The sequence below is a fragment of the Triturus cristatus genome, chromosome 11 (genome assembly GCF_964204655.1).
Source record: "Triturus cristatus chromosome 11, aTriCri1.1, whole genome shotgun sequence".
Classification (NCBI taxonomy): Eukaryota; Metazoa; Chordata; class Amphibia; order Caudata; family Salamandridae; genus Triturus; species Triturus cristatus.
Window position 1 is genome coordinate 831,752,710 of NC_140594.1, and position 72,089 is coordinate 831,824,798.

Here is a 72,089-nt window from a genome sequence, read left to right on the forward strand (position 1 = left end):
TAGACAGATCCATTTAGGGCAGATATCGATGCTGTGTGTCCTCCATGCACACACCACTCTGTTGACGCAACTGGTGTCGTTCATGGAGGGCATTTCATCGGGCAAGTCTGGTCTACAGAGGACCAATCAGTCTGTGGCCTCCTCCCTGATGGCAGTAGTGTCCCTCCTCCAACAGTCCTGCACCCTTCCTACCCCTGCACCACCCACGATTCCTAGCAGCCTACCTATCCCAAGCACACACGCACACCTGCACATTCTCACAAAGCCACAGACACGGGCAGCACATAAACACCCAAACCAAGGGCTAGACTTGCACACAAGCAAGCGCAGGGGACTGATACCACACTCACAGGGGATCGTTTGCAGACACACACACAGTCATCCACAACCAACCCGAAGTCCTCCGAAACCTCCCCCTCCCAGCCCCCTTCCCTTGCCTCACATGCAACCCCATCTCCACAGAAGCTATTCCTCTGTGACCTTGGCCTCTTCCCCACCGACCCAGCAGATCCAGATTACAATGGGAAGAGGAAGTCGCCACACACAGGGGGGAGTGACCCTCACTCCCAGACACCCTCCCCTAGGCGCAGTCAGACTGAGACCCCCACCCGCAAGTGCCCCTGGAGCCGGAAGAGCAAGACCCCACTGCTGCCACGCAGCTCCAAGGCAAAGTCTCCATCCTCCATCCCCCAGGCCACCACTCCAGAGGTTCCATCGCCACACCCTGTCCTGGGTTCCCCCACCCACAGATACACCATCCCCAAAATGCTGAGGCCCTCCCCCCTACCACTTGCTCCTCCACACCCAGTCAGACAGTTAGTGCTATTGATGTGGGGACCGTGTCCCCCCTCTGTCCTGCCGACCTCACCTGCACCCCATTCCGCTCACATGGATTTAGGCACTGCAGTGGAGTCCACGACCACCCTGTCTGACTTGGGCACTGCAGTGGGGACCCAATCCACTCCATCTGACCTGCCGACTGAAGTTGTGCCGGCACCCACCCCATCTGACTTGTGCCCCACAGTTGTGACTGCACCCACCACTTCAGTCAGCTCCACTGCAGTTCCAAGTGACTCTCCTGAATCCACCACCCCTTCACTGCCTTCTTCTGCTGCGCCCTGATCCTGTCCCTGTGGTGCCTAGCCTGCCCTCATGTATGCCCCCCCGAGGTTATGTCCCCTGTCCTTCCAGTGCAGGCAAGCAACGTGTGACAGTTGTCACTCAAGTTCACTCCTTGTAATTTGATGATGGACTGGCCATTGGCCTTTTGTTTTAACGGACGTTTCAATTTTCATCTGCTGAATAAAGCTTTTTTCTTTATCTTTGTGAACTTGATTTAGCTGTACATTAGGTTGATGATGTTTAGCATGCCCTTGCACCTGTAATGCTTGGTTTCCAATGTTGAATACTGAGGTGTTGATGTGAGGTACTCCATGTGGTCCATGAGATATGTATCCTATGCTGGTCGGTATCCATGTCATCCTCTGCAGCTAACTGTGTGTGTCATGATCAACAATTTTTAGACATCTCTGTGAACATTTTTTTTGCATGGTCACATCTGTGGCTTGCACCCATGCACATATGTTGTGCTTTCCATTGTCCAATTTGTCTATTTCCCTGACTTTGGGTGCATCTCCACTGGACCTACAGGTGGCGGGCATAATTGGTATAGAAGCAACTGGGTCCTCTGTGCAACTTGCTGTACATATGTGTTGAGTATGTGCAGATGACTTAGGGGAGACTCGCGTACCCAGGCTGTTGTGACCAGAGCCTTCATTAGGTGGTAACTGATGGCTGAGTGCTCAAGTGTTCTGCAGACATGAGTGAGACGTGCTGTGAATATGTGTGGCACAGCTGGGCTTCCACAGGAGTTGGGTCCCCCCAAGTAAGTGTGTTGTCCCGTGACATAGCCTGGGCCCATGGTGTGTGGTGTATGAGCATGTGTGTGTGTCCACATCCCTTTTCATACACAGGCAGTGTTCCCTTGATATGTTCCTGTTGTTGATGCTTGCTGAGTGGTACTGTGTCCATCCCACAACTTTGCCATGGGCTACCAGATGTGTGGGTGCATGACACACTACTGTTAATTGGTGGTTCATCATTGGGATTTGTCTGTTCTGAGTGGTGATGATGTGGTCAGATGCAGATGGGACACAGTCAGGGTCCCCCAAGGCACTTGTTTGTTCGCAATATCATGTAATTGTCCCTAGGTGGGACCTTTCAGTGATTGAGACATGTGTATGTGTGACTTCTCCCACTTGTCCGGTTCAGGGCTGCAATGTTTGCAGGTGTCAGCATGTGTGCCTTGTGGTTCTCCTTGGGTGATGCATTGCCCTGGGACTGTGGCAGGTATTCGGAAGGTTATATGAGCTTTGACGTCATGGCCATGTACCGCATACTGTGCAGTATGTCTGTCATTCACCAGGGTTGTAAACTGTCCTTGTGCGATGAGTCTGTGCACCTTAGTTCCTCCCAACATTCCTGTATTTGTCATCGGTGCATGGCATGTGCAATTTCACCTGTCCATGTGGGCTTCACAGATGCACATTGTTGCAGTTCAGGGTGTGTGGTGTTGAGGGTGGACTGATGTAAATGTTTGCATGGATGGGCCCCTAGCTACCGTTTGTCCATGGATGACGGGCCATGCTGAGTGATTTGTGTTTGTGTAGGTGTGATGTACGTTTGTAACACAGGACACATGTCTGGGTTTCCCAGTTTGCACGACATCTTCCTTTGTCATCACAGTGGAGTTGTCATGCATGCTTGTCTCACCCCAATGTCTGGTCCCTGGGGGTAGTGCTGTTGTGTGTCAGTCTCTTGCTGTGTTAGTTGGTGTTCATTCCAGCTTGTGTCACATATGTCTTTTGTGCTCCCTCTCATCTCACAATGCCTGATTGCCCACTAAGGGTGTCCCAATGATGGTTTACTTTTGTATGGCACTGTGTCCACATCTGTGTCACTGTGGTTCAGCCCCCCTCATGTGTTGTGTAGTTGCCTGGGGATACTGAGACACACACACACACACACACACACACATGTTGTGTCAGATGTGCAGTGTGAGGTTGCCTGTGTTTGTGCATCTGCATCAGTGCATTGTTATTGCTGTTGTGGGCCATTGTCCGGATGCTGTTTCTGTGATTTTCCCTGCAGTCCCTGTGAGTCATATCACATCATTGTGCACATTCATCCTGGTTGTTAGGTGCCATTGCTGGCATGGAATAGGAGTTTGTGAGCTGACACCTACAGCCTACACAGGTTGTTTTGATTAGTGTGTCTGTTTTCGAGATGTGTGTATGCTTTGTGATGGTCACTTCTGCTCTTGTGTCATTGTACCCTGTATGCATTGTCAGCCCCCATGTGTGGTGCTTATCTGCACATGGCCGGCAGTATGTTTTGTTTTCACTGCACTGTTAGCCTCACCACATCTCTGTTGGTATGGGACACAACCACTAGTTTGCCCCAGAAGTGTTTAATGTGTTGGGAGCAGGGATCATACATGCTGTTTGTTATTTGCAGCTTTGACGATGATGACACTTACCTTTTGGTCACTGTGATGAGGGGGATTTAGACCCCATCACCACAATGCTCGACATTTGCTGCAGTTTGGAACCCTACACTTAACTTTTGTTCTACACAGTGAGGGGGTGTTATTTTTACATTGACACAGTGCTATAGTGATGCTTGCCTTGTGTAGGGCACACTCATTTGTTGGTCACACATGTGCTGTTAGTTACACTGTATGTTTGAAGTCATAATCACTGTTGTGGGCATTTGTCACAGACTACACACTGTTGTCATGATGTTAGCGGGGATGTATTTTGCTGACATACCTAATATTGGAGTATGATGGATGTGTGGCGCATCACCCATCCTATGAGTGAGGGTGGCAGGGGTGATGGGCAACATAAGCCCTAGGGGTGGGGGTGGCAGTAGTGCTGGGCAACAGGTCCCCTATGGGTGAGGGTGGCAGGGGTGATGGGCAACATAAGCCCTATGGGTGGGGGTGGCAAGGGTGTTCGGCAACATAAGCCCTATGGGTGGGGGTGGCAGGGGTGATGGGCAACATGAGCACTATGGGTCAGGGTGGCAGTAGTGATGGGCAACAGGTCCCCGATGAGTGGGGGTGGCAGGGGTGATGGGCAACATGTCCCCTATGAGTGGGGGTGGCAGGGGTGATGGGCAACATAAGCCCTAGGGGTGGGTGTGGCAGGGGTGATGGGCAACAGGGCTCCTATGGGTGGGGGTGGCAGTAGTGATGGGCAACAGGTCCCCTATGAGTGGGGGTGGCAGGGGTGATGGGCAACATAAGCCCTAGGGGTGGGTGTGGCAGGGGTGATGGGCAACAGGTCCCCTATTGGTGGGGGTGGGGGTGGCAGTAGTGATGGGCAACAGGTCCCCTATGAGTGGGGGTGGCAGCGGTGATTGGCAACATGTCCCCTATGAGTGGGAGTGGCAGGGGTGATGGGCAACATAAGCCGTATGGGTGGGGGTGGCAGGGGTGATGGGCAACAGGTCCCCTATGGGTGGGGGTAACAGTAGTGATGGGCAACATGAGCCCTGTGGGTGGGGGTGGCAGTAGTGATGGGCAACATGAGCCCTATGGGTGGGGGTGGTAGTGGTGCTGGCCATACAACCCCTACGATGGCCTGTTGTTAGTGGCCAGGATGTGGATCCCCTGTGTATGTGTGCCATTTTGCGGGTATGTGTCGTTTGTTTGTGTGGTAGGTGTCTGACTTACCATCTGCGCCGGTTCCTGACCCGGTCATAGAAGTAGAGTACTGGTATGACCTGTGCGATGGTATTCATGATGTGTTCGTGTCATACACGCTGCTTGTTGCTCCGTCTCGTACCCGTTGCAAGCTGGTCCGTCTCGTAGCCATGGATTGATTTGTGGCGCGAATTGTAGCTAATATGCTTGTTTTCCGGATGCTGTGACGTGCCGTACGTGGCGACCCGTCCGGCGCATAGGAAGTATGCATTGTACTTGTCACGGTGCAGACGGTAAGTCAGACACCTACCACACAAACAAATGACACGTACCCGCAAAATGACACACACACAGGAGATCCACATCCTGGTCACTAACAACAGACCACCATAGGGGTTGTATGGCCAGCACCACTACCACCCCACTCATAGGGTTTATGTTGCCCATCACCCCTGCCACCCCCACTCATAGGGGACCTGTTGCCCAGCACTACTGCCACCCCCACCCATAGGGCTCATGTTGCCCATCACTACTGCCAACCCCACACATAGGGGACCTGTTGCCCATCACCCCTGCCACCCCCACTCATAGGGCTTATGTTGCACATCACCCCGGCCACCCCCACTCATAGGGCTCATGTTGCCCATCACTACTGCCACCCCCACCCATAGGGGACCTGTTGCCCATCGCCCCTGCCACCCCCACTCATAGGGCTTATGTTGCACATCATCCCTGCCACCCCCACTCATAGGGCTCATGTTGCCCATCACTACTGCCACCCCCACCCATAGGGGACCTGTTGCTCAGCACTACTGCCACCCCCACCCATAGGGGACCTGTTGCCCATCACCCCTGCAAACCCCACTCATAGGGCGTATGTTGCACATCACCCCTGCCACCCCCACTCATAGGGCTCATGTTGCCCATCACTACTGCCACCCCCACCCATAGGGGACCTGTTGCCCATCACCCCTGCCACCCCACTCATAGGGCTTATGTTGCACATCACCCCTGCCACCCCCACTCATAGGGCTTATGTTGCCCAGCACTACTGCCACCCCCCCCCCATAGGGCTAATGTTGCCCATCACTACTGCCACCCCCACACATAGGGGACCAGTTGCCCATCACTACTGCCACCCCCACTCATAGGGGACCTGTTGTCCAGCACTACTGCCACCCCCACACATAGGGGACCTGTTGCCCTTCACCCCTGCCACCCCCACTCATAGGGGACCTGTTGCCCATCACCCCTGCCACCCCCACCCATAGGGCTTATGTTGCCCATCACCCCTGCCACCCCCACCCATAGGATGGGTGATGCGCCACACATCCATCATACTCCAACATTAGGTATGTCAGCAAAATACATCCTCCTTAACATCATGACAACAGTGTGTAGCCTGTGACAAATGCCCACAATAGTGATTATGACTTCGAACATACAATGTAACTAGCAGCACATGTGTGACCAACAAATGAGTGTGCCCTACACAAGGCAAGCATCACTATAGCACTGTGTCAATGTAAAAATAACACCCCCTCACTGTGTAGAACAAAAGTTAAGTGTAGGGTTCCAAACTGCAGCAAATGTTGAGCATTGTGGTGATGGGGTCTAAACCCCCCCTCATCACAGTGACCAAAAGGTAAGTATCATCATGGTCAAAGCTGCAAATGCCAAACAGCATATATGATCCCTGCTCCCAACATATTAAACACTTCTGGGGCAAACTAGTGGTTGTGTCCCATACCCACAGAGATGTGGTGAGGCTAACAGCACAGTGAAAACAAAACATACTCTCGGCCATGTGCAGACAAGCACCACACATGGGGGCTGACAATGCATACAGTGTACAATGACACAAGAGCAGAAGTGACCAACACAAAGCATACACAAATCTCGAAAATAGACACACTAATCAAAACAACCTGTGTAGACTGTAGGTGTCAGCTCACAAACTCCCATTACATGCCAGCAATGGCAGCTAACAACCAGGATGAATGTGCAGAATGATGTGATATGACTCACAGGGACAGCAGGGAAAAATCACAGAAACAGCATCCAGACAATGGCCCACAACAGCAATACCAATGCACTGATGCAGATGCACAAACACAAACAGGCAACCTCACACTGCACATCTGACACAACATGTGTGTGTGTTTGTGCCTCAGTATCCCCGGGCAACTACACAACAAATGAGGGGGGCTGAACCACAGTGACACAGATGTGGACACAGTGCCATACAAAAGTAAACAATCATTGGGACACCCTTAGTGGGCAATCAGGCATTGTGAGATGAAAGGGAGCACAACAGACACATGTGACACAAGCTGGAATGAACACCAACTAACACAGCAAGAGACTGACACACAACAGCACTACCTCCAGGGACCAGACATTGGGGTGACACAAGCATGCATGAGACCTCCACTGTGATGACCAAGGTAGATGTCGTACCAACTGGGAAACCCAGATATGTGTCCTGTGCCACAAACGTACATCACACCTACACAAACACAAATCACTCAGCATGGCCCGTGATCCATGGACAAACGGGAGCTAGTGGCCCATCCATACAAACATTTACATCAGTCCATCCTCAACACCACACACTCTGAACTGCAACAATGTGCATCTGTGAAGCCCACATGGACAGGTGACATTGCACATGCACCCATGACAAACACAGGAATGTTGGGCGGAACTAAGGTGCACAGACTCATCACACAAGGACAGTTTACATCCCTGGCGAATGACAGACATACTGCACAGTATGCGGTACATGGCCATGACGTCAAAGCTCATATAACCTTCCGAATACCTGCCACAGTCCCAGGACAATGCAGAGCCAAAGGAGAACCACAAGGCACACATGCTGACACCTGCAAACATTGCAGCCCTGAACCGGACAAGTGGGAGCAGTCACATACACATGTCTCAATCACTGAAAGGTACCACCTAGGAACAACTACATGATATTGTGAACAAACAAGTGCCTTGGGGACCCCTGACTGTGTCCCATCTGCATCTGACCACATCATCACCACTCAGAACAGACAAATCCCAATGATGAACCACCAATTAACAGTAGTGTGTCATGCACCCACACATCTGGAAGCCCATGGCAAAGTTGTGGGATGAACACAGTACCACTCAGCAAGCATCAACAACAGGAACATATAAAGGGAACACTGCCTGTGTATGAAAACGGATGTTGACACACACACACGTGCTCACACAACACACACCATGGGCCCAGGCTATGTCACAGGAGAACACATCCGTGACATAGCCTGAGGGGACCCAACTCCTGTGTAAGTCCAGTTGTGCCAAAAATAGTCACAGCACGTCCCACTTATGTCAGCAGAACACTTGGGCAGTCAGCCATCAGTTACCACACAATGAAGGCTCTGGTCACAACAGCCTGGGTACGTGAGTCTCCCCTAAGTCATCTGCACATACTCAACACATATGCACAGCAAGTTGCACAGAGGACCAAGTTGCTCCTATACCAATGATACCCACACCTGTAGCTCCATTGGAGAGGCGCCCAAAGTCAGGGAAATAGACAAATTGGACAATTTGCATGGGTGCAAGCCACAGATGTGACCATGCAAATGAAATGTTCAGAGATGTCCACAAATTGTTGATCATGACTAGGCCTGGGCCAAAATTCTGTTCCGTTCGCGGAAATTGCGATAATTTGGCATTTTCGCGTTCCGCGGAAAGCGCGAAAATGTCAAAATTTCAGCATTCCGCAGCTTAGCGATAATTTGTTTCTTGCTCGCGCTGTAAAAAAATACATTCTTGCGTGCGTGCGCGCGATCGCCTTACCTGGATCCCCGCGTTCGTTGACAAGTTTTCCCGACCCGGTCGCGTTCTCCATGAGATGTTGGATGTTGATAGCCATTTTACGCTGTCTCGCGACAGTTCGCGCCCGCATTAACGTCATTTGTCGCGCGTACACGTCATTTGTCGCGCGATCACGTCTTTCTTCTCGCGATCATGCACCGCGAGAGAATAAGATTGAGATCTCGAACACGTCATTCTCCACCGCGAGCCAGAGAGTGAGGACGCGGGCACGTCTAATCGAACGCGAAAAGGAGAAAGAGACCCCGAACACGTCACATCCAACGCGACAGGGAGCGAGAGTACGCAATCAAGTCATTTTCGACACGCAATCGACATCCGGCGGAAGTAATGTGAAGCTCGAGAACGCGAACATGTGAAATTTTCAATTTGGAGAAGAATATCAGCTCTAGCAGCATGAAACCCTCTGCAAAAGATGATTTTGGATGAAAACAACTCCTCAGATTGACATTTGTCTGTCCTTTTTTGTGCAAGGAGCCCTTTTTTTAAAAGGTGGGGAGAGGGAGGAAGTGACACAGAATCTCCAACTTCCTGTTCCTGTCCAGCAGGCTCCTCCCAGTGCTTTGTCCATCTCCTGCTCATTCTGCCTTTGGATTTTGAGCTGGAAAGATCACTCTTTTTGTCTGCTGCATCATTGCAATTGGATTTGAGGATTTTTTGATTTGGATATTTTACAAGTAAGTGGTTGTTGTGTCTGTTTGATTGGGGGCATTGCAGTTCTTGTAACTACAATTTATTTGGTAACTATCATTATTCCTTTTTTTTTAAATGTTGTGGGTAGTACTAGTCAGTAGTAGGCCCGAGCAGCATGGGCATGGCCTATGGGTGTGTGTGTGCATGATGAAGCAACTGTTCCTTTAGTGTTTTTTGAATTTGTTTTATTTTCAAGCATCATTTAAGGGCATGGATGGCATTGGATTGAGTGGGGGAAGTGTGTTTTTTGGGGGTGGCCTTTGTGATGTTGTTGGGCCTGGCCATGTGGCTGGTGGCCATTTTGAAGCCTAGGCCTGCAAGCTTGCCTGGCCTTGTCTGCCAACAGGCCTGCTTTTTCATCCACTAGGATCAGAGCAGGTAGCCACAGCTTCATTAATCAAGTGTTTTCTGTGTGGTCTGTTGAATTTAGACATCATTTAGGGCATGGATGGCATTGGATTGAGTTGGGGAAGTGTGTTTTTGGAGGGTGGCCTTTGTGATGTTGTTGGGCCTGGCCATGTGGCTGGTGGCCATTTTGAAGGCTAGGCCTGCAAGTTTGCCTGGCCTTGTCTGCCAACAGGCCTGCTTTTTCATCCACTAGGATCAGAGCAGGTAGCCACAGCTTTATTAAACAAGTGTTTTCTGTGTGGTCTGTTGAATTTAGACATCATTTAGGGCATGGATGGCATTGGATTGAGTTGGGGAAGTGTGTTTTTTGGGGGTGGCCTTTCTGATGTTGGTTGTCTTAAAGACATGCTTTTGTTGTATGTGTCTGGTGTGTTGGTGTGCAATGCATGCACCCTGCAGACCTTTTTGGGGCCTGTGAATGTTCGTATTTTCATTTTGCATTAAAAAGGCAGAGCAGTGTGCTTTAGCATGCAGCCTTTACCTGGCTTTTATAGGCCTTTTGTCAGCTCCTGGTGTTTCCCAGGCCCCCTGCTTGTTTGTGTTTTGTGAGTGTCCATGTGGCTGGTGGCCTTATTTTGCGTTTGGACTGGGAGTTATTATTGTCCTGCTTTTGCCATAGGCCTGCATGGTTTTCCTATTGGCTATTTGGCTTACTGCTTCCATCCATCCACTCCATTTGCCGGCAGCAGCTCCATGGATGCCGAGATTCTCAAAAAATGTAATGGCAAATAGGGTCCACCCCACATTTTTATTTTGGTGGTTATTATTAACTTTCCTATCCTTCCTGAGAGTGTAGTGTGTGACATAGCCCTTGTTAAAAAAAATAATAATAAATGGCTAGACTATATTTTTTTGTTTGCACTAGTACAGTACTAAGTAATTGAATCACAACAACAAATGCAACATTTCACCGATGTTCTTCTCCTGGCTTATTTGGTTTCAGGTGCACAAAAGACAGAGGAGGCGGTGTCATCAGCATCACCCGGCTACCCGTTGTACTGCCAGCCAGACAGAAGTCCTGCTGCGCATCACGTCCACGTGTGACCAGAGCTTGTTGTGCATCTGCATCTTGCCTGACATCTGAAGAAGATGGCCCCAAATAAAGTTACCAGGTCCAGTACCAAGAAAGTTGCCGGTGAGAAGAAGGAACAGAAAAAGGAAGTGCCATTAACCACGACTGGTGGTGTGCCGGCCAATGTTTTTTTTGGCACCAAAAAAGTTACGCCTGCTGCAGCGTTGTCCGGCAACCAAGCTGGGAGCAGCACAGCGGTCCAACCACACCAACCTAGGCCCAAGGGCTTTAGTGTCGCAGAGGTAGCCAGTCTACTAACGAGCAGCGATGTTGAAGAAATGTCATTACCGCAAAGTAGTACACAATCAAGTTCAATGCAGGCGCAAACTCAGCAGATAAGTGTGCAGCCGCAACAAGAACAGCAGCAGCCGCAACAAGAACTGCTTTTTTTAAAGAACAAAGGTCCTTGGCATAAGAGGAGATAATTCGAATGTTTCAACATAGACTACAATGAGCACTATGGAGGTTCTTCCAATGACCAGCCGGACAGAGGAATATTTATTCAAGTAAGATAACAGGATGGGCAAAATACAAAGCACAACAAAGATGGCGAACGGCACAGTCCTGTACCGAGCGTTTGAAAAGAAGGTATAGGGAGTATAGACACAAGAAGGAAATAGCAGGCAAAAAAGGGGGGAGAGAGAGAGCAAAAGGCGGCTTACATTTACATAATAATACTATGTAAGCTCAAACCAACAAACAACGCACTCATTTTGTCACAATGGTTAAATAGTGGTGTTTGTTACAAAGGTCGACGTTTCGATCCCTAGCTCTCAATACTATGGGATCATCATCAGGACTAGAAATTGAACTGTTGCCTGATAGATAGTGTCAAGGAGCCTGTAGGGTAGTAAGACAGGAAACAAAGAAACAACAAAAAATGATAAATAAACAATAAAGCAAGTCCGCCTTACTATGAACAAAACTAGTCAGGAGACCGTTAGAGGGGTGTAACAATTCGCTACGTGAAGAAGGTGAGTGTATGTACATGCGAGGATGCACATGCGGAAGAAAATGGCAGCGTTGTTGGGTGCTGTGGCGCACACAGTGATGATAAGACCGAGAGGGTCAATGACGGTGAGGGAACAACAGGAGACGTGAGAAGTGCCCGTAAGGATCAATGGGAGGGGATGCTAACATTGCGTGATCAATTAAAAAGGATTGGATGTGTGTCCAACCGAGAGGAGAGGGTAAAAACAAAAATGGTGAAACGAAGGGAGTGGCGCAGTGCTGTTGGGAGCGAATTAGTGCTGACGAGGCGGGATCCGTGCGAATTAAGGGAAACAGGGCTCATGTATGGGGGGGGGGGGGGGTTTGTGCTAACCTGGGAACCAGCTCGCGGTGGAACTAGGAAGGCTCGGTGGGTGCCAAGGACAGCTCAATGGGTGCCTGGAGTTCGTTGGAAATTCGCGAAAGCCTCACGAGGGCGTCAGGATGCTAGAATGAAGGATCTCCGTGTTCGTGTTAAGGGACCGTCGGCGACTGATGAACCAAGCGATCAGGACGGCTGGAGCTGGGAAAGGCAAGGAAAGTGTTGGCAGGACCCCAACCAAAATCGACTAGTGATTTCCGGGGCCGTGGTAGGAACGAGCTTACCTTAAGGATACAACCAGGGCGCAGGGGGCCAGAACCGAGTGTTCAAGGGCCTGCGGAGGACAGTCTATGCAGCGGAAAGGGCTGCCGGACAGCGCGGGACCGGAGCTGAGGGAAATTGAATTAAAGTGATTAAATGGGGGAGCACATAGTATGCGCTCTGGCGGATGGCGTGTGGAGCAAGGCTTACCTCTCGAAGAGTAGCTGGCGGCCAGAGGGAGCAAGGGTCTGCTTCTCCGTTAGGCGTGATAGCAAAGAGCAAGCAGGACTGTGGGTGTTTTGAGGCGGGCCCGGGGAATGGGCGAAAGCAAGGAAGGACTCTGATAGTGATCGAGAAAGGCCGGCGGCCATGATGGAGTGGGAAGGAAAGTGAGGGGCTATGTGAGCATGCTTTTCGAAATAGCGTAATGTCACTGGAAGCTGAGAAAGGCCGTCGAACAAAGGGACAAATAATTAGTGAACACATTTTACTTAGAGGTTGATGAGAGCAAGTGTCAACATGGGGGAAAAAAGGCAGCTGAATATTGTTTGCATAATTATACAATTCAGATATAAGCATGGAGTTACAACAAGGGTAGTCAGACCAACTTAGAGTGACTGGGGTGAGGAAAACAGGTGATTCACAAATCGCACATGATTACAGTAATTCAAATTTAAGCATGGAGTTCCAACAAGGGTAGTCAGACCAACTTAGAGTGACTGGGGCGAGGAAAACAGGTGATTCACAAATCGCACATGATTACAGTAAGGATGTCCAGTCTTCTGTCCTATTAAGTCCAGTGTTGATAGAATTGAACAGAATGATTGTCTTTAGTTCCTCTCTGTTTAAAAGTTGAGCCATATTGCCACCTCTTGGAGGTAACTTCAGTGATCTGAGTACAGTCCAGCGCAAATCATCTTCATTGTGATTGGCCTCAGTGAAATGTTCAACCAGGGGGGCGTTCTGTGTATTGCATCGGATACGGCTTCTGTGCTGACAGATTCTGGTCTTGATTTTTTGGGTGGTCTGTCCGATGTATATTTTCAAACAAGGGCATTGGATAAGGTAAATGACATTGCAGGAATTACAATTTGTGAAAGCTTGACAATGCACTGTAATGTTATCAAATGTGAAACTTTTTCCTTCAATCGTGAACACACAGACATTGCACGTGCCGCATTTGGAATGACCAACGATGGGGGACAGACCCCAACTGGCAAGGAGAGTAGTATTGGGAGCGACGGGTAGTGCAGCCCTGACCAGATGGTCCTTCAGATTCTTGCTTTTTTTGAAGGCGAATAGTGGTTTATCAATAGTGAGATTCCCTGCATTTAGAATGGGCCAGTGGTGCAGTATCGCTTTTCTCAATTTGTTGGATACCAGAGAGAAAGTGGTTACACAGGCAATTCTCTGCAGTTCTTTTTTGGGTTTAGGAGTCAAAAGCACCTCCCGGGGACAATACCAGGCTCTTTTTGAAGCATTTTTTACGATTCTTTTTGGGTAGCCCCTGTCTTTTAATTTGGAAGCCAAAACAGCTGATTCTCTGAAATAATCGACCCTACAGGAGCAATTTCTCCTTATTCTCAAAAATTGAGAGTAAGGCAATGAATCCCTTAGAGCCCTAGGGTGATTGCTGGTGTAGTTTAAAAGGGTGTTGCGTTCTGTGGGCTTGCGGAAGAGGCGTGTGAGTAGTTCACCATTGTCATGAAAAATCGTAAGGTCTAAAAATGCTATGGAGGCGGTGTCAGTGGTGGTGGTAAAAGATAAACCAGAGCAGTTGTTGTTCAACCGATGTAAAAATTGGCGTAGAACATCGACGTGCTGTTTCCAGATGATGAAGATGTCGTCGATGTATCTACGCCAAAACACGATGCCTGGGAAGAACGGATTGGAGGCAGTCAGAATGACATTAGTCTCTAATTGGTCCATGAAGAGTATTGCCAGATTTGGGGCAAAAATAGCCCCCATTGACGTGCCTTTGATTTGCTGATAGAAGTTGTTATTGAAGCTGAAAAAATTACGGGTTAAGCAAAGTTCAAGAAGTTGTAGTATGAAATTGGTGGGGACGGCATGTGGGCGTGGACGTGAGTCTAGTGTTTTTTGGATTACCAGAAGGGCAGCAGTCTGAGGGATATTAGTGTACAATGACTCAACATCCATGGTACACAGAGTTTCAGTCAAAGGATCGAATGGATGATGCTCAACCATGTTAATCATTGCCATCGAGTCACGGACAAAGCATTGAGTGGTGGGGATAAAGTCTTTAATGAAGAAATCTACATAAGAACCCAGTGGTTCTAAGATTGAACCGCAGGCAGAAACAATGGGACGGCCCGGAGGGTTTGAAATATTTTTGTGGACCTTGGGGAGCGTGTATATAACGGGTGTACGTGCTGACTTAACGTTGAGAAAATTAAACTCCTTTTTTGAAAGGAAGCCAGCGTGGAGACCCTCTGTGGTTGTCTTGAGGATCAAACCCTGAATCTCTTTAGTAGGATTCGATGCTAGCTTCAGGTAGTGTTCTGTGTTGTCAAGTTGGCGTTGGATCTCCGATATGTACGCTGTTTTTTCCTGGAGCACTATTCCACCACCTTTATCTGCACTTTTGATTATCAAGGAGTCGGTGTTCTTTAACTGGGTGATAGCTTGTTTCTCTTTGCGTGTAATGTTAAATGGGATGAACCTTTTGTTATTCTGTAGATTAGAGAGATCTTTCAATAGCATTTTCTCAAAGGTGATTACCTCTGGGGGTACCATACTGGCTGATGGTGAGAAAGTGGATGGGGGCCGGAAGGGAGTATTGGCCACTTGATCTGGCATAGGGTGCAGTTGAAAAAACGCTTGTAGGCGAATGCGCCGGAAAAATCTGAGAAGCTCAGTCTGTAAGTCCATGAAATTGGGTGGAATTGTAGGGACAAAGGATAAACCTTTTTTAAGGAGAGAGAGTTCGTCGGGGGTCAATGAGTGAGAGGAGAGATTGAAGATGGGAATCACATCAGTATGTTGGTTGGCAGAAGTATCTGCCATTACCATTGGTAAAAATTGTTGCGTGTGCGTCTCTCTCCCGGTGGATTGTACCACCGCTGAGTTTTCTTCACTCTGCCTCGTTGGGGTTGCTCTTGTTGGCCCCTGGCTAAAAAAGTGTTTTGATTTAAGCCTCCACGTCTGGTGGTACTAGTTCCCTCTCCTGGGTCTGAGTTGTCGGATGAATCAGCTGATGTATCTGAAAAGCCCACTAGGTTGTGGCGTCTGTTGTAGCGGCCCCACGGACGGTTGTTTTGATGTGTAGAATAGGACCTATTAGTGTAGAAGTCTTTTTGCAAGTAAGGGTAGGTAGTCTCAATGTTATAGGTTTTTATGTCTTTCTTTATTTTGTTAGCTTTCTTGTTCTGTTCGATTCTATGGAAATCTGCAACAGTTTTCTCAATTTGTTCCAACAGTTTTTTGGCATCAGAGGTTGCGTTGGAATCTTGAATTTGTTTCAGTATATCTGAGATCTCGGTTTCTAGCTCTTTCAGAGTTTCAGTGGCAATATCTATTCCTAGTACTAGCCAGTGGCGGGAACATGTGGTTCCAATGTAGCTGAAGTTGGAAATATATTTAGGGTTATCGGTAAAGATACCAGGGATATTACGTACTTGCAGACCTAGAGGGATGACTTCTGCTTTGAGATAATCTGTGAGCATGAGGATCATTAATTGTAACCGGACCTGCTTCTTTCTGAGTTTCTCCAATTGATCTGGGACTGAGGAGTTGGATGGGGTGGGTATTTCAGGGGCATCTGAGAGTAACGATGGACCTGAGCAAAGTTGTTTAATGTAATCATCAGTATACAACGGTGCAAAAGCTGACATACTGTAGTGTAAGGAAGGGGACTCGAAACAAAAATGGAAAGTTAAAATGAAAGACACTCATAAAGACTAGGATGGCCGAACCAAGAGATTGGTGGGGAGGGAATCAAACCCTTGCAATCCAGCGATTGCGCTCAGTGTAGAGAAAAGAACAAGGGAACCCGTTTTGGTAGCCTAGGGACCTCGGGTAATAACTTATTTTAAAGAACAAAGGTCCTTGGCATAAGAGGAGATAATTCGAATGTTTCAACATAGACTACAATGAGCACTATGGAGGTTCTTCCAATGTCCAGCCGGACAGAGGAATATTTATTCAAGTAAGATAACAGGATGGGCAAAATACAAAGCACAACAAAGATGGCGAACGGCACAGTCCTGTACCGAGCGTTTGAAAAGAAGGTATAGGGAGTATAGACACAAGAAGGAAATAGCAGGCAAAAAAGGGGGGAGAGAGAGAGCAAAAGGCGGCTTACATTTACATAATAATACTATGTAAGCTCAAACCAACAAACAACGCACTCATTTTGTCACAATGGTTAAATAGTGGTGTTTGTTACAAAGGTCGACGTTTCGATCCCTAGCTCTCAATACTAAGGGATCAGTGGTACAATCCACCGGGAGAGAGACGCACACGCAACAATTTTTACCAATGGTAATGGCAGATACTTCTGCCAACCAACATACTGATGTGATTCCCATCTTCAATCTCTCCTCTCACTCATTGACCCCCGACGAACTCTCTCTCCTTAAAAAAGGTTTATCCTTTGTCCCTACAATTCCACCCAATTTCATGGACTTACAGACTGAGCTTCTCAGATTTTTCCGGCGCATTCGCCTACAAGCGTTTTTTCAACTGCACCCTATGCCAGATCAAGTGGCCAATACTCCCTTCCGGCCCCCATCCACTTTCTCACCATCAGCCAGTATGGTACCCCCAGAGGTAATCACCTTTGAGAAAATGCTATTGAAAGATCTCTCTAATCTACAGAATAACAAAAGGTTCATCCCATTTAACATTACACGCAAAGAGAAACAAGCTATCACCCAGTTAAAGAACACCGACTCCTTGATAATCAAAAGTGCAGATAAAGGTGGTGGAATAGTGCTCCAGGAAAAAACAGCGTACATATCGGAGATCCAACGCCAACTTGACAACACAGAACACTACCTGAAGCTAGCATCGAATCCTACTAAAGAGATTCAGGGTTTGATCCTCAAGACAACCACAGAGGGTCTCCACGCTGGCTTCCTTTCAAAAAAGGAGTTTAATTTTCTCAACGTTAAGTCAGCACGTACACCCGTTATATACACGCTCCCCAAGGTCCACAAAAATATTTCAAACCCTCCGGGCCGTCCCATTGTTTCTGCCTGCGGTTCAATCTTAGAACCACTGGGTTCTTATGTAGATTTCTTCATTAAAGACTTTATCCCCACCACTCAATGCTTTGTCCGTGACTCGATGGCAATGATTAACATGGTTGAGCATCATCCATTCGATCCTTTGACTGAAACTCTGTGTACCATGGATGTTGAGTCATTGTACACTAATATCCCTCAGACTGCTGCCCTTCTGGTAATCCAAAAAACACTAGACTCACGTCCACGCCCACATGCCGTCCCCACCAATTTCATACTACAACTTCTTGAACTTTGCTTAACCCGTAATTTTTTCAGCTTCAATAACAACTTCTATCAGCAAATCAAAGGCACGTCAATGGGGGCTATTTTTGCCCCAAATCTGGCAATACTCTTCATGGACCAATTAGAGACTAATGTCATTCTGACTGCCTCCAATCCGTTCTTCCCAGGCATCGTGTTTTGGCGTAGATACATCGACGACATCTTCATCATCTGGAAACAGCACGTCGATGTTCTACGCCAATTTTTACATTGGTTGAACAACAACTGCTCTGGTTTATCTTTTACCACCACCACTGACACCGCCTCCATAGCATTTTTAGACCTTACGATTTTTCATGACAATGGTGAACTACTCACACGCCTCTTCCGCAAGCCCACAGAACGCAACACCCTTTTAAACTACACCAGCAATCACCCTAGGGCTCTAAGGGATTCATTGCCTTACTCTCAATTTTTGAGAATAAGGAGAAATTGCTCCTGTAGGGTCGATTATTTCAGAGAATCAGCTGTTTTGGCTTCCAAATTAAAAGACAGGGGCTACCCAAAAAGAATCGTAAAAAATGCTTCAAAAAGAGCCTGGTATTGTCCCCGGGAGGTGCTTTTGACTCCTAAACCCAAAAAAGAACTGCAGAGAATTGCCTGTGTAACCACTTTCTCTCTGGTATCCAACAAATTGAGAAAAGCGATACTGCACCACTGGCCCATTCTAAATGCAGGGAATCTCACTATTGATAAACCACTATTCGCCTTCAAAAAAAGCAAGAATCTGAAGGACCATCTGGTCAGGGCTGCACTACCCGTCGCTCCCAATACTACTCTCCTTGCCAGTTGGGGTCTGTCCCCCATCGTTGGTCATTCCAAATGCGGCACGTGCAATGTCTGTGTGTTCACGATTGAAGGAAAAAGTTTCACATTTGATAACATTACAGTGCATTGTCAAGCTTTCACAAATTGTAATTCCTGCAATGTCATTTACCTTATCCAATGCCCTTGTTTGAAAATATACATCGGACAGACCACCCAAAAAATCAAGACCAGAATCTGTCAGCACAGAAGCCGTATCCGATGCAAAACACAGAACGCCCCCCTGGTTGAACATTTCACTGAGGCCAATCACAATGAAGATGATTTGCGCTGGACTGTACTCAGATCACTGAAGTTACCTCCAAGAGGTGGCAATATGGCTCAACTTTTAAACAGAGAGGAACTAAAGACAATCATTCTGTTCAATTCTATCAACACTGGACTTAATAGGACAGAAGACTGGACATCCTTACTGTAATCATGTGCGATTTGTGAATCACCTGTTTTCCTCGCCCCAGTCACTCTAAGTTGGTCTGACTACCCTTGTTGGAACTCCATGCTTAAATTTGAATTACTGTAATCATGTGCGATTTGTGAATCACCTGTTTTCCTCGCCCCAGTCACTCTAAGTTGGTCTGACTACCCTTGTTGTAACTCCATGCTTATATCTGAATTGTATAATTATGCAAACAATATTCAGCTGCCTTTTTTCCCCCATGTTGACACTTGCTCTCATCAACCTCTAAGTAAAATGTGTTCACTAATTATTTGTCCCTTTGTTCGACGGCCTTTATCAGCTTCCAGTGACATTACGCTATTTCGAAAAGCATGCTCACATAGCCCCTCACTTTCCTTCCCACTCCATCATGGCCGCCGGCCTTTCTCGATCACTATCAGAGTCCTTCCTTGCTTTCGCCCATTCCCCGGGCCCGCCTCAAAACACCCACAGTCCTGCTTGCTCTTTGCTATCACGCCTAACGGAGAAGCAGACCCTTGCTCCCTCTGGCCGCCAGCTACTCTTCGAGAGGTAAGCCTTGCTCCACACGCCATCCGCCAGAGCGCATACTATGTGCTCCCCCATTTAATCACTTTAATTCAATTTCCCTCAGCTCCGGTCCCGCGCTGTCCGGCAGCCCTTTCCGCTGCATAGACTGTCCTCCGCAGGCCCTTGAACACTCGGTTCTGGCCCCCTGCGCCCTGGTTGTATCCTTAAGGTAAGCTCGTTCCTACCACGGCCCCGGAAATCACTAGTCGATTTTGGTTGGGGTCCTGCCAACACTTTCCTTGCCTTTCCCAGCTCCAGCCGTCCTGATCGCTTGGTTCATCAGTCGCCGACGGTCCCTTAACACGAACACGGAGATCCTTCATTCTAGCATCCTGACGCCCTCGTGAGGCTTTCGCGAATTTCCAACGAACTCCAGGCACCCATTGAGCTGTCCTTGGCACCCACCGAGCCTTCCTAGTTCCACCGCGAGCTGGTTCCCAGGTTAGCACAAACCCCCCCCCCCCCCCCATACATGAGCCCTGTTTCCCTTAATTCGCACGGATCCCGCCTCGTCAGCACTAATTCGCTCCCAACAGCACTGCGCCACTCCCTTCGTTTCACCATTTTTGTTTTTACCCTCTCCTCTCGGTTGGACACACATCCAATCCTTTTTAATTGATCACGCAATGTTAGCATCCCCTCCCATTGATCCTTACGGGCACTTCTCACGTCTCCTGTTGTTCCCTCACCGTCATTGACCCTCTCGGTCTTATCATCACTGTGTGCGCCACAGCACCCAACAACGCTGCCATTTTCTTCCGCATGTGCATCCTCGCATGTACATACACTCACCTTCTTCACGTAGCGAATTGTTACACCCCTCTAACGGTCTCCTGACTAGTTTTGTTCATAGTAAGGCGGACTTGCTTTATTGTTTATTTATCATTTTTTGTTGTTTCTTTGTTTCCTGTCTTACTACCCTACAGGCTCCTTGACACTATCTATCAGGCAACAGTTCAATTTCTAGTCCTGATGATGATCCCATAGTATTGAGAGCTAGGGATCGAAACGTCGACCTTTGTAACAAACACCACTATTTAACCATTGTGACAAAATGAGTGCGTTGTTTGTTGGTTTGAGCTTACATAGTATTATTATGTAAATGTAAGCCGCCTTTTGCTCTCTCTCTCCCCCCTTTTTTGCCTGCTATTTCCTTCTTGTGTCTATACTCCCTATACCTTCTTTTCAAACGCTCGGTACAGGACTGTGCCGTTCGCCATCTTTGTTGTGCTTTGTATTTTGCCCATCCTGTTATCTTACTTGAATAAATATTCCTCTGTCCGGCTGGACATTGGAAGAACCTCCATAGTGCTCATTGTAGTCTATGTTGAAACATTCGAATTATCTCCTCTTATGCCAAGGACCTTTGTTCTTTAAAATAAGTTATTACCCGAGGTCCCTAGGCTACCAAAACGGGTTCCCTTGTTCTTTTCTCTGCAACAAGAACTGCAGCAGCCTCAACAAGAACAGCAGTAGCCGCAACAAGAACAGCAGCAGCCGCAACAAGAACAGCAGCAGCCGCAACATGAACAGCAGCAGCCTCAACAAGAACAGCAGCGGCCGCAACAAGAACAGCAGCGGCCGCAACAGCCCACCATAGTAGTTGTTGCTCCTGACGTAGGGGCATTTCAGGAAATCGAGCTTCCTGCAGACAAAGTGGAGTAAAGTCAAACCACTGTTTCAGAAGATCTATTGTCTTCCAGACCACCAGCAAGGAAAAGAAGGCTTAGTCCATCATCTTCTTCTTCAAGCCCCGCTTCTGATGATCGTGATGACACTTGGGTCCCACCAGCACGGTCTGAGAGTGATATACGCCACAAGACAATGCTTCTGAAAAGGAAGGTCCCAGAAAAACTTAGAGTTATGGAAGTAGATGTAGAAGAGGGGGGTGATGATGATGTTGATGAAGACGAGCCAGTCATCACGCACATTACTCCCACCCCAAAGGGATTGGAGACCAACATTCTCACCCTATCCAGAAAGGCTGCTACTGAGCGGGATGTAGCACGGATATCACCAACGCAGCTTACACCACCACTACCTCCAGCTGCCATATTTTCCAAGGCCCGGCAGGGACCTACATCCAGCTCAACCATCTCAGTAGGTAGTGGTAGTAAAAGTCACAGTCTAGGTGCACAGGGTCACATTTCAAGCACACCCTCCAGTTCATCTGGTATTGAAAGTGGCACATCCAGCAGTGCCAGAAAGTTCTCCTCCCCAGTTTGGGACTTTTTTTCTGTTAGCACCAAGGAGGAGAATGTTGCTATATGCTCAATTTGTCGGCAAGGTGTTCGGCGTGGTAAGCTTGGTACAAACTATGGTACCGGAGGACAAGCAAGTCATCTCAGAATACACCACACTATCGTGTGGGAGAATCACCTACTTCAGTTAAAAGAAAGTAGAAAAACTCAACCCATTAAAGTTGGTCAGGAAGAATCAGGGAGCGATAATATTGCGGTGGAAGGTGAAGAAGAGGGAGGCATTTCTAGCCCTGTCCCCAGTAGTGCAGTGACACCGCCCACATCCTACTCAGTAACATCAGAGTGGCGCCGCAGTAAGAGCCATACTCTGAGTCAGGCTGAGACACCAAGGCGACCGAGTACCGCAATGAGACAATCTGTGTCGTTGAGCCTAAGTGGGTTAGCACCACAAAGGAAAGTAATTCAGCCTACCATTGAGAGCGTGTTTAGGTTGGAGGGGCAGTTCCAACGCAACCACCCAACGGCACGGTTGTACAATGCGAAGCTGGCTTAAATGTTAGCCCTGGACCTTCTTCCTTTTTCATTTGTGGAAAGGGTGGGTTTCCTTGAATTGGTGTCTGCCATCTGCCCTAAATGAAAGGTTCCCAGCTGGTCATATTTCGCAAGATTTTCTGTTCCGGCACTACATCATGATGTGCTGGAATTGGTTAGACAAGCTTTGCAGCAGAGTGCTGTTCACAATATCCACCTGACAACAGACATGTGAACCAGTTGCCAAGCCACAGATTACATGTGCATCAATGCACACTGGATCTCTTTTGTGGGGGTTAGAGATATGCTATCTGCACGAGGTGCTGTTGACACAGCTGCGATTTTTGAAGGTACTCGGAAACATGCAACTGTAGCCATGTTCGCCATGGAGAAATCTCATATGGCTGAAAACATTTTACACGAGTTTCAAAGCAACGTTTTGGAATGGCTGCGGCCAAGAGAGCTTGGTATTGGTTTTGTTGCCACAGACAATGGCAGTAATATACTCAAGGCCATGGAAAAGGGTTGCTATTTCAGGGTTCAGTGTTTGGCGCACTGCATAAACATTATAGTTCAAGACTTTCTGAAAAAAGAACCCATAGTCAGCAATTTACTGGCCATCTGCCGAAGAATATGCACTCATTTTAGCCATTCTTTTAAAGCTCTGAAGCAGCTGCGGATCATCCAACGTGAACATAGGATGCCAGTCAAGGCACTCATCCAGGAGGTGGCAACACGCTGGAACTCAACGTATTACATGCTTGATCGTCTGTATGAGCAGTACAGGTCACTCCATGAATATGTCTGGAAAAGAAAACGGGATGCTACTGTTAAAGGCATGAACCTTGACATTGAGCAATGGAGCCTAATTAAATGCCTGACTGAGATGCTTTGTCCTTTGGAGGTCTTCACACATGAAGTCAGCAAGGAGGACTGTACAATGGGCCAAGCTATCGCATTATTGCAAATGCTAGAGCATCAGCTGAATAATGTGTCTGAATCATACAAAGGTGTAGATGACAAAAGGGAAGCTCATGACTTGGTGGAGAGCTTATCCCGTCGCTTAGCTGAAAATGTAAGGATACAAAATAAAATTTTGTCACAAGAACATTACATTTGTGCTACAATTCTGGATCCACGTGAAAAATTTGGACTGAAGACATTCTTTGCTTTCTCCGAGATTGATGTTGCCCGCTACAAAACTTGCATAGCTGAAGCAGCCAGTAAGTTGGAAAACGAACGGCTGCTAATTAAAAGCCTGAAAGATCAACCCATAAGAAGTACTGCAGCAGGCCATGCAGGATCAAGTGCAACTTCGTCGGCTGAGGGCAGTGCGTTTGGATCACAAGACTCACCATCACTATCGACCACAGCAACAATAACTGGATCAGTAGGCGGAGTACAATCATTACACGATTGGTATGTAAAGTTAGGCATTAATAAGCACAGTGCTGATGCACAAAGAAAAGAGCCCAAAACCTTACCAGCAGCAACCCTGAACATTGAGCGGATGGTCCAGGCCTATCTGGACGACCCAACAGAGGTGTACATTGATCAAAACCCATTGCAGTATTGGTATAGGTAAAGGTCTGAATGGCCACAGCTCAGCAGGCTGGCGATAAGCTATCTGGCTTGCCCTGTCGCAAGTTTCTCTTCCGAACGTGTTTTCAGTGCTGCTGGTTCCATTGTAACATTGAGAAGGAGCAGTCTCTCGCCCAAAAACGTGGAGAGGTTAACAATGATCAAAATGAATCAGCACTTCATACCACCGAATTACACAATACGTGAAGCAATGGAGGAAGATGAGGACAGCGGCTCAGGTGACGGAAGTATTGTGTCACATGATTACCTACTACTGGCTGAACCCCCAGAGTTTGAGGACGAGCTATACTTCCCTGACAATTAGGCCTGCACTTACTGTCTTCCTCCCTTTTTTCCTCCTTTGTTTGTGTGTCTGTCTTTCCTGTTACAAACTTGTGAATCACAACAAATCCATTACCACCGTCTTCTACTCTTCTAATTTAATATGCAAGTTTCAGGTGTCTGCAATTTGACAGTACAGTACTCCGAATCCAGCTCCTCCGCTCCATCATACTGAATCTCCCGCCCAAATACATTGCCCTCATGAATGATGATTGGATGATGGTAAAAATAGTAGAAGAACAAATTCAAACTTTCCTAGTCCTGCTAAAAGAAGTGGAGCATGAATCAGATGACTACTATAGCTATCCTCCTTTCAGAGCTGAGAGAGACTGCCCATTAACTGAAAATAAGTTGGAACAGGTAATGATTGATGCCATGCATTGGACGCAGAGTCACAGACTGAATGATTTTGTTGTGTTTGTTGTGCATGAAGTTATGTAATTGTGCACTGCCACTAATCATCTTTCTACAGAACACACTAAACTTAACTCAAGGTAAATTAAATTTTCCCCTTCTTGCAAATATAAAATTTGTACTTCTCCTCCAGCTAGGTGATACATTGCTTTTAATTCAATACAGGAAGGGTACTCACTCAATCTGCGCAATGAGTATGATTGACACAACAGCACCGTCCATCATGATGATGGCGAAATACACGGCCCGTTAACTTAAGATGAGAAGGAACAGGTAATGACAATTAATGGCATGCATTGGACACCTGACACTGAGCAATTGGTCTTTGTGTTTTTGTTGTTTGTTTGTTATGCACAAAGTGAAGTCAAAGTGTACTAGTAATCTATCTTCCTTTACACACTAAAGAATGACTCAAGTCAGTAGTATTTCTACTCTTGTTGTGTAATAAAAATTTTACTTATTGTGCAGGCCGATCTTCACAGTCAGTCAGTAAAAGTATCGGAGATGATGATGAAGTCGGGAGGATGTTTCTTGAGTGGCATAAAACGTAAAAGCCTAAAGGTAAACACGTCAACAACAACCACAGCAGACCCAAATGTCTGTGTAGAAGTGGAATAGAGTGTAGCGGTGGGATGACTGCGGTGCATTGATTTTACTAACTTAAACTGTAAAATGCTATGTTTGGAATGGATAATGTGCTTTGCCTTTGTCCAACTCTTTAAAAAAAAAAAAGTACTCTAAAGTCTTAACGTAGGATGTGCTACTGCTAAGCACTGTGGGCCTGCTCTCTCCTGTTATTGTTGAAGGTCAATGCTGGAAACAGACTGGAGTAGACTGAGATGATGCATACATGCCACCTCGGAAAGTGTTCTTGTTGCACTACACCATAAGGTGTGCATTTGTTTCAACTTTGTTTCTCAATATCCCCTTTGGTTTTCTATCTACAATTACAGGCCGGGCCTAGCCCTATACTTTGGAAAACATTACAATGCACACTTACCTTACCAATAAATCAACATTTGTTTTCCAGCCGGGCAGTGGCGAGTGGCGGCTCGAGGCGACACACCCAAGATTGATGGACAAGAGGAGCAAGAGGAATGCCGAGATGCAAATCCAGTCCACATTTTTTACCAGGATAACACAGTATCCACTTAAATCTTCTTTTAAATAATTTGATTAATATTTTGTATGCAATCTTTACAACAGTGTGTTCTTGAAGTTGTTGTTATCATCATTATGTTTGCTCTGTGTTTACGATTCTTCCCTACCAATATTAAAAATTTCTATTTGCTATTGGTAAAAGTATTAAGGCCGGAACAACAGAACAAGAACTAGAAGTGTATGTAATCCGGGTCTCTCATCATCATGCATGCATTTCCTTTTTCTCCCTTAACATATGGATATGGTAGTCTTCAATGATTGTCGTTTGTTTGTCCATGCATACTGTTTTTCTATGTCAAACCTTTCCCAAAAACCCTCTTCCCATCCATTCAACAAACCCTAACCCTCTTCCCCCGGGCTGTGTGACTTATTGTCGAGGTGTGACTAAATTAAATGTACACCAATACTTAATCACACACTTGGTGGGGCGGATGTGGCATTAGCAACAGTACTTCAATTTCAAGGCAGAGCGATGATCTTCTTCTGCTTGCCCACCCATGAGTAGGATATTTCAGAGGTTATTTTATTTAACAAAGGAACATATACCTCAGCATGAATTGCCGGCATTGATTGGATTTGTTTGTTGTCATTCCTCATATACAGCACTAACTGTTAGGCTGTAGGCCTAGTCAAGTGACTCGACACAACTATAGTTTGTAACTCTGTCTAGTAGGCTATCCCAACCACCATTATGTTTTGTTGTCAAATATTTGAGCATATTATTGTTGCTCGGTAAGTTCTGTACTGTACTTCATTCTACTACTCCTCAAACAGTCTCTCAAATGCGATTGACTGTCTCCTTTTCTTTTTTTGCAAACGCTGCCGCCCTGCCAGTGTCTACTACTACTACTATGCTACCACCACCACCACCCCAATCATGGCTTGTATGAAAAAGTAAACCATCTTCACCATGCAGCCAGTGCTGTGCCACAGTTGGACATAAACATCAAGCACCGGTAAGAGAGAAGTTTGGTGGAGGCAGAATTATTAATGGACATGTTGTCAATGATTTCATTTTCACACACCAGTCCAAAGAATGCATAGACTAGAGGACAGACTGAAAGTACTAGAAGGACAAGTCAATGAGTGAGGTGTGTCGCATCTATCTGTTTGTGTCTTATACAGTCAGCCAATTATTTAAATCAATCACAGGCTATGGGCGGCCATGCACCAGCAAGGAAACAGTGTGATGTAAAACAGTTACCCCACCTGCAAAACATTAACAACATTGCATGTAACATAGAAAAATATATTTAATTTACCCTAACAAAAATAAACTAAACCCACAAAAGCTGACCCACCCCCCTACCTAACCCCAACCAATGTCCATAGGAGAAAAAAGTCCGTAACGCCCAAACAAGTTCCCACCCACCCACCCAAACAAGAATTAAAAAAGGGGCAGAACAAGATGACAGGGACTAAGTGGTGGGGCGGGACTCAAGGAAGACACGCATCTGGCACTCTAAATGGGCAGTTGCAGCCACAGTGGGGGGGGGCCACCGGAGATGGCACTACGGTGGCGGCGGGCAGCCACCAGACGGTGGCTGGGGCCTGGGGCACTGGAGAAGGCTTGAACAATTGCTGCCGCAGTCTCCTCCTCCTCCTCAGCTAAGACCACCAGCCGCCGGTATTCCCGCTGGATTGCCTCCAGCTTCCGGCGCCGTACCTTGGCGGCCAACTCCTTACGATTTTGTTTCAGAGTAGCGTGTATCAAAAAGAAAAAAACAAGACAATTGTAAAATATACTCTTAGAAAAACAGTAAGACAAGTTAATTATTTATACACATAGTGGCATGGTAGAGTAGCACTATAAAGCACAGTAGTACATAATAATTTAAATCTCGCCCATCCTTCTTCCTTCCACCCGTCTTTCACTTTTTAGTTGAACAGTGCACCAGGTGCTCTTCTCCATAAAACTTTCAAAGCGGAGTTGAAATCAGATAGATGAGGCCATTGGTTACTGAATACTCCCGCTCCTATGCCAATTAAAGGGAATTCTAGTCTTCTAGTTCACTCTTCAAACGTCCCCAACAACTCCTACTTACTTACGACATCGGATAGCGGGCGGACTTTGTCCGCCCGGCATCCTCACGCTAAAAAGGGTGGGGGTCCCGTGGGGACAATTAATTAGGATGATGCGCCCGGCACAGTGGCGGGCGCATTCTGTTTTTTTTACATTCTGGTTGGCGTTGCCGAAAGCAATGCTAAAAATACATGTTGTGCTGCTTTTCCAAGCACAACATGACGGGCCCCGCACAGAGCCTGCAACGTTTTGCTTTGAAAGGCGGGGGGGTACCATAGCATAGGTAGGTACCCTCCATGGGGGCCCCCAAGCATACTCTGCAATGTCTGCATGCCTTTCCGTGGCGGACGGCAATGCCGCCACGCAAAGGCATTCCAAAATGCAGATTTTATGGCTGGCGATGTGTTCAGAGAGACACCACCGCCATATTGAACCCTTTTTCCGCCTGGTCGACATGTGGGGGGTCTGAATATTTTCCACAGGGATGGCGGGAGGTTTGCCCCTGCGGTGTCGGCAGTGAATACCGCCAGCCCGGCGGGGGCAATACACCCACCATCCTAATGGGGCCCTAAGTCACAACTATACAGTGTACATATACATACAGTACACCCTTGTAGTGAGTGTACTGTCAAGTTCAACAATAGTTAAGGATTATGAATCTAATTTACCACCGCCCGCCACTGGTGCTGCCACTCCCCCTACCGCTCCGTTGCTATCTGCAGCAACTGCCGCATCCTCGCCCTCCGCGTCGCCTTCGCTGGCCCCGGCAATGGTGGTCGGTAGTGCGTCTAGAAAACATTACACATTTATTAGGCATCATATACACCTCCCCCCTATTGATCAGTAGCAAGGTTGAAAAATGAGTTAATACTAACATACATCACTAGTACAAATCAGGTAGTAGCAGAGTAGACACTAATAGTTATATATGATCATTGTAGCCTTTGCTTTATTAGCCCTAGCCATGCTACCATTTTACCTTTGTGTCTTTTATTTTTGCACATGTGACGTTACCTTGCAGCTTCTTGTATAAGACACCTTTGAGCCCACATGACCTGCCTCACACTGCTACTGTCTAGTCTACGCGCTGCGTACAAGCGGTCAACAAGAACATTAACAAGCCACTTTTTTATAAAGTACTGGTGTACTGTTAGTCCATATTGCTTATCCATAAATGCTACACTTTTTGGCACGGCTGAGAAATGCTTGCAAGTTGCAATATACTAACGCACACCATTTCATTTTTCGCATTACAGACGGAAGATTCCCTTCTACGAACCAGAGCTTCTGAATGATGCAACAACTACCAGTACTAGGTTCTTCTAAGGTGAGGGGTCCCTTCACTCACATCTTCATTTATAAATTTATATAAACTAAATTCCTAGGGGATGATGTTGCTGCCTTCCACCACTGTTCAGTTATCATGATTTAATTCCCAACTGTATAAGTCTAACAATGTATATTGTTTTAATGTTATTGATTTTCCGGTTGATGCTGCATTTTATAATAAAACAATGTACAGAGCTTCTCAATTTGAAATAAACATGTTGAACTTACATAGACTTGGTGGTATTTGGTGTGGACTAACTTACACGAGTGAGCAAATTAAAGTAAGGGTGTGCATGTGCATTGCTTCCACGAATGAGAGGTTGGGTGTGTTATGTTCTGGGTTGTCTACTTGTTGGGTATCTTGGGGGAAGGCTTCGGAGACCTAATAGTTATGACAAGACAGTACTATAGTCAAGCAGTGGAATTGTGGTGGGTGCGGAATTTCTGATTGAGGTGTGTAAGGAAGGTCCAACCTACCATCACCAACATACTATTTTCTGGTGCAAATGTCTGTGTATGTGCAAGATCCCTACAACAGTAGTAGTATGTCCTATAGGCTATCATATCAAAATAGTAATAAATCTGGTTGTGCTGTTGTTGCTGTGAATTTTCAAACCCTCAAGATTAACAAAGACTCAAGATCAATAAGAGTAAAAGTAGTACAAGACGACGACCCAAGGGATTGGACTCAATGGCTCGAGCTACTGGTGAATATGAGTTTTATATTACAACCTTTGACATAAAGAGTGGCACTGGCCAACTGGGCAAGACTAGCTACTACAGTACAGACAGACTGATAGTATATAGTAGTAGTAGTAGTACTGAGAGTTATCATAGCGGAGGCAGGGATAAGATTTTTGAAACCGTACAGATCGAAGGATAATTGGTGGTAAAAAAATAGCATTTGGAAACAAACAATTGTTCGTGAAAAATATGGGGCAGTAAAAGTTATGGAATAAGAAATATTATTAAAAACAAGAAGACTTACTGGGGCCAGCAGAGGAGCCCTCATTGGTGTCCTCCTGGTGGTGTTCTGACTGTCCCGCCGACTGCCCACTCCCTGTCTGTCTGCCCCTGGGTGCTGATGAACAGGAAAGGTATAAGAAAGAGACAAACATTGATGGATGGTGTCAAACAAATACAATATTTTTCAACAACGGTCAAAAAACACTTATGTAAACAACAATTGCAATAACTAAATTGACCGATCTCATCTGGTCAACAAGTAATATCGGGGGATTCGCAGTTCGACTACTTAAGTTACTATTTATCAACTTTAATCCAGTCTTCCATTCTGATTCCAGAATACTAAGTTACAACTAAGCCTAAGTACGATGTACCACCCAACCTAGCCCACCTATTCCAGGCATGCCAATTGTACATTAAGTATGCATTTCCACTGTATTCCTCAACAATGCATATGGTCAAATCATGGAGGACACATGACTACATTTTTTGTATACACCAAATTTTGGTTTGATTGATTGATGCTGATCAGCTAGTGCTAAGCCTACCACCACTCATTGAACAAACTAGAAAAGGTTCTAATAAAGACTGCCGTACTAGCAGCACGTCACGTAACTGAGTGAGGGGGCATCACGCATACCACTAACAAATTAGAAGCTCATACAAAGTACCTAAACCTAAGTATCAATCCGCCCCTATCTATTAGTGACAGGACAAAGTAAGGAGTGGACTAGAGTCACTGTAGCATTACGTAACTTAATTTCTCTAAAATAAACTCGTAAAGAATCACGCTAAGCAAGCGCAAACACAAAGCTGCAAACAAGTAAGATTAGTAGTAGCGCAGAAGAGCACCTGTGTCATAATCACAGAAGACTTTTAAACGTAATTAACCTGGAATGTATTGTAAGCAGCAACATTCTAGCTGGTTGGAAGGAAAAAAAGATATTTGCAATATATAACACAGAGCAGAAGAACAGACACAAAGTTGTAATAATTAAATAGGTACTCACTAAGCCCCGGGACCTCCACTCCTAGCAGGTCCAGCAGGTCCTGCTCACGGTCCAGGATGTCGGACCACCGGTGCGTCAGCTGCGCCTGGGTGCGTCGGACCCCAGAGAAGCACGATACCGCCCGGCACACCTTCCCCCACCGCTGCCGACGCACCTTGAGGCCGTACCCGGACCCAGGCCTGCCACCTGCTGCCAGGGTTGAGGGGAGGTGGCGCTGCACAAAGAAAATTAGTGCAGCCAACTCCACCTCTCCAAATAAGGCCCGTGCCTGCACCCCTTGTGGGCGCCGCCTTCCGCAAGGAAGGCGGTCGCGGCTCTGGCTGCGACGGCGAACAGCCCAACCCTTAGACATGGTTCTGGGGACGGGGCGGGAAAGAAAACGTTAAAAAAATAAAGGAGTAAAGGAAATAAATAGCAGGCAATAGAAAGAGAGAAAAAGTAGCTAAAAAACAAAAAAAAAAGTAGAAAAAGCAAAAAATATAGAAGCAGGAAAATAGTTAGAGAAATAATAAGTAAGAAAGATAAAAAAAAGTGGCTATAAACAAAGGATTGAAAAGATTTTGGGAGGATTCAAAATCAGGCCCCAGAACCATGCAATAGAGTGAAAAACAAGATGGCCGCGCCCATTGCGACCACGTGCGCAAGTTCGCGCGATATTTTCTCCCCGAGCAAGCAAAAAGCAACGCGATCAAGTCAAAGCGGTCGCGAACAGGAAATAACTACCGCGAACGGGCGCAAACATGCATTGCGCGACTCGAAACAGGAAGTAAGCATCGCGAGAGGGCGGGACAAGTGAAAACAAGATGGCCGCGCCCGTGAGCAACCGCATGGGTAAGTTGCCGACCCGAGATCACGCAAAAAATACAGCGAACAGGCGGGAAAAAACGTCCGCGTCTTCGCGATATTTCCGGCGTGTTTGCGGAGATTTTTTGCATTTGCACGATAATTTGCAAAAGTTAATTTCGCTAATTCCGCCCACTTCTAATCATGACACACCCAGTTAGCTGCAGAGGATGACATGGATACCGACCAGAATAGGATACATATCTAATGGACCACATGGCGTACTTCACATCAACACCTCAGTATTCAACATTGGAAACCAAGCATTACAGGTGCAAGGGCATGCTAAACATCATCAACCTAATGAACATCTAAATCAAGTTCACAAGGATAAAGAAAAAAGCTTTATTCAGCATATGAAAATTGAAACGTCCGTTCAAACAAAAGGCCAATGGCCAGTCCATTATCAAATTACAAGGAGTGAACTTGAGTGACAACTGTCACACGTTGCTTGCCTGCACTGGAAGGACAAGGGACATCACCTCGGAGGGGCATACATGGGGGCAGGCCAGGCACCGCAGGGACAGGATCAGGGCGCAGCAGAAGGAGGCAGTGAAGGGGTGGTGGATGCAGGAGAGTCACTTGCACCTGCAGTGGAGCTAACTGAAGTGGTGGGTGCAGTCACAACTGTGGGGCACAAGTCAGATGGGGTGGGTGCCGGCACAACTTCAGTGGGCAGGTCAGATGGAGTGGATTGGGTCCCCACTGTAGTGCCCAAGTCAGACGGGGTGGTTGTGGACTCCACTGCAGTGCCTAAATCCATGTGAGCGGAATGGGGTGTGGGTGAGGTCGGTAGGGCAGAGGGGGGACACGGTCCCCACATCAGTGGCACTAACCGTCTGACCGGGTGTGGAGGAGCACGTGGTAGGGGGGAGGGCCTCAGCATTTTGAGGATGCTGTATCTGTGGGTGGGGGAACCCGGGGCAGGGTGTGGCAGTGGTACCCCTGGAGTGGTGTCCTGGGGGATGGAGGACGGAGACTTTGCCTTGGAGTTGCGTGGCGACGGTGGGGTCTTGCTCTTCTGGCTCCGTGGGGACTTGCGGGTGGGGGCCTTAGTCTGACTGCGCCTATTGGAGGGTGTCCAAGTGTGAGGGGCACTCCCCTCTGTGTGTGGGGACTTCCTCTTCCCCTTGTAATCTGGATCTGCTGGGTCGGTGGGCAAGAGGCCAAGGTTGCATTGGAGGAGCTTCTGTGGAGATGGGGTTGCAGCTGAGGCAAGGGAATGGGGCTGGGAGGGAGAGATTTCGGAGGACTGTGGAGTGGTTGTGGACGACTGTGTGTGTGTCTGCAAAACATCCCCTGTGAGTGTGGTATCAGTCCCCTGCGCTTGCTTGTGTGCACGTCTAGCCCTTGGTTTGGGTGTTTGTGTGCTGCCCGTGTCTGTGGCTTTGTGAGAATGTGCAGGTGTGTGTGTGCTTGGGACAGGTAGGCTGCTAGGAATCGTGGGTGGTGCAGGCGTAGGAGGGGTACGGGACTGTTGGAGGAGGTATACTACTGCCATCAGGGAGGAGGCCACGGACTGATTGGTCCTCTGTAGGGCAGACATGCCCGATGAAATGCCCTCCATGAACGACACCAGTTGCGTCAATACAGTGGTGTGTGCATGGAGGACACTCAGCATCGATGTCTGCCATACATGGATCTGTCTAAGTAAGTCCACAGACTCCTCACTCAGGGCAGCAGGGGACACAGGGGCAGGGGGTTTGGTGCCTGGCACAAAGAAGACATGCTCCCGAACACGGGAGCCTCCACGGACCTCTGGGATGGGAGCCGATGGGAGGGTGGTGATGGTGGTGGTGGGGCGATGGCGGGGACAGCCTCACTAGCTGGGGTTTGGTGGCTGCTGACACCCGCCTCCACAAGGGAGTCATCCTCAGAGCTGCTGTAGCCCTCAGCTGGGGGGGATGGTGCTGACGACTCCTCGGTGTGGCTCCACTTGCCCTCCGTGCCACTGGGTCCCCCCGACTCCTCTCCTTCTGTCCTTGTCAGGCTCTGTGGCTCCTCCTGGTCCATGGAGCTGTCCCCTCCGGTGGCCGTGGATGTATCTGGATAGGAATAGGAAGAAAGAGAACAACATCAGTCACCTGCACTGACTGCACACACCACAGTGAGTACATCACATCACAGGGCAAGGCCTGGCATCATCAGCTGACCACTGCTCAAAATGCCAACACTGTTTATAATAAGCCAATTTTCATTCTTAACATCAAACATGGCACACATATCCCTCCTTGACTTGCACCCATATGTCTGTTGCATGTTGGATGCTAGTACCCCAATGTTCCGAAATGCACCACCCACACATCAGTTGGACATGCAAGTGAACATGTAGGAGTATGTCACTATACACACAGCACATCTCTTGCCACTGACTCAGTACAGGTGTCTGGATGAAGGGATGGGCAGAGACTCATTTCACATGCTTGTGATGCATGCTAGCAACACACACTATGATGTTCTCATGTCCTGATAGTCAATGCCACAATGGGGTGCATGGTGCACACTTGAACACAATCACTCATAGCAAATTAAATGCCATTGCACTGGCATGCCTGGGAAGTCAGTCAGCACTCTCTCCTGTCACAGGGGCAGGGCATCCAGACAACAGTATGCACTGTGTCACAATCATAGCTCAGGGGTAAAGCTAACTCTGCAGATGACAAGTGCACTTGCCCATCCCCTGCAAACAACATATCCAGGACCCAGAAGACCACACATCACACACACTAGACCACACATCATGCAAATCAGACATATGAGTCTCTGCAAACACAACTCCATGTACATTAGCATATCACTGTCTGCCGTGCATGTATCACAGAAGTACACAGTTGCATACACCATTGTGTGCTGTCAGATGATCACACACCTATATGTCACACAGGTCTTGTCTCTCACAGTCACATCTCAGATGTCCTGCTGACCCTCAAAATCACAAAAACACCCAGTTGTACGTAACAGGAAGCCACACCATAGTGACACAGAGGCAGACACCTGAAGGCACATGTCACTAAGCACATTCTGTAAGTTGATACACAGGAGTGGGATTACAGAATGTTTCTAAATGCCCTTGAGGAGGCATGACTGCCCAAGTCTACGTGAAACAGTGTTTGGCCCTGGACAGTAGTCAGGTGGCTAAGCAAGTGTGACATACTTGATATACATACTCCTGAGGCCCACAAATTGGAGTCCCCTGCTGCATGGGGTTGTTTAAAATACTCCAGCCACATGTGGTGAGTCAGACCAGCAATTGGAACACATATCAACGGCACACACAGATCACATGTCAGATCCCAGGCATTGGGCAAACAATTGAACCACCATTGAAACACACAACAGAGTCACGGGAACAGATGCTGTCCGGTAGCTGAAGCATAGCTGACTGCAGGGACACAGTGCCCTATTGACACAAGCAACAGACTGTAGGGGCCACACCTGTGGAACATATGAGGAGGGTGCATCACCCAATTGAGGGACCTGAGTATTGGACTACAAGACCTACGTAATGTGGAAGTGTGACCAGGCCAAAAGACTTCAATTAGCATGTCAGACATAGTACACAGATTAGGCACGGACTTACCCACTTCTTGCTGCTGTCTAGCCTTCAGCTGCCTATCCTGGTCCGGGAAGACCACTGCCAGGATCCGGAGCATGTGGGGGTCAGGGTCCGGTTTCCGCCCCTCCTGCGTGGAGGTGACAGCTTCAACTGGACTCTAGCTATACTACGGGTCAAGCCCCGGAAGTCCTGCCACCTCTTCTGGCAGTTGCGGATCAGGCGCTTGTAGACCCCCACCGAATGAACTGCCCGGGTGTTGGTCAGCCATATCTCCTGCTTCTGGTGGGCAACAACCTGTGAGGATGGCAAAGTTAAAAGTCCATTAACACACATGCCCCATATTTGTGCTGCACACATTTGGATATGCATGTCATCATCACAAAGGGAAATGAGTTACACAGGTAGTGCAACCATGGGGAAGGACAAATCACCTGCATGTCTGACATGTGAACAATGCCTGGGAAGTTTAAGCTTGCACTGATGCACTTTAGCAGCAGAACACCTATTCATTATATGTACCTACACACTTTAGGTGATGAAAATACTCAGTGAGAATGCTTGCCACTGGTGTGCACACTGCTAGTACTGCTAGTCATACAATATGCATAATTAGGATGGCAGTGGACTGCACACTCACCTGCTCCCCTGGTTTCCCATACAGCTTGCTGTACTGTGGAAGGAGCCCGTCCAGCAGGGCCTGGTTCTCCTCTTCAGTGAAGGCTGGGGCCCTCTCCAGAGTACGTGCCATAGCAGGAGCCAGAGGATGTAGAGACAGCAGCCGTGGTAGCAGGGATGTGGTCCAGGAGCATGTAGCGCAGGCAAGTGAACTCCCTGGGGGCCAGCCAGCCTTATATCTGTGCTGCAGAGGCAGAATCTGTGCCATGTGTCCCAAGTGATAGGTCCAACACGGTTGCATTCTATGAATCTGGCCAATCCATGGAAATGTAAGACTTGTACACGCCTTCCTCATCGTTCAAATCTTCACCTTCATGAAACACTAGTAATTGCAACATTGTTGTAGGCATCCAACTGAATTTCCAGCGCACAACTCGTACAAGATTTGAATCCGCATCCGTCTCCATGACAGGCCAGAGCCAATCGGTGCGTCCGGCTCGGTCAACTGATTGTACAACGCGTATTTTGAAAATACACATGCACCCGTCTCCATACGATTCAATGGCCAAGGCGTACGCCTGTTTTGGACCATGCCTTCCCGACGCGCAAGCATGATAGTCACCCGCGTCGGACCTCATTGCAGTCAATGGCAAAGCATACGCGCGGCTCGGTCATGAACCGTGCAATGTGTACGCATTGTCACCCACATCGAACCTCATTGCAGTCAATGGCAAAGCGTACGCACGGCTCAGTCATGAACTGTGCAATGCGTACGCATTGTCACCCGCGTCGGATCTCATTGGTGTGACTATTCGATGGATTCAACACACAATTACTTGCCAGGGACACCTGTGCACACCTACCACACTACAGCATTGGCCACACAGTGTTCCATGGTATGTAAGGCTGCATTCCCTGTGTGTTGGGGGGGGCACATTTGGTTTGTTGGGTGGCACTTTTGTTCAGCCACTCCCAGGCTGTGCACGTGTACATGGGGGCAGAATCCTTTGTGTGTCGTGCACATTACCACTGTGATGTGCAAATGTACAGTAATGGGCATGAGTCACGGACACAGTTTGATGTTGGATATGTTTAGGACATGTCACATACACCCTGAGTCCTGGGGTGATGGCATGTACGTCACAGTGACACCTGTAACCACAATTCTGATGTGCACCCACAATCTGTGTGCATGTTGTGTCTCATATGTGTCTGATCAAATGTGCCCATGTGGTATATGCATCAACCTTGATGGTGTGTGTGTGTCTAAGAAACGTACATGTGGGGCCTGCAGGGACAACAGTGGCCACTACCTGTGGGACTCACGCTTGCCTTGTGGTGTGTACCTAATACGCCATGTCCATGCCAGTGTCGATGTGGCAATACAGGGACCCTGGGTATCTGTATGGCAAAGATTTGTGATGCCTGGGAGACATCAGGCCTCACTTGTCACTGTGGTGTGTGTTTGCAACGTCACAGCAGTACATAGGTGGGGCGACACAGCCAGATGCTTGGCGATTACACTACATGGGACTCCCGCGGACATGTGGAATTGAGATGTGAGGTGATGGTCATGTAGGTGACATATGTGTCCATGCCCAACAGCACACACATCAGTACATTGTGTAATGTCATGATGTATCATGTGAGATTGAGCCTGTTCATGGCCACATGGGTGTATGAACCGACAATCTTCCTTTGTTTATCTCTGTTCTGCAGGGCAACAGCTGTCCATCGACCTTTCCCAGACCTTGCAACCATGCAGGAATGCGACTGCATCCGATGGTACCGCTTCACCAGGTCACTGATTGAGGAGTTGGCGGAGCAGTTGGAGCCACATCTGCTACCTGGCAGGACATACCCTACAGCACTGGCACCAGAGGTGAAGGTGATGGCGGCCCTGCACTTCTTTGCTACTGTTACCTTCCAGTACACTGTGGCTACAGCAGGTGGGATGTCGCAAACTATGTTTAGTTGTGTGCTACGCGATGTCTTGGAGGGGATGTTGCATTTCCTTGACCTGTACATCAAGTTCCCTAGCCCAGCTGAACTCCCTGAAATAAAGGATGCCTTTTAAACACTGGGGAGGATGCCGAATGTCATCGGATCTATTGATGGGACACATGTGGCCCTGATACCATCACAGGCACATGAGCAGGCATACCGTAACAGGAAACATTTCCACTCGATCAATGCTCTGGTGGTATGTCTTGCAGACATGTGTATCACACATGTGTGTGCACAGTTCCCTGTTTCTTCCCACGATGCCTGCATAATGAGGAGTAGCCGCATTGCAACACTGATGTCACAGATGCCAGCTCAGCATACCTGGCTTGTCGGTGTGTACTGACTGTTTATCATTGTGTGTGTTTGTCAATGTTGTGTTCTGCACTCCTACAAAACTCAGCTATTTGTTCATTTTTGTGTGTGTAGGTGACTCCGGATACCCCAACATGCCGCGGTTGCTGACACCCCTCAGGAACCCTGTGACAGCAGCCGAGATGCGCTACAATGAGGCACATGGTCGGAGCAGGAGGGTGATTGATCAGACATTCAGCCTCCTGAAAAGCCGCTTTCGCTGCCTGGACAAGACCGGAGGGGCCCTCCCATATGAACCTGCAACGGTGTGCAAAATAATCCTTGTATGCTGCATGCTACACAACATGGCAGTACGGAAGAAGGTGCCTCTCATCCAGGATGATGATGACCAACCTCCGGCACCTTTGGAGGATCCCGGCCTGGGCCAAGATGCCAGTGATGATGAGGATGAGGGTGACGTCCGCTCACAGCTCATCAACAACTTCTTCACCTGAATGTAAGATTCCAGGGTTGTTATGTCAATGTATGGAGTTAGACTGGAATGTGCTGTGGCTGCTCTGTTGCTGCCTGAGTGTGTCTGTGTGCCACTTGACTGGATGCGTGCAGTGATCTGTCAATTCAGGTGGTGTGTACTCCACAATAGGGTGGTACTGCTAACTTGTTTTTGTGTAGATTTATTGTGACATGTTTTGTGCATGTGTATTGCATTTCTCTCCTATTCTGCTGTGCTTTTGACTGTGTCTTATGTCTGTCCTTCACAGGGTAATTTGCCTGTTGTTTGTTCAACACTGACCCCCAACACCCAGAATCCGACACCAGTGTGGGAGTAGTCAATTCACATCAAGTAATGTGCCACACAACCCTGGACTACAATTCTCAGACACTCTGTGACCGTGTGTCCACCGTAACGTACAATTGCCTTGCAACTATTTTTGAATAAACATGTTGCTGATGTGTAATGAACCTGTGCTATGCTTTGTTAGGTGTGTTGTCTGTCTTCCCACATCTGAGTGACATTTGCTTACCTCACCTGTGGACTTGTTACCACTGACTGTGAATAGGTGTTGTGTTTGTGCATACCTATGTGTTTCAGGTCAACATCATTGTGTGGGATGAGTAACATGGTCATGGTGAGTATGTGTTGTGTTGCCATAGTGGTGTTCCTCCCTCACATTTGTCACATCACCATGACTCACCTAACGTTGGCCACATTGTTGCAGTATTTGGCATGCACTGTGTTGTGTAGCAGATCGACATCTCCATGACACATGACAATTTGGAATCACAACAGAGGCAAGTATGGTATACTGGTGAGTTTATTTTCGAACATGCGTGAGGAAAGTGCACAGGATGGTGGGTGCTGTACATTGGTTTTGGAATCCAAAGTTCACATTAGAGTTGGAAGTGCTGGTAGATGAAATGTCCAAAGTAAAGTCCACAGTCATCTGCTACATTGGCCCAACATGAACCCTCCATGTCATGTGAGCAAGTTGTGTGCGATTGAACAAGGTGAACGGGTTGCGCACAAAGAACATTGTCCAGAACAGGTTTAGAGGCCCTGGGGGATGTGCTGGGACATCTGCCTCTCACATGTCCTTCTTCGGACGACCCCTCTTCGTCCAGGGGGGGGGATGCTCAGGTGTAGGCCTCAGCGGTACAGGGGACTCTCCGACAGAGTCTTCCTCCCTCCCTGTGGCGTTGGCAGATGGTGTTGCAACAGATGTTGTGGCCCCACAGGGAGGTGTGGACAGGTTTGTGTTGATCTGGCAGAGGCATTGGAGTATGTCCCAATGCACCGCAGTAAGGGCATCCCACTTTGCCTCCATGCGGGCATGGTGGGCAGCCTGCTCCTGTTGCATGTCCTTGAGGATCCCCACTACCTGGCCAAATCCTCCGGTGCTATCCTGGTACGCATCTATGATGCGTGCCAGTTGGGGGTCATCATGCAGTCCAGACCCCTCTGCAAGGCGCGCCCTCTGCCTCCCACCCCTCCCAGCACCCCTATCCACACGGGCAGGACCAGCGGCGGGATGTACAGGAGACACTGGGACCCCTTGGGTGGTGTTGCTGGTGGTGTTTGCTGTAGCTTTCGGGGGGTCCTGTGTCCCTGTGATGTGGGTGTTCAGTGGCCTTGGTCTGTCCGTGTTGGAGGGGGTGCCGTGTGGGTTTCCAGATGCTGGAGGCATGGGTATAGGGGGTGCAGATGTTGATGCTGCTGGTCCTGCATGATGACTTACACCGGAGGGGCCAGGTTGGTCATCATCATCCGAAGAGGACAGAGACAGAGTCAAACCAGAGAGCTCAGTGTCCACCAGAGTCTGGGACTGGGAATCCTCTTCATTTGGTGCTGGATCCCCAGCACCACCTGTGTTTGGAAGAGACACACAATGTGAGTTATGTTTCTACAGGCATCAATGGTTCACAAACATGGCATTTTCTACTGTACGAACAGAGGCCTTGTGCTCCCACAACAGAGTCCAGTGTCAGACATCTTGTCAGTCCGTTCCCAATCCCTGTGAGGTGAGCATGGTTCAGTGTATGCTTGCTGGGCCATGTGGGTGGGTGTAGATTGTCTGTGACTGCGACTCCCATCATACTCATGGCTACAGCCCCCTTCCCAGCATGCCCATACTTCCTCCCTATTGACTCTGCTTCCCTGTGAGGGGATGTGACAGCAATGGCAAGATGGCTGACTGTGAAGTCCTGGTGTTTGTCGTTGCCCATTGCCCAGCAGGGCCTCGTGCTCCCCACAACAGAGCCCTGTGTCAGACATCTTGACAATCCCTTCCCACTCCCTGTGAGGTGAGCATGGTTCAGTGTATGCTTGCTGGGCCATGTGGGTGGGTGTAGATTGTCTGTGACTGCGACTCCCATCATACTCTTGGCTACACCTCCCTTCCCAGCATGCCCATACTTCCTATCACTTGACTCTGCTTCCCTGTTAGGGGGTGTGACAGCAATGGCAAGATGGCTGACTGTAAAATCCTGGTGTTTGGCTACAAGTCCAAAGAGGGGTATCTTCTGATGATATTTTACAGAGGTGTGGGTCAACGCATTCTACCCGGTGAGTTGTGTGGAGTTTGTGTTGAGGGGGGGTCTCCACATGCTGGTAAGTATGGTCAGAGCTGTCAGTCCTTAGGTATATATCATCTCACAGCACAAGATTTGGCCACATTTCATGTATTCTTTGGTTTTCAACTTTTATGTTAAATTTTCTTTACAGCCCGTTTTTCCATCAGAGCTGAAATTCATATTGGAGATTGTCCATCTATCTAGACTCTTGGTTATCGAGTGTCCCTTTTTGCTCATATTATTACTCAGGTATATTGAAATCTACTTGCATTCATCTTCTATTTAGTGGTTTACTGTCACTTTATTTTAGTGATTTATTTTTCTTTAGAGCACTTGGGTGAGGTTCTATCTTTTATGTTTTCATCTATTCTGGATATTCACTTACCTTTGAATTGTGTGTAATCTTCAATGGTTAAACCTTGTTGGTAAGAACGTTAGGCACCTTAAACTTTTTGTATCATGTATAATATATACTTGTGTGCTTTAAACTCAACACTTGAGTTTTTTTAAACAGTGATTAACTCTTGATAATTAACTATCTGATTGTAAATAAATTGATTTGTTTTTGTCTAGTTAAATCACCGTGAACGCACACCTGATGAAGGCTTAGCCGAAACGCGTTGTGCGAAATGTGAAGATACTCATCACCATTAGGGTTTTGTCTTGTTCCATGCATATATACACTTTTGGTTATACCATTTGTCAGATTATGTGTATTTTGTGTATCATTCAAATTGATTGTTGAAATTATCATTGTTTATGTATCTATTTTTTGCATTAATCAAATTAGGAATATTTATTCATCCATATAAATTACTAATCAAAAAATCTATTAAAAAGAATATATTTTGTCTATAAGATCTGTTAGTTCCATTTTCTTCTTTATTTATATCTTTATTTAAAATAACACTGGGATATTATCTAGAGTTAACATTCTATTCACTGCACACTTTTCCTTTTATTATTTTTTACCCTTTCCTTTACCTCTCCCAGAGCTGTCAGTCCTCCTTCCCACCCGGCCAGACATCCCACCATGAACCGTGCTTCCATTGGAGTGTGAGCAAGTTGTCTTTCAGTATTTCAGTCAGTGGTGTCATGCTTCTGATTTGCGCACATGTCCTACCAGGGCCTTGTGCTCCCCACAGCAGGACCCGGTGTCAGCCATCTTGTCAGTCATTTTCCACTCCCTGTGAGGTGGGCGTGTTTCAGAGAGGTCTTGATGGGCCAATCAGGAGGGGGAGCATTATCTGTGACTACAAACCCCATCATGCTTTTGGATACATTCACTTCACCTGCATCCCCACTATTCCTTCCTGTCAGTCAGCTGCACTGTAAGGTAGTGTGTTTGTGGTGGCAGTGTCTATTTAGCTTTGTACCACTGCCTTGCTCTATTTGTTTGTACCTTGGTGCATGTCATGACACAGTTCCAAGTCAATATGAGATGGCAGGTATTGTGTTTGTCTGACTGGCATACACATCTTGGTATGATTATCAATTGGTCACTGTAGCTTTGCTTGCGGTGCATGGTTTCACTGTCCCCTTGCCACACAATCTTGGGTATGTTGTTTGTGTACTCACCAGGCTCTGGTATGTCTGTTAGACCATGAACGCTCTCTGGTGGTAGGATGTCCCGCACCTTCTCCTCCCAGGTCCTGAAGTAGACTGGTTTGGCAGGAGGGCCACCGCCGGTGCACTGACTCAGGGCGTGATCTTTTTCAATGAGTATCTTGACCCTCCTGCGCACGTCATATCACCTGTTCTGGATATCGTCCTTTGTGCGCTTTGCTGGTGCTTGAGCGTTCACCTTGTCCACAATCCTCGCCCACATCTTGTTTTTCTGTGACACGGGGGTGTTTTGGACCAATGTACCGAACAAATGTGGCTCTACTCTGATGATCTCGTCTACCAGCATTTCTAACTCACTATCTGTGAACTCTGGATTCTTCTTTGGGGGCATGGTGATGGGTGGTGGTGGTGAGGGATGTGTGTGTGAGGGTGCAAGTGAGGGTGGGTTGGTGTTGGTTTTGCTGGCTGTATGTGTGTGTGATTTTGGATGAAGTGCTGATGGTGTGTGAGTTGTGTGATGGGTGAGTTGTGAGTGTGTCTGTGGTTGCTGTGTAATGGTGTTTGCTGCTGGCTGTGTCTCCTGTTTTCAAGGGATCATGGTAGTGATTGTAGTCCTTTATATATTTGGAGCTGTGTGTGTGTCTTTGTCCCAGGTTTTTTTTTTATTTGATATTTATTGGCGTTGTCATTGCTTGTTTGGACCTTTTTTTGTCTTTTTTCCTTTGGGTTTTGTAGGCATGAAGGAGACGTTCATCTGACGGTAACGGACGCTGATGTTGGCTCGTGCGGGCTTCTCCGCATCATTCACGCTGCCTATCTTCTGTGTTTCATACGCGTCGGTTGCAGAGATCTCTATTACTTGTGGGCCCGGTTTTCTGTGCATGTCGGTCGTGCGGCTCAGTCCCCTTGCCAGTCGGTCTGGGTTTACATGCATTGCATCATACTGCGCGGATCGGACATCGCGGGTACGGGTCGGTCAGGTTCATTCCGGGTTCGTATCATTCGGTGAAAATCGCGTCGGTTTTCCGGCCGGTTCACTATTTTGCCTATGGCTTGGTCATACGGCTTGTATTCCGTACGTGTCGGTTGTAATTCACACGTGTTGCGTCGTACAGCGCTGGTCCGTGTCGGTCGGTATCCGGTCCGGGTCCGTGTCGGTCGGTACGATTTGCGATCGGAATCGACCCCTAAATGTCAACCCTTTAGTGTCCAACACCTTCCCAAAATTGGTTTAGATTGGAGTGGAAGTAGTAAATGTTGCCCCTTTAGTGTCCAACACCTTCCTCCAACCCTCGATCTTTTCTTGTAGGGAGACTACAATAGCTTAATCAGTGTTATAGCCTTACTACTCACCATTCCTAAAGGTTCTAAGTCCTCTAAACATGCCAACAGCAGAGTGCGATTTAACCAACAAATGTCGCCATCAAAATGAACAATGAAATCAAGGGTTAACATGTTTCATTTTCACTTTTGCAGGTGGAGAATGCATACTAGATTAATGACTATGTGTCTAATAGCATGAGTTAGGATGATACATTTGGGCCTTCGAATTCAAAGATGAGCAGAGCAAATTTATTTCAGTAGTTGCTGAAAATGTCAGTTGCATTTCTAGACTTTGTCTCTATCTAATAGGGCACTACATTTTAGTGTCTGCCTCTACCAGCACTGGATGCCGTTAACTCTTGACTCGACTAGGGTGAGTTTACCTGAGAAGCACTACTGATGCTACTCCACGACGACAAGTGGCGCTATCTTTTCTGCTTTTTAAATGTTTTTAATTGTTGTCAATGTGAATAGGAATATACACGGGTCACAGATGACGCATGCCACAGCTCACCTGTGTTCTACATGTGTGTTTTGCACCACGTACATTGGATGGTGCACGTCACATACAACTATCTAGTGTATATGATATCTATTTATTGTCATATTATGTTTTCTTTTGCAGGTTGGGGTTAGATCTACCAGTGCTACTTTTTAGGATGCTGTACAGGTGGTCATACATGTACTTCAATGAGGTCCTGACCACCACCAAAAAGTGTAGATAGATCCCTTTGCTTGGTCCTGAAGAATTGCCATCAATAGATAACAGGCAAGAAACATGTTGACCTATTACACCAGCACACATTCCCACATACCTTAGAGTGGGAGGGTGTGTTTTTCAGTTTTAACCAGGGTAGTGACCACAACTCATTAAAATTGTTCTGAGTGGACCACTATTCCCTGTTTTAATTCACCCGTACACTATATCACCACCTACACTCATATTACACATTAGGGCCCTCACACGCACTGCACCCAACGGCTTGAGGAATAAAGATCTCCGCCAAGTAGGCCCCATCACGGGCACCTGATCGGGTATTGCAGCGCCAACCCAAGTAGGAGCAGACCCAATGATGAAGCAAGACACCTGCTTTTTGGGTGTGTGAGGGTCTTTTTCCAATAAGGAGGAATCCCTTCTCCTGTCCTTGTGAATACCCACACACTAGGGTACACTTGCGAGATCACAAACCTCCACCTGCATTTCTCATTAGGAACTACAAACCTTGTTGGTTACACCATCTATGTTAGACCTGACATTCTTGTTATGGCATTACCCCTAACCTTTGGCCTCAACCCCGTATTTGTGCTGATCTTCTCTTTCTTGGCATTAGCAATGTTTGTACTTTAACCCTGTTAACCAGAGGTAACGTGCTTGTGCTCTCTCCCTAAAACATGATATAAATGACCTACACCTAATTGGCACATTTAGTTTACTTATTTGTCCCTAGTAAATTGTACTAAATGTCCCCAAGTCCTATAAATTAATTGCTACTAGTGGACAGCAACACTCATTGAACCACCCACTAAAGTAGCCCTGTAAACATGGCTCAGGCCTGCCACTGCGGCCTGTATTACAGTTAAAGCTGCCAAGTCATCCGTAAGGTAAAATCTAAAGTCCCATAGGGCAGGTTGCATTGTATTTAAAATGCAGGATATGTTTTACACGTCCTGGTAGTGAAAATCTCTGAAAGTCATTTTTCACCGTTACTAGGCTATCTCTCCCATATTTTAACACTGGGTTACCTTATTATACTTAAGTGATAACTTCGGTTTGGAACCAGATAGAGAAATTCTCTTTCCACTCAAATGAATTGCAATCTAAAATCCTCTTTAATCGTAAAGCCAGATTTCAAGTAACTATTCTAAAAATGCCTCATTTGGAAAGTGAAACCAAACAAAGGGGTTAGGCTCATAGAGCCAGTGAAGTTGAGCCTGTAAACTAGTTTAATCGAACAAGAAATGCAACACTGACAAATATATAGCATTTTGCTTCATTCGTGGCTGCTTAAACCAATAACAGCAGTCACCGTTTATTACTTTGTTTTTTTGTTCTGTATATAAAGGTCATACGACCATTTGTTGACACACACTGAAGATCACATACAAAGTTTATCCACATAAATCAAAACAGTAAAAAACACATAAGCACAAATTAAACAGGCCACAATTGACAATGTTACTACAACACAAATAAGACACAACAAATAAACAGTTCACATTTTTGTACAAATCCAAACAAGAGCTAGAAAATTATTATCAATGCAGCCTTAAATACAATTTAGAAATTCATTACATTGCTCTCATGAAAAATGGATCCGACACCTCTGCAAACAACATAATTATAACAAGCAGGATAAGATTTAAAACATTTAACATTTGATAAAGCCCTGGATGACAATGTTTTTTTTTTAAAGTTATTTTTTCAAATCATGTAATTAATGATTCACAGTAGGTGCTTGAAAAGTGGTCAACGCGTTTCGAACCCTCTGGAGTTTCCTTATCAGGGTTCTCCTCAGGACAAGGAACTGGTGTCTGTTTCTAAAAAAAGATATATAAACAGAAGATTTAATGCACTAATCTATGTATTCTAACTTTAAAACCTCTAGAAACCAGAGAAATTTCCTCAAAAAGACTGGTGATTACATCACACCACAGGATTCAGTTATGTTGACCGGCAATATAACAAAAGACAAAGCTTTGTCAAAATGGCACCATGTAATAGGGCAATGGGGCAATATAATGCCCCAAACGGGAACTTGTAAGTTCAGGGTCCTAATAGACAAACCAGTTGGAAAGTTGGCATTTTTCTGCCCAAACCAAATGTGCTTTTCTACATGTTCCAGGATGACATGACTGTGAATGGCTCTCCTGTTGTGGGATGTGTATTTTTTCACCGACAGAATACTGTTTTTGGTACTATCATTCATAGTATGGGGTAGAATTGTGACAACTATCCCTGAAGTTGTCTGTCAAACTTTGCTTGGAGCATGTATGTTTTCTAGTTTTCCCAACTCTAAAAAGGTCCAGCTATATGTGAATGCTTGCTTCATGTTCCTTTGTTTAATGCAAACCAAAGACCATAAACCTATTTTGACTCGCACTGCTTTCAGCCACCTATTTCCGAAACATGCAACCTACTTGATATGTCTGTAAAAATTACTCTTTGTCTTTAAGTTTTGCTATTAATTTTGACTCATCATCCTGAATCTTTAACAGCCACTGTCCAGAATTTGCCTTCTTAGCAAGTGGTTGCCATAGCCCATGGTATCAGTATGACATCTAATAAATGACTGTTATTTGAGACAGCTCACCATCGTGCTTCATAATGTGGGCGCAAATTATTTATATGTATTGATATACAGATTCAAAGGGCAAGATCTATTAGCCTAATATCTGTTCAAAATGGCATTCATTGGTTGATGTCACAGCAATTAAATCAAGTTTATTTTAATTTAGACAAATATTGCTTTGATGACATACCGTTCTACCCTGTGAAAACCGGGTTTTTCCTAAACCTTTCTGGATTTTGGGTAATTTTTCTTTCTCTTTCTACTTCTGTGTTTTGCATAATTTTCATGTGTGTGATATTGGTTTGAATATGACATATCTTGGGAGTACTGTGAGAGTGGATGCATGTCATGGACTCAAGTGCTTGTCTAGAACTGTTCACCAAGTGACTTTAGAAAATGTATGGAAAATACATTGAACAGGTTACTTAGATTGTTTTTTCTTTATAAGGGCACATCTCAGGGCAATTTTCACCTAGATAACTTCCAAATACAGTGAGCACGCACCTCTACAGGTCTTTTGAATGAGTGCACTAAACCTGCACACAATTTCTTGCAGATGAGCACCCATCTATAATTCATGTAAGATATTGAGTTTCACAAAGATGATGCACATTATGTGTGGACAGAATGATACAATTTTGCTCACCTTTTGCCCATTTTACTGGGGTGTTTACATCTCTGCCACTAATGGGGCAAACCTTGATTCTTTTGGTTGGCCCTGACCTTCTAGATTTGGAAAGTCATAAAGCCTTTCTTTAATCAAACCAAATAACTGTTTGTTTATTTCCTCTATTGTGTTACTGCAATGCATGCTTTTATACATTCTTCCATGACTTTGGATATACAATTTATCTGGGCCTTCTACACTATGTCAGTCCCAGTTTACAATGCATCCAGAACATTGCAGAAGCATGTCAGCACTGAATGTAATGGATGATTGTGAAGAAGTGAATCATCTTTATGTTCTTGTGCGTGACGTTGGGGGGAATTCTTCAACACGGGGTCATAGACTTTGAATGTTAAGGCTCTTGTATTACTTTCTCAACAGACAACTAAGACAGTGGTATTTTGCTGTTCCTTTTTACCACTTACCCTCACCACCCCTAGAATCAACTGAGTTTTGGTCCAAGCTTGGAATGGTGGGGAACAAAGATTTTGCACATTTGACAACAAATTCATATACCACCTTGAAGACTATCAGGAGCTTTGTAATGGCTGTCATGTTTGCCTCTACATCTAATATATTCAACAACATGTTATCTATGTAAAGTGACACACTACCATTGGTGAGATACCATAGCGTTGCCTCTCCGCTTGCGGTTTGGCTGCAAAGTGTTCTTTTGTTAGAACAAAGAGCAGGGTGGGGGCAGCGGACAACATTTCCACAATCCTGTTTTACCCAATATGATGTGGAACTATGTATGCCTATGTGCATCATAGCTGTTGGACTATCATACAGCAGCGTTATCAAGCTGATCATGTTCACTCCAATCACCTGAGAGCTTGAAACAGATAGTGACTCAACTCCATGTGTTGAAAGCTTTTGTTTGGTTATTGGAAGAGCAGAGTGACACCACCCTGGGGGCGATTTCTTGAGCATTTAAACAAGCCGTCTATATTTAAAGTGGTCCAAAGACCTGGGACAAATACGTTCTGGTCCAGATGGACCAATTTGGTTACTAGTAAGGGTCTCTAGACCAATATTATTGACAGAATTTTATATTTGGTATTCAATATAGAGAGGAGTATATATAAAGGTTGTTGCATAAGAACATGCCAATCACAGGGCCAGTTGATCTGCATATGTGTCATAAAATACAATTGGAAGTTCAAATGATTCCAGAGTCCTACATGGCCTCTAAGACAATGGTTATTAATAAAACCAAAATTGTTATCATGGTCTGTGTCCAAACACAAAAACCCTGTAGAACCGTTTTGCTTGATAATATCCCAATAGTTTCAGTGAACTCTTTTTGTTACTTGGAGATTCTGTTTGCGGGCAATGGCTCGTGGACACAGCACTTACCAGAGCGAAAAGGAGCAGGGCTTTTCCAGGGACTTTTTAAGTTCGCCTCTACATTGGGTAGGCGACATATTAAGGAAATGGTATCTATAGATAAAGCTAATGGTGTCACTACCGCTACGTATGAGGCTGGAGTCTGGGGCATGCTAAGAGCTATGCCCTGCAAATAGAGGAAATACATTTTTAAAACAGCTTCTATGTCTGCCACCCAGTACAGCAAATACCATAGTCCATAGCAAGGTTGACAAAAAAATGGGAGCACCTACGTATACACATTTTCAAGGCAGTAACCTGCATTTTCTACCATGAAACATATTGTATCAGTGACTAAGGGGGTTATTATGACGGCGGTGAACCCACCACCGACAGCCTGCCGGTGGTGAGTTCACCGCCATAGTGTGGCCATTCTGCGCCCTCCAGATTAGGATGGCTGGCGGTGTGCTGGCGGACGGAAAGCCCGTCCGCCACGGTTCCGACACAGGCAATCGTTACGATTGCCTGCCGTACCCAGCCAGCATACCTAGAATGGTGGCTGTGCCTAGCAGGCACTGTCCGCCACATTAGGATGCTGCATCAAGCCAGCCTTTGAATGGCGGTTCAACCGCCATTCAAAGGCTGGTGGAGATGCACTTTGGGGGCCCGTGTCGGCCCCCAAATACCATAGTCCATAGCAAGGTTGACTTGCAGTTTCTAGAAGATCTCCTTTTGGCGAGACCCCTGTTAGCATGGATATCACTTTCGGCCAAGGAAGAAACTAGCTTTACTAAAACTATTATCCTTGACTGTCTAGCCCTGGATAAAGCCTTAAATATACCTTGGCTATCCTATATTAACTCTATTCTTGTTAAACTGTTTAATTTGTCTATCTGGTCCGACATTACTCAGTTTACAACACTTACCAAGAATATAATTGAAAATATATATTTTAATACAAGGCTGGATAAATGTGAGGTACAAGATGGTAACAAACCATCTGTAACATTCTACAAGTCCGTGGATAAGAAGGAGGGGGGATAACCATTATTTTGTGTTGACAAGGCAGAGATGTGATATTGGGCATCATCAAGTTACCTTTCCTCACATGAGGTCTTGCCCTTCTGATGTGACCCCTGTGATGGTTATAGCAAACAAAGCACTCTGCACTTATTATTGTTCTGTAAATTGTACCAGAATTTGAGGCTCCGCTACTTGAAACCTATGCTTGTCGCTCAGAATATTAGAACCCACAAAGCTGCAATGAACTATTTGGTGACACTAGGTGACCCCTATGTGTGTAGCAATATTGCACTTTTTTATATTGAATGCTATGAAAATTTAAAAAGCATATTACAATAGATAATGGAATGAGTACTATACATTTTTATTGTCAGGTGATCTACCTGGCCCTTTTAAGTCTATTTAAATTACTAAATATTGCCAAGAATATCTAGATTATTTGTATACATAATTTTATGTTTTTCTTTTTACCTTTTTACACAATATCGTTGAAATTGAATTGGGGTTGCATATTTTATTGTGTATTACATACTAAATATTCTGGAGATTGGATGGTGGATTGTTTTTTTATATTGTTTGTATATATTTTTATATGCACTTTTATGGTTGTATTTTTTTCTTCATCCGAATAAAGTTTATGACTGAACAATTCCGGAGTCTTCCCAACTTCCATATCTGTGAGTACCCCATCATCTCCCGTACCATAACCAGTTGCTCCATCTCCTCTTTATGGTCAGGAGCCGGTTGCAAAACAGTCCCTTCCTACAAATATTCCTTTATATTGATGGGGATACACACATCATTTCTCTTGTACAATCTCCTGTGATAGACGTAGAAAGCACTATTTATATATTTGTATTCATGAAAGCCAATTCATTTAACATTCATAGGTTTTCTAATAACTTGTTACATTACACAGTATAAACAAATGGCGCGATCCAATATGGTTGTAAAGAGTGGGAACGGCTGGGTGTCGGTTGAAACACACTACTCGCGTTTCGGCTGGAGTGCCTTCACCAGGGGACCGTCACAACATTCACTATCAGTGTCATGAATGGCTACAAAGAATATGGCCACTTTCACTTGTTTAGGTCTGCTGTCAAAGCTTCCGCTTAATGTATTTAAGTCTTTTAGCAGTTTTAACATTTGGCAGATCATGTTTTGTTTTGCTGTGAAGTCAGTGATGAATGGACATCTATCGTCATTCGTCAGCATACGGTGTGGTAAATATGCCATACATGTATTTATATTCTCATAGTTGGTTCCAAAATGGACACCACCAATGAACTTCTCCGCTGTTGCTCAGTCTTTGTTAAACTGCTGTTCGGGGTCTGACATGAATTCTAATCTGCTTTCGAATTGTTGAAGTGCTGAGTCAATAGATGCCTCGTGTGCGTCCCACAAATAGTGCAGCAATTTGTCAACATCAGATGAAACATCAGATACAGGTGTGGTTGACATTAATTTCTCATAAAATAATTTCAATTTCTTCATTGCTACTGGAAGGGATGATTGGCAACTGTTGATGCTATAACAAAAGTTATTAGAGAATTCTTCCGGAGGCAATATTCGTGTCTGGTTTTGCCATTCATCAAATAGGCCATTCATCAGAAAGCCACAATGGTAATATCATAGTTTACGCCTCTCATCTTAACCACCAAATCTCAGCACAGAAGCATTACACATAGTAGTACACAGGTGCAACATGTAATGAACTCAAGAAGCAACAAAAGAGAACATGTTGTTTGGACCACAGTATGCATTCTTGCCACATATGAAGTATAGCCTATACATCGTAGCCTTTCTATTACAGTGGCATTTCTCCCTGGTCCTCCAAAGGAAATCCCTTAATCTCTGCTACCATTTCCTGATCTTGCCTAGCAATTGAAGTGTCCAGGTTATTCTTTTCATGTTCACTGATTTTGCGTGGCCTCAGCTATAGTATGAATATAGTGGCCCATGACAATATCATTAAATGCTGCCCATTCAAATAGTTAGCAAGACGGAGAATAGCTATGCATGACTTCTTCTAATTTATCTTGGAAGGCTGGGTCTTAGCATAGCGCTTTGTAAGTGACAGACAGGTTTTTGGGTAGGTAATCTGCCTAATCTGATTACCAGCACTACAGGATTGTGTACTGCAATCATCCTGCCCAGATGTTATATGAGACACTGAGTTCTGTAGGGATGTGGAACATACTATGTAACAAACCTCCCTTGTAGGATATTGGCAGGTGAATAAAAGGAATATTTTTTCACCTAAGGTTTCCTAAAAAGTAATGATTCCAACAATGAACATCGGGCCAGCCAATCACTTAGTGTCTTTACTGTTGGACACGTAGAAATGTGGGGATTTGATGGGTGCAAGTGAACCCACTCAACACCTAAGACACTTTTAAAATCGTCCCCCCAAATGCAGAAGGAGTGAGTCTACCTTGCTAGTTATTTACTTAGTGATGCTAAGAAGGCAATCTGCTTGACCTTGGGAGCATATATGCTGCTCCACACCAATTGCGCCCCATTCAATTTGCCTTTCCCTAGGGTTTATCGACTCTGTGCAGAAACACTGTGCTCACCACAAAAGGGAACCCTGGCCTTACCCAAAAAAGCACTCCTTTGGTTTTGGATGAGAAACTAGTTATATACAATTGCCCTCTCAAAAGGCACTGTAATCTTATCTCTTCAGTCAGTATTATGCAATACTATTGTATGAAGGCTATGTGAATTCTCTATATTTTAGACAGGAGTGTATTTTGTAATATTTGTGTTTATGTCTGGACACTCCAGATGATGACTGTATAATCATAGTGTAAGTTGAAGTCAGGTGACAGATCCTGTGTTGGTAGCATGCTGACAACACCCCTATCAATTCCATATTCCTGCCGGGATGGAATTCTGAGCCAACCAGTACCTCCTTCTCTGACTCCAGGGCTCTTTACATACTGGTAAGAATAGCAATACACCTTTCCCCATGGTCAGAAAGACCCAAGCTGTGTTTGGCATCTGCCTGCCAGTTTTATGCTAACTGTGAGCCCCTTATAGGCAAGATTGTGTTGGATGAATGCGCGACAAATGGGAGCTTCTTCTTTTTACACCCGCCATGTTGCCTGATCAAGCCTCACCCACCATGTTTTGATTCAATCTCCTGTCTATTTCCTCTACCTCCTTATACATCGTGCCTCTTTATCTCACTTTTTCTCAGTATCTTCGTGTTGTCCTATCTTTCTCGGTTTTCTTCTACAACTCCATCTCCGTCTTTTTTCTTTTTTCTAGTTTTCTCTCTCTTCCTCTGATTCAAAATCAGAAGAAAAATTAGTCCTGGTTCTCAGAAATGAGTGCCAGGCCCAAGACTAGCAACCACATGCCTAAATGAAGCACTGCATGTGACTCTTCATTAAGTAGCAGTGCACGCCTACTGCTATGAAACTATTTCCTACATATACAGGTCAAGATATCATTTTCTGGTGGCAGTAAGCTTTACAAGATAATGTTTCGTTAATTTATAGCACATTTGTAGTTCACCCATGACATCATGAGCAAACTGTATTTCCACATATCATTGCTTTTTAGTGGTGAAGAAGTAATTGTCTTAAAAAAGGCATGCTGAAACACACTGATGGAATTGCTTCAGAACAAAATAGAGCTCTTCCTAACATAAAGAAAACCACATAGTGTGTGCTTCTTTGACAAAGTGTCTTCCCATAGCAATTGCAAGAAGTGTATCCTACCATAGAAGCCCATAACATGTTGTTTTTTTCTCTTAGTAACCGCTTCCATATCAGTAGGGAGATGGCAAGTGTGCCTTGATAGTCAAAATGGTACATTCTGCAAACACTTTCATTACTGTTGGCTAATGGGAAGCTGGATAGAAAAATGGGAGCACCTATGTATACAAATTTTTAAGGCAGTAACCTGCATTTTCTACCATGAAACATATTGTATCAGTGACTAAGGGGGTTATTATGATGATGGTGAACCCACCACCGGCAGCCTGCCTGTGGTGGGTTCACCACCATAATGTGGCCATTCTCCGCCCTCCAGATTAGGATGGCGGTCCGTGTGCTGACGGACGGAAAGCCTGTCCGCCACGGTTCCAACACAGGCAATCGTTATGACTGACTGCCGGACCTGGCCAGCATACCTATAATGGTGGCTGTGCCTAGTAGGCACCGTCTGCCACATTAGGTTGCTGCATCAAGCCAGCCTTTCAATGGCGGTTCAAACGCCATTCAAAGGCTGGTGAAGATACACTTTGAGGGCCCGTATCTGTGCCCCGCTTGAGCAGGGGCATGGGAATTGTGCACTTGGCAGGGCACCTATGGTGCCCCCTAAAGTTCCCTGCACCAAGGGGCAGGCACCATGTGGTGCCTGCCATGTAGTGCAGGGAAATGCACAAAATACATTTTTGTCATTGTGGCAGATGCTGCAGCCAGCAGCACCTGTGGTAATGGTAAACATTCCCGATGCGACCGCTACAGTGGCGGTTGTATCATAATTGCATGTTCGGGACTGCCGCCATATGGGCAGGCGGTCCTGATTTACGGGATGATGAGTCCGTCTGCCACCATAATCACCACCCAAATCATCTGCACTGATGAGTGGGGAATTCTGCTCCAACATTTGCACTGATGTAAAAGTACATTTGCACTGATCGATCAGCACAAAAATAATATTTTGACAGGTTACAAATTACATGCCTGTTTGATCTGTACAAATACCAGGGGAAAATTGCTCATCCACCACAGCGAAATAGGGGCCAGGTGAAGCATAGAGGGGTTGGATCAATTTACGTGAGCGGCGCTGATTGGTGTCACCTGCCATCTAAACCAGGGTTTCATTAAGAAGTAACACAACAAATGAGTATGAAGTGAGGAAATTCAAGTGCTAAGGCTGTCCAGCCATCCAGTTGGTAGGCAGGAAAGCTAAAGGTGATAGACTCTATTTCACTTGTTCTACAAATACTTTTTAAGGCGTATTTCTTCATTGATCATTTAATTTTCAAAACCTTTGAGTATTTTTATTCAATTGTACAAATTGAGTGTTAGTTGAACACTTCTTTGCTCATTTGGACTACAAAAGGGATATCACTAGATTATAAATGTATCCAATATTGACCATTGGTTAACTTCACAGGAATTCATAAATCTAGTAACAGTTCTTCACGCAAGCATAGTAAGATTGATGAGTATGTCAACCAGTAACTTACAGCGTGCCCTAGTATTAAGGAGTTAGGGACTTTAATTCTCAATAATCAATACATTTAAAACTCTACACATATCTCAGCCCCCTATCATTAGATGGGGAGTTGCTTTGTGGCAGAGAGAACAAAGAATAAGAACCACATTTCAGTTTCACTATCGGATGACACAATAAAAACTCTAGCAATTCTTCATAGGTTGACTATTTCCCCTGAAGGGGAGCAAAAAGCTGCCATTGAATACTGATGAATACTGACAAATTAAGTTAAAAAAATGAGGTAGTTTCAAAATTAATAAATTATATTGATGATGCTAATAATGCTCCACCCCATTTCCAATATTGTCTGCAATGGATACTATTGGTGGTTGGGCACAGATCTCCAGGTTTTACAAAGACCATTCTCTCTACTAGGTATGTTGCATATGCATTTTGGTACTATAATATTAGTGAACTTGGGGTCTTTTATGGAAAGGTGTTCTAATACCCTTCATGCACATTTATATTTTAAATCGATATTTGCTTGTCGAAAATCTATTGTACAAAATGTTATTAATTGCTTGAAGATCTACTGTTTAATTTAAAAGGAAAATCGAGCAAGGAACATTCAGGCCTTTTTCACATTTTAAAACTCACCTGGTTAATTCAATTAAAAGCTTGGTTAATAAGCAATTGCCTGAGATTATTCATTCTGCCAAATTAGTTACTAATCTTGATAAAGACTATTCAGGACTAATGATAAATTATGGGACAGGTTCATCTGTTAGTCCTCATCAATCCTTTGAAAATAATTTGAACAATACACCTTTGGAGATCATTCCTGATACTAATTGATACTAATAAAATTGCATTAACCCTTTCACTGCTTGGGACAAAGGGGAATGCTGGGTAGTAGGAAATTTGTGCCTGCGTGGTTATCCTACAACTTACCCACACAGAAATGTGAGGAAAATGTGACTTTGTAAGTAAATTTAAGGTTTGTGGGGGATTCCAGGTAAGAAAATGCTGGGGGATCCATGAAAATCACAATGCCAGCCAAGAGCTATGGCTAGTCAGGCCCTGCAGCCAAGCACCAGTCCCTGTACACCGCCAGCCAAGCGCCACACCATGCACACTACCAGGCAATCGCCAATCTACACACACCATCATCAAGCACTAGTCCACCCACACCATTAGCCAAGTGCAGGTCCACACACACCGCCAGCAAAATGCCAGCCAAAGATTAGTACATGCAGACCGTCAGCCAAACTCCAATTTACACACACACAAACCATCCCGGGTTTCTAGTGGTTTTCTGTCCCTGCTTGGGTGCAGATGTGAATAAAATATATATATAATGCTGTCCCTTACCGGGATATTTAACTTGGGTTATTTTCCCTGACTAGATTTCCCTGTGTTTTTCTTTTGCTTCCATAGATATCCATGGGGAACACACACCCGTGTTCGTCCCATTTGCTATCATTTGTTTTGATTGCACATGTGTAAACGCATTTCGGGGGTGTAATCCTTCTACCTGATATTTAAGTAAGTAATACGCTCACCTTATGCTCAATTCGTTGGCTGGTGGTTTATTTGTGATATTCCTTTAGCATATTGGCTCTTATACCACTTTTTTTTATACTCGTTTTCAGACACTATTGATGAAACTTCTCCTCGTCTTACTTGCGGCACAATTACTTGGGACTCTTAATTTAGGTGAGCGCCATGTTGAGTTCACTGAATGTGTTAATTTTTGATTTTGCTTCGCATATGCCTTGTCTGGCAATTTGTTGACAGATACGTTCCCCCTTTTTTTTTTTTTGGGACGTTTTATCTTAGATTGATTTTGCTGCCTCATTATCCCATCTTTGCAACTTTGTACCCAGCCGGGTTAGAATTATCACCGGTGTTGGGGTAAGAATGTTTGGACTTTTCTCGTGTATTAGGTTTTGGGGTTCCTTTTGTGTAGATTTCCTTCAATCACTCACTGCGTTACTGTATTCGCTCAAGCAACTTTTTTCAGGTACCTGTAGCTTTTACTGTTGCTTGGATTCTTGACTCGCACTCTCTGTTTGCTCTCCTTTATCCCTGTGTGTCGTTTTTTACCCTTCCCTCTTTTCTGCTTTCTTGCTCGCTTTTCTCCATTTTCACTGGACGTCATCACTCCATAATACTTGATACAGATTCTTTCAATTTTATCTTCATTTCTTCACTTTTTGTTTCACTTGGACTTTACTGGTCTTTTCTTATCCTGATTTCTGTCTTACCAAGCGGTTACACTCTGTCGCATCTTTATGGTCACTTGATGAATGTATCAATGAATACACGTAGTGATGTTTCATTAACTTTGTACTCCTTAATTGGTTTTGTTCACTTGGTCTCTGTCAAACACTTTACAACAATATTAATCAAATGTTAAATAAAAATGTTTTAAAAAAAATCAAACAATGTGTGGTTCACAGTACACAGGACGAAAATGGATATAAAACTCCTCAGTCAAAAAGGGCTTCCAAATATTTGAGGCTATAAAACAGAAAAATCATTGCGCAATCCATCCTGAAATAGAAATAAACTTTCTATTATACCACCAGTGTTAGGTACACAGAGTACTCTCCATAATGAATATATTCTTAGGAATATTGATTCAAAGCTCATGCCTAACATTGATAACTACTGTGCAGAAGACACTTGTCAAACTGAAATCATATAAGATATACTTATTTCAATTCAGCCAGAAAATATCAAGGGCCAGATCACAGGTCCGAATACGGGTCTTCCCTGCCGCTGCACCACCAAACCAGGGGTTGGACCGCCCCCCAGATTATAAGTTTAACTTGTGTATGGTGGGCTTTTTTTACATTCCCATTGCAGTGTCTTTAAAAATAGGCACCACAATGGGAATGCTTGAAAGTCCATGCTGTGCAGAAACTTGTGTGCATGCACACAGGGGGCCACATGTTGTGCTCTCCTGCATGCATACACAGGGCGTGAGGCACAGGGGGACCCTGAAGGGCCTCCTTTGTTTCCTCTCCACCAGGGTTTTAATGGAGTAGGACCTGCCATAAAAACTGTGGTAGAGAGGGAAATCGCAATATGCTTTGCCTAGTGTATTGCAGCCTCTGGACCACCATGCCCCCTGGTGGTGTCAACGTTTCCATGGCGATCCCACTGCCCGAGTCGTAATCGGCGGCCAGGAAACCGCCATGCCACCACAGGTCTGGCAGTCCCAGGATCTCGGAGAGGGAACTCATAATATGCTTTGCAGGAACACAGTCGTCCCTCAAAGCGTATTGCGGCCTCTGGACCGCCGTGCCCCCTGGCGGTGTCAGCGGTGCCATGGCGATCCCACCACATGAGTCATAATCGGCGGTCGGGAGACTGCCGCGCCACCACAAGGAACGCCAGACTCGTAATCAGGCCCCCAGGGCATTAAGAACAAAGTAAGTTGTCAAATATACGCCATTCTTTTGGATTATGCCACAGCTTTTTTTTTCAAGAATAAGAGGAAATAAATAGTCATTGAAATTAGTAATACCTGTGAGAATATATCTAGCGAACCTGTATATTCATCTTAACTGAACAATTATAACAAGTCATCAGCTGCAAATGGGCGTTTAATATTGATAACATAGGGCTGATTCATTAAAACATTTATGAGTTCAGGAAGTAGTACCATATGAGTACTCTTTTATGAACTCTTACATCCCAATATCCAACTCCTTATTAGTAAAATTGCAGAGAGCACAGTCCTTTCTGTTTGTATTACTTGTATTTTAATATTCCCTGGATGTGCCCATTTTATTTGCATATTAAGGGCCCGATTCCGATCTCGGTCTGAGGGGCTCCTGACGGCATTCGGCAGGAGCGACTCCGTCTCGTACGTGTGATTTTCGGACAACTCCTACCGCTTTACGAGTGAGCAAGTACAATGCGAGGATAGCCCCACACTCCGACTGACTCGTACCCGTCAGCGATGCCATCCGGACGACTCCGACGTCATCGACGCACACCGCGTAATGGATCCGATGCCCGAGCAACCAAGTACAATGCGCGCGTCAAGCAGCTGGATCGACTCGGACCCTCCGACTCAAAAAAGCTCTAAGAAGCAAATTTTGGGGTCCGTAGCTGGCCCCCCTTCACCCGGGGCCCTATAACTCGATCACTAGGGGGGTCCCAAGGGTCCCCCCTACACATGCATGCACGGTGTGGGCGGGACTGAGGCGTCCCCGCGACATGGGGTGCCCTTGTCAGAGACGAGTGTTTTTGGCGTATTGGAGCCTATGTACGCAACGTACATAGACTTCAATGGGGCTCCGAGCGACTCGAGTCCATCAGCGCTGCAGCGCATCGTACTCTGTCACTCAGAGCCAAGGAGCACGAGTCGGTCAGAAAGCTCTACGGGTGCGAGTCGGCCGTAGGGCATTCCCAGCGAGATCGGAATCGGGCCCTAAGTGTTTTTGTCCAATTGAAAAATGCGTGCAAGATTATACAAAAGAGTACTATAGGAGTACAAATTTATGTACACCAAAATACCATTGTAAAGAGGCCACTATGTGTGCAAAAAGCAGATAGCAGTAAGAGCGAACATGAACTGCCAGAGTTTTACATTTTTCATAACAGCACTTCACTGTTGATTATTGGAATAGGTATGACACCTTTAAAATTGTTGCATTGCCTTGTTATAGATCTGAAGATAATTTTAGCATTCTAAATACAAATAATTTACTATAATTATTTGCATACTTTGAAAGTCTTGGTCTTATTTTTTCCAACAAACTGGTCTGTGCTGTGGCATTGAAGTTATGAGAAATAATTAGTTAAATGATCATTATTCACAGAAACTCTTGGGCACAAAGAAGATAGCTAGAAGAACTAGTTATGGGAGTGAAGATGACAAGGAAATTAAAAATACCCTTCAATGTTATGTACCAAATGCTGACCTTAAAGGGTAACACTCATTCAGGTGAATAGAAATAAGGGCTCACATTTAAATTCTAGAGGCTACTTTACATGCAGTTTCAATTCACCAACTAAAGACTTACAAAATGTACTATCAAAAAGGGCAAAGGGTATTGGATGCTTCCGGCACATCACAATTTTACCAAGTATTAAAGGAAGGAGACTGGCTTATTTACTATTTATTAAATACCCATAAAGATCTATTTTAAGAGTAAAAGTATGACAATTAGCATAAGCATTTATGAGCATGAGAAGTAGTACTACAGCAGTGATCTTTCATATACTCTTACATATAATTGTGAATCAGGCCTAAAAATATCCAATTCCCTATTAGCAAAATTACAAAGAGGGGACAGCCTTTTCTGCTTTCACTAAATGTAGTTGACTATTTATGTAATAATGCCAATGTTTTCACAATGTAATTGTTTTGATATCGATTCACACAGGGATGTAAGAGTACACAAAATAATATAGTACTACTCTTTTACGTATTTATATAAAATGTAGTCTGCGCTATCAATTATGTATGATTAGCACAGATCAATAATTGCAGGCAGAATCACTGCTTATGGTGCACGATTCATCAGATATCAAACTTCACCAGTTAAAGAGCATATGCCATCCTGGCTATGTGGAAATCTCCATGCCACCAGTCAACTCTGTGGGACTAATAAGGAAGATCTGTTGCACTTAGTCTGTTCCTGCAACACTGTACAGACTGAAAGGAAAAAACTATGAATCAGGGCCTTTAACCAAAGGGGAATTCAAGCAAGGAGGCAGGCAATTTTAGCCTGTTTCGATCCAGGGGACCCTCAGCTAAACTGCCACTTTGTAAAATGTTTGTTAACCCCTTCAGTGCCCATGACGAGATAGTCTCATCATGGAGCGCGGTTGCGCTGTGCCCATGACGAGACTATCTCGTCATGAACCCCGCCCGCTGATTCAACGCCCGGCACAGGGCGGGGAAAGGGCGGGGCACACAAGGGGTTAAAGGTGGAGCAAAGGTTACAGAAAATATAATTTGTTCAGCGCTGCCGACATAAACTGCTACTTTAATGGTTACATATTTCTAAAGAATAATAGGACCCTCCATCAAGGCAACACTGGGGCAAACCTGTTATATTCTTGAACTAAGTCTCCTTGATGAAAATCCATGAGCTGTAAATATGCCTGAAATCAAACTATAAACACTTTTCCCTATTACGTTACCGTGTCCCACGCGAAAACAACTAACCTGCTATAATAGTACCTCCAGTTCACTAAAACATTGATTTTTTATCCTCTTCTTACCGTTCAGCAATTTTAAATTCAAATGTAAAGACTCTAATTTTAGAATTACCTATTTTATCCACATCATGTATTTGTGTATTTGTATCATGTATAACTTGTATTGCAATGGTTTTAAGTAAGTTAGCAATTATTTAAATGAACTAAACTGTAGAATCAGATATCAAACTCAAAACTATATGGAAAATACAGCTACTGTGCAGTCTCAAATTTCATGGCAGCTTCAGAATTTATTGGCGGAAGCCAGACCTCCCTTTCCATGACTGGCTGGCCAGTTGAACATGCTGCACCGGATGCTTGTCAGATCTTTATTCAATTGTTTCTAAAGAAAAGCTCATTTCCTTCTTTCTCCTTCGGGCTAGACCTTTATAGTACCTATATTTTTCAGTCAAGTACCAATCCTGGACTATTTGGAAATGTACTACATAAATATATTTTCCACACTCAAACATTCTAAGGTTTCTATTGCTGACTGGTGGGTCTCCCTCCCCATGATTGTCTGACCAGTACAATGCACTGAACATGACATTTGAAACATATTAGGCATTTGGCCAAAACATAGTAGTTCTCTCCACTCTTAATAGCGCAGGAACACATTCTTTATCCCCATAACTGTGTTACACTAGACCTCCTGAAATTAAACATGTATGGGTTTTCTAAGGGATCAGGATTCCCAGTGGTGACAAACTGAGTGCAGTGAATCTGGGAAAGCAACTGAAAGCGTGATGCAGATTTGGGGCATGTATTCATTTGTTTGCAAGTATCACCTCTGAGCTACATGAAAACATACAAAACCAATATAGTTTCAACATCTCCACATCATCATATTTCTACCATTGGATGACACACACCCTAATTAACCAGGCAATAGAATGCTCAAAATGTGGCACATACTAGATTTATATCGTTCTTTTCAAATTATTCCACTCTCCATCATGCAGGACATATCCCTGCCAAGGCTTGATCCGCAGCTTTGTCCCCTCCAATCTCCTGAGCTTCATGGTGCCAAACTTGTATGATGTTTCTGTGGATTCAGGGTGCACACAAGCATTAAAGTGGGTGCAGTGCACTTGAGAAATTTGGAAATCAACTTAAAGGAATATGTTGGACTAGGGTACTTTCTTTTGGTCATGGAAATAAAGCACAACCATGTTTTTTTTAACATCTACACACCCTAAGGTTTTTATCCCACAGAGGGAAACCTCCCTTGCCCTGATTGGCTGGCTAGTAAAATGCGATGAACATGATGTTTGTCGGATTTTCAGCAATTATTTCAAAACTTGGTAATTTTCTTAAGTCTCCCTTGTTCAGGAATTTATACTTTGCAAAGTTTAACACCAAACTATGTTCCTGAGTGTGGAAGTTTCAAATATGCTTGGTGTTTTTAATGAATATGAGAAGGGATCCACACATTAGACCCAGGTAATATAGAAGTTGTAGTCTTTAGGGGCAGGGCCGGCCAGCACCTGTAAAATATTTGCAACCCCAGACATTTCTAATAAGTATGTTCTCAGGAGAATAAAGGTGATGTACTTTGTGTGGATCTGAGCATTTTTGATTACCCTGCAAACGTTTAAAACAATAACTTTTCTGTGACACAAAACTCCATTGCTCCTAATAAAAACAGTATCCCATGTATGTGGGTGTTCTCCTGTACAGGGCAGGAATAATCATGTGAAGACCACATTGCCAGTAAACTGGCTTCATGCAGTCAATGTTTTACCCATACATTTGAGGTACTGTTTTTATAGGAAGAAGTGTGGGAACACTAGGTGGTGGAACATTTGCTGTTCATCACAAATCCTCGGTATACCATCAAATCACTAGGCGGAAATACATTTTTTAACTAAATGCCACATCACCTAAGATTGTCCCCTGATATATAGTTTTCAGAAATGTCTGAGGCTGGTAATTTTCCCTAAGTGGCAACTAACCCCAGTCTCCTAATACCACATTTGCGTACATCCCAAATATCAACTTGTTTCTAAGCCTCATTTTTTGCACTTTCCACAGTCTCCTTCTTTGGATTTCACATCCTAGATGATAGACCAATCCACCCTTATAGGAACTGTTTTAGTAAGGAAATGTGTGAGAAGGCAAAAAGGACATGACAATTGCTAATATCTATATGATTTCTTAATATTTTTGACCTCTTATTGTAAGTCAGTGTTCACCAAAACATTCTAAACCACAGCTCAATTGTGGACTCTGGGTATCGCTACACGTGTCTGTCACACACAGTTCTGTGCTCCATAAAAAAGGCAGATACTCTGATTTCTTTTACTAAGAAAAATTTGAAACTGCATTTTCAAGGGTTCTGCTTTTGTATATAATTATTTGGCCATTAAACCATGGAGTATATATTCTGCTGCTGCTACATACTTTATTATTGTACAGCCAATTTTTTGTGAATAATTTTTAACCCTACAGGTATTGGGACCATCAGTTCAGCAGTTACGTTAACATTTCTGGCACTAGAAATATTCACTTGAGTCATCTGTTCTAGTTCTTAAAATCTGTAACTCATGAATTAAGGAAGAAACAAATAAATGTACGAGTTACACTTGAGAAAAGGTGTGCTAAACTTACTATACTACACCGTGTTTAATGTTTTTTAATAACTTTTATATTGATTAGGGCTAGCACATTTGTTTTGTCTGCTATGGTTTTGTCTTGCTTTACTATTAATGTAATTAATTTTACTTTTGAATTTTATGCACATACTTCCCTTAATTTTAGATTAGGTCATACCTCTAAAATACCTTTACACAGAATTTTAACTTTTGTGTGTTTTAATTTGTTCTAATATATAGTATATGATAAATATTTTCAACGCAGGAGTGGCCCGTGCAGGTAAGAGTGGTGGGGCCGGGTTGAGGGTGGAGTCGGCAGATGACCAGGAGGGAAAATCAAATAAATAATTAATTTTCCCTCGTCGTCGTTTGTCGAAATCCCCCCCCACCGGCCCCACTGCCCCCGCTCTTATCTGCACTGGCCGCGCCTGATACAATGGCTAAAAACAACCTTCTCTTCTGTCTCTTTAAAGCAAGAGTTTTACCACTGGAAACAAAAATTATGTTGCATCACCATGAAAGTTTCCAGTGGCATCACATATCCAGTGGCTTCCAAAACAGCCTAAGGTTGACCCCTTGTCCTATTCGATCCCTCAGCAGATTCCTATTTACTTCTGAAAAGCGAAGAGTTGGCTAAGGAATGGAAAAAACAGAAATGATCCACAGTTCCTGTTTACTTTCTGATCCTCAGACAGTATCCATGACCTCAGAGAACTAGGAATAGTAAAGGACAGTGTGAAATGTACCAAACAGCAAGTCATGGATATGATCTGCTATGCTAGTTGCCCCTAGTAAGCGCCCACTTTTGCTCCTAAATTTGTCATTCGTTACCGACATATTTGTCAGACAAGCCTGGGCATAAATGATGAAACTAGCTGTGGATCTGATTTTCAAGTCTTCAATTCAAATTAGCCAATAGTTACCGACTCCAACATCATATTGTGAAGTGTAAAGATGATAACTGTGAACCAATTAAACCATATGGGCTATATGGGTGATGTTAGCTCCCTTTCCATCATATTAAATCCCAGATTTATTAACTTAATTCAACCTAATGCAGCAAGAAAACAGCTACGTTCAGCAAAGTACCAAAAATGTACTTGTTGAATGCAGATGACAACATTGGTAATGCAAATGCAGATAATGCATCTATTGCACAATGCTAAATACCATATAGATTTGTGCCACAGTAAATTGGACTAACAGAACCAATATCAAGCAATATTTTGAGGCAGTCTTGTAATCAAAGTATACTCTCAAGTGCATTTTGCTTGCATATGACCATCGAAGTGTACCTAGCCTAATATGTGTAAAATTAATAAAATGATAGGAATGAATAATCGATTAATCAATTAATACTAATAGAGCTCAACAGCTGCACCAAAGGGGCATCCCGGTGCTATAACAAGGCAGGTCACCTAGAGATACTAATAACCCAGAGTTAAATAAGAATGTTTTTAACAGTTTTTTTAAAGCTTACTTTTTCAGAAATGGATATAAACAACACCAGTAGGTTTGTTCAAGAGTTTATAGGCAAGAAACGTAATTGAACGTCCTCCCTTTTTCGATCGAAATACCTTGAAGATTGAAGAATAGAGGAATGTAGTGTTCTTTCTGGAAGATAGTGAGTCCGTCTATCCATCAGATATCACGGGCCCTGCTTATAGTCTGCTCTGAGGGTCAGCATGCCGGTCTTCCCAGTGTACAATTTGTAAACTTTTCTTCAGAGGCTAGAGAAGTGCAAAACACATTGCAGTGACTGCCAGGGTTTGAGGGTGGAAAGTCACTATCAAATTCAGGGGCATGTTTATCAAAGGTTTTGCGTCAACCTTGTGCACGCTAGGGAACGCAGGGTGACGCAAAACCTTGAATAAGATTTACCAAGCCATGCAAGACCACCTTGCATGGCCCTGCATGGCTTGGTAAATCTGGATTAACGCAAGGCAGAGCAAGTCACTGCCTTGTGTTACTGTGCCCCAGAGAGGCGTTCCATCGGTGGAGGCGGAGTGTGGGTGTTCCCACACATCCACCCATTGAATTAGTAGACCTGGAATTCGTTAAAATTCTATTGCTTCCCAGGGGAGACTTATCGAGTAGAAATATCTTTATCTCTCCTCGATTTTCACTCTTTTTATGTGTGCTGCATTCCACACACATTCAAAGAGAAAAAAAGCCTCAAAGGATTGTTTTTGTGCAGGATGGTGTCCCTTCCTTCAGAAAAACAATTGTGTCTACAACACTGGTGCTAGGCAGCACATAGTGCTCCAGCACAAGGAGAGGACAGGAATGTGCCATATAATGTTTAATTTGGACCATTGCTGCCCTCTCCCTGCCACACAAAGCTGCACGGCAAAGTGTCTTGCCGCACTGCATTGAATGACATTTTCATGAATCAACACCAAAATTCCTAATTCCTAACAGTGGTAGTCGGGTGTGTGATTCTCCTAATTCCGCATGTCACCTAGAGGTGGAGGAAGCTGAAGTGGGTCTCACAAAGTACAAGATTTCCAATTTTCAGAACACGTCAAATAAGCATTGATGAATGATGCAACATCTCCTGTCTGAACTATTGTGCATTGTTTGTGCCTTGTGCCATTCAGGGCTAACTTTCTAAGCAATGTGCGCAGAAACTACTTTGAATGACTTTAGCAATTATGACATTTGGATGACTGCTATGAGTGTTAACTTTTAGCATAATATTATGTTTGTGGCTTACAGTTGATCAATGGTATGGTTTGGGATACTTTGCATCAAAAGAGTGACCTCACAAAATGGTAGCAGATCTTCCACCATGGTTACCTTATTTAAAAGAAAAAACATTGGTGAAACCAATCGGCCTGGTTATTTTGTGAGCAATTATTGATTGGAGAGTTTCTATGTATGGTAGGTGAGTGTTGAATTAGGTCAATGTGTGGATATGCAAGTGCAATGATGAATTGATGAATGACTGTGTGCATGGACAATTAATGGATGAGGTAGGATGAGTGTGTGAATGAGATAGTGGTTGGAGTTATGTAAGAGTACAGGGATGGATAAACCAGTGAATGACTGAAGATAGGGATATGTAATGCATGAGGGCTGTATTCCTCTGAGCCAGCAATGACGCTTGATTGCAGAATGACCTTGCAAGATAAGGAGAATAAGTGACAAGAAAAAACATATACAAATGTGATGCAAAGAGAGAGTAAGTAGTGACTAGCTGTAGAGTGAGAGAGGGAAGTCAAGAAACTCGAGTAAGATAAGCTCGTGAGCAATAGAATGCTGGTCATAAAAAGATGAAACTCTCTTTTTCTATTCACTCTCCCAGACATTAAATATCAAGCAGGCACTATTTCAGAGATACTGAAATGAAAATAAGATACTTTTTAATTTTTACATTTTTTTGAGTTTTACAAAACATAGAGAAAGTTCAAAAAAGATGCAAGCAATAGTATGAGTAAGCGTGCAGCATACAAGTGCAATGAATACTGAATGAGAAAGCTTTGATACATGATGATGATACAGCGTTTTCAGGGCCCACTCGCTTACCATTGGTCCTCGGATGAACCTTATATTTTTCATCTGAGAGGTTCAATTAACAGTTTAACTCATGTGGCTACACAGTGAGGACCAGGAATCTGTAGCTAGGGTTAAAAAGGTTTATTACAGATTAAGAATCAAGGTAATATACATGACTCTTAACACCATGCTAAAAAGGACCTGAATATTGACAAAAGGCCCGCCCTATGGAAGAAATTGAGGCCGGCCTGTTAGCGCCTAAAGGATTTGACCAAATGGTATTCAAGACTAAACACCGCGACTTAACAGATTTCATTCTTTGGAAATCCTTAGGTCGCATGACAGGTCAATGAACCTTTGCCACCATGGTGCGAATGGAGCTGCAACGAAAAATCATGCATATATCATCAACTGCCAGATACTTAATGTTCAGTCAATGATGAGAGGTTGTATGTTTTCAAAACATTAGTATGGCTATGTCATCTTTATTCTAATTAGTTTGTTTACAGAAATGCTGAATAAAAGGTTGATTAGTGACAGCATAAATCAAATACAGAGTGTTCCGTAAAGTAAATTGTCACTTAACTAGCTAAGAGTCTAATCTACCCGACCCAGAGAAACCCATAAAGAGTTCCTTTTCAGAAAAGAGCATGATTTCGGAGCATAGATAGAACTGCCCTTAAAGAGTCATTCTGGAAACTCATCTGAGATTCACACAGCTGCAGTAGCAATAGTCAGAATATCAGTGGAAGAGGGCTGATCATTGAAGTAGCATTGATCAGAGATAAGGAATAATATTAAAGTCACCCTTAGCAATAGCTGTCAGCAACAAAGAGCAAGGACAGTGGTCTTCTCCAAGCAAGTCTCAGAGTAAGAATGATTATTCTTCTTCTAACTAGCTAGGAACACTCATTAATATAAAATCACACCATAATGTAACACAGCTCAGTAGGTGTTGAATATCTCATCCAATGGAAACAGCTCATCTGATGGTGTTGTCAACATCCATTGCTTCTTCTCCAGATTCCCACAGTAAACATTCATACTAGTACATAGTAAAACACTGTTTTAAGTGTTAGCAACATGGAAGAAAGTTCTCAAAAGAACCTTCTTACCTAAGCTAAAAGGTGAGTTAAATGTTTAGTGTGAATATAAAAGCTAGTCAATTACGCTGAAACAAATATATCAATTATGTTCTTGTTGACTATACATAAGGTTTTTCTAAATTACTGTTCATTCTAACATCTATTCATTATGGATTCCAGTAAAGCTCATTGTTATGCGAATGATCTAATGTGGTGTGATGAAGCTAAGGAAACATCAGCTTGAAGTCAGCACGTTCTTTAGCACAATGCTGGCACTAGGCAAAATGTCCTAAATAAATGTCTACTGAGCAAGCGTTGAAAGAAAAGGCTTTTGGACCTAAATAAAGGGAATTTACGAATAATAGCCTAGTACAAAAAAAATGTTCTTAATGTTATTTTCACATGCATGTAAAGCAGCACATTTTCCCTATGTATTATTTTTCTATGTGAAAACGTTGTTTTATCAAAGCTAAAATGCATTCTAAAAGGATTCTTTTTACACTTTTAAGCAAGCACATTTTTAATACATGTCATTTTCAATCTGAAAACATTTCCTCAGCAGTTTTAAAAACATTCTAAAAACTGCAGTTCCAATATGGTCTGCAAGTCAATATTTGTTTTTAAAACTCAGTCCCTACACACCAATATTAGGCAAACAAGCAGTTCAGTCACAACAATACAAAAGATTAATAAAACAATTTGATGCTTAGAGAAGAGTCTCAGAGTGTGTTGTTTATACATGGGTAAATCTAAACCATCTAAAGTAGAGTCTCAGCTAAAAGGCTGGTTCAAAAAATTGAAAGGATCTAAAAAATCAGGAATTTCTGTAAAGGGAATTAGAACAGGGCAGGAAATTAAGCAGGAATGTGTTGGCTTTTCATAAGCTCAGTCAAGAGTCTTTTCGGGTCAAGTAGGTAAATGTTAGCCTAAGTTACACTCAGAAAAGAATCAAGGAAAGCATAGAGGTTTAAACATCTGAAAGTCCAGGGAAAAGTGCTTTAAGTTTTCAGGGAAAAGTCTCCGAAGGGATTTGCAAGGCATTTTGAATGTTGTGAGCTCCAAGTTATAATACACAAGAGTCCTCTTGGAAAAAACCCTCTTGCACACATCATCAGGGGTCTATTGCCTTTCTCCACCTCTCACGTTGCAGAATGCAACAACTGCAATGGATCCCACATGGGACATGTAAAAAAAAAATTGTCTTCTCGCACAAAGATCAGTTTGTTATCTTGCTGAATAGGCCTTTCAGTTAACGCTCTGGCTCTCCATGTTCTTTTGTCAAGGTCTTCTTCTCAGCCTGTTTCTCTCTATCACTAGGGCAGGTATGTATCTCTTCTTCAATTAACAGTGCGTGTGAAAACCTGCAAGAAATGTCATGTTAGCAGAATATGAAAACCAGTATTTATGAAGAATGAAGATTTATAGGGCTAGAATGTCAACTTAAAGTATTAGTAAGAGGGCACCTTTAATATACGTGTGCACGTTTAAACAGAAACGAATATGAATGATCAGTACATTGGGTTCAAATATAGGGCATACAGTAAATTCTTTGGATAATTGCATGGCTAAGAACTACATTCAAATGCAATATACAAAACATTAGTGCACAGTCTACACAAATGAGAATGGTTTCTATTCAATTGTCTGAACAGTAGATGTTATTCCATGTATTAATGCACACTTTATGAAAGTCAAATTTCATCTTTATAATGGGTACGTGTCTACTAAGTAAGGATGGTTTATTAATAACTTGTTTAATACACTTAAACACTGTAATGTGAGTAAAGTCACCAGTCCTACAGTAAATGTACTTTAATTATATTGAAAAGTGCATCACTTAATTTAATATTGTTAGACCATATAGGAATCAAGTGCTAAATGCACATGCATGTCATGTATCTGTTACGGAGTTGAAATGTAATTGTGACGTGTAAAGGGTGGGCAAATTTGCACTGCACCAGGGATTATATGAAATAGGGTAACTGAGCTAATTAAGTTTGAGTTTCATAATGTGAGGTCATTCATTGGTAACAGAGAAGATTACACTCAATGTTTATGAGCCATTATGAGAAGGAAATTGCAAACCCAGTTCAGTGAGAATTAGATGATAGAAAAGTCCTTAATGTACAACCTAGTAATACCTAGTGGTACTGAATTCATTTTCACCCAGTGATGATGCTAGAAAGAAATATGCAAACCCTGTTCAGTGAATATTGATGTACAATTGATCACGCATGTCCTAGGGCAAAAGACTGTGTCATGATTGTAACTTTTAAACTACTGAGTAGAGAGGACAGTGGCCATATGACTCAGATATTAAAAGGCTCAGGGCCTTTGAGCATTTATTTTATCCCTAGTGGATGATGCCCAGCATGCATTGCTCAGGGATGCAGAAAGGCAGAGGTTTTGGTAGTTTTACAAGTACTCTCAATATTTTTCAAGTCCAAGGACAATAATGGCCAGAATGTTCTAGCTGGTGGTCGAAGTGTGAAAGAAGAAGAAGAAGCAGAACTATTTAGAGGGATTCTGAAGTGGCAGATAAGGGTGGGCTACTAAAATAGCAAAAGCTTTACTGTGAGGCAAGCCATCACAACTCCATTAAGAAGCATTGGAAATGCAATCGGTCATGCATTTGTTTGAGTTAGAGCATCTGGTATTGTAAATGGCAATGAATTTTACCTAT

At 44.6% G+C, this 72,089-nt stretch overlaps 1 pseudogene; it reads right to left on the reverse strand.

Moving 5' to 3' along the window:
• Positions 1-51,816: 51,816 nt before the first annotated feature.
• LOC146785501 (protein LEG1 homolog) lies at positions 51,817-52,478 on the reverse strand (annotated as a pseudogene).
• Positions 52,479-72,089: the final 19,611 nt, after the last annotated feature.